Source organism: Crassostrea angulata, chromosome 2 (genome assembly GCF_025612915.1).
Source record: "Crassostrea angulata isolate pt1a10 chromosome 2, ASM2561291v2, whole genome shotgun sequence".
NCBI lineage: Eukaryota > Metazoa > Mollusca > Bivalvia > Ostreida > Ostreidae > Magallana > Magallana angulata.
In genome coordinates, this window is record NC_069112.1 from 28,990,623 (window position 1) to 29,057,074 (window position 66,452).

At 32.1% G+C, this 66,452-nt stretch overlaps 2 protein-coding genes and 3 long non-coding RNA genes across 5 annotated transcripts; 4 read left to right on the top strand and 1 right to left on the bottom strand.

Annotated features, from left to right (window-relative positions):
- Window positions 1-12,250: 12,250 nt before the first annotated feature.
- Window positions 12,251-15,781, bottom strand: LOC128170596 (uncharacterized). Its single transcript, XM_052836381.1, has 7 exons — window positions 15,680-15,781; window positions 15,204-15,319; window positions 14,816-14,981; window positions 14,338-14,621; window positions 13,792-13,987; window positions 13,146-13,489; window positions 12,251-13,047 (listed from the first exon to the last, which is right to left on the bottom strand). Exons 2-7 carry the CDS (start codon window positions 15,282-15,284, stop codon window positions 12,457-12,459), a joined length of 1,662 nt encoding a protein of 553 aa, XP_052692341.1. The 5' UTR covers window positions 15,285-15,319; window positions 15,680-15,781; the 3' UTR covers window positions 12,251-12,456.
- Window positions 15,782-41,991: 26,210 nt separating this feature from the next.
- Window positions 41,992-42,718, top strand: LOC128171153 (uncharacterized). Its single transcript, XR_008242028.1, has 4 exons — window positions 41,992-42,096; window positions 42,200-42,250; window positions 42,368-42,419; window positions 42,515-42,718. It is a non-coding gene; the product is annotated as an uncharacterized LOC128171153 (long non-coding RNA).
- Window positions 42,719-46,313: 3,595 nt separating this feature from the next.
- LOC128170592 (uncharacterized) lies at window positions 46,314-49,285 on the top strand. The gene is made up of 4 exons (XR_008241868.1): window positions 46,314-46,581; window positions 47,596-47,691; window positions 48,297-49,074; window positions 49,196-49,285. It is a non-coding gene; the product is annotated as an uncharacterized LOC128170592 (long non-coding RNA).
- Window positions 49,286-49,293: 8 nt separating this feature from the next.
- On the top strand, window positions 49,294-51,778 carry LOC128170593 (uncharacterized). The gene is made up of 3 exons (XM_052836379.1): window positions 49,294-49,744; window positions 50,178-50,418; window positions 50,534-51,778. The coding sequence occupies exons 1-3, from the start codon at window positions 49,334-49,336 to the stop codon at window positions 51,025-51,027; spliced, it is 1,146 nt and encodes a 381-aa protein (XP_052692339.1). The 5' UTR covers window positions 49,294-49,333; the 3' UTR covers window positions 51,028-51,778.
- A 3,518-nt stretch (window positions 51,779-55,296) lies between these two features.
- On the top strand, window positions 55,297-59,780 carry LOC128171009 (uncharacterized). Its single transcript, XR_008241976.1, has 3 exons — window positions 55,297-55,618; window positions 58,508-58,638; window positions 59,743-59,780. It is a non-coding gene; the product is annotated as an uncharacterized LOC128171009 (long non-coding RNA).
- The last annotated feature ends 6,672 nt before the right edge of the window (window positions 59,781-66,452 follow it).

The window sequence follows — 66,452 nt, forward strand, 5'->3', positions numbered from 1 at the left end:
GCACTTTCTTAACAAATTACAGAAAAATAATATCCATGTTATATTTGTCCCTACCTGTTGCACCGACCAATTACAACCGTTAGACTTGGCGATTAACGCGCCAATTAAAAAACAAATGAAGGCCAAGTTTGAGAATTACTATTCAAACAAAGTTGCGGATCAAATGAAAAAGGTTTGAAAGTTGAAGACATAAAAGTTGACCTGCGGCTACCTGTTGTTAAACCTCTACACGCTATTAAGTGGATGGCGAAATTAGTTAACGAGATATGGAAAAACACTGGACTTATCAAGAGAGCGTGGGCAATGGCCGGAATCGAATAGTGACTAAAGAATTGATCCTTATAATCGGACGTTTTTATGCATTGTTTGTTTTTATCCTAACAATGTTGTGTCTTATTACAATAAATACATTTCAATTTACGCATTGTATTTAATGTGCCTGAAACCAGAGTAAGAATTTACTCTCGTGTAATGTCGTCAGACTAACGAGTACATGAAGTCTTTTAAACAAACACAATAGATAATTGATGTTTTATTTAAACGAATGCTTAAAAATGGTGTAATAATCATACACAAACCCAGGGATAGTCTCGCTCAAAATATATACATGCAATGAAATAATAATGAATGATTACGTATAGAGTGAATATATTTACTGTGAGCCTATTAAGAGAATATATTTGTCACGACAGCCGTCGTGACTGATCAGTCAAACACAACAGGATTCGATTTATATTTACAATTTTAATAAAAAATAAAACCAAACAAATATACATAAGTTTTCTGTTGTCCCAAGTCTCCATCACGGGCATGTAGAATAGGAGTGGGTAGATATGGCATGGCGTGAGACAGTGGCGGACAGGTATAACCACGGCGATGGACTGCCAGAAACTAGATAGGGACCTTATTAAATTAAACAAATAAACATATCTTGAGTTACATGATTAATATACCTTTCATAAGCATAGGCTAAGTCGCACGGACTTAAATATAACATTATGGCAACAACAGCACGCCATACAATAGCACGAAACCACAGCGAATACGATCACTGCATAACGTTAAGAGTATCACACTACTTAACAAAGAAAAACCACGTCAAAACGATTTACAAATACACCGTACTACACGGACAATATACAAGTATATCATGCATTTATATCCCAATATAAAGCACACACACTCGACACTTGACCACACAGGAACATGCGCGAGCAAGCACCTATGTTTAACAGTTCTACCTCGTAAAACCAGTATATCAAAAGTAACAAAAAATACTTAATATATACTCCACAGTAATGTAAAAAGACTGAGCCGTAGTTCAATTACAAAAGTATAAAATAGTTTAACTTACCCCTAATAGGAGAAAGGGTTACTCAAAACCTTAGCTGCTCATACCTGTCATGTATAAAACGTGGCCACTGTCTGCCAGGTCTGCAATGCGGCAGTTTAAATAAAGTAATCAGACAATAGAAAAGAGCTGACAAATACGTACTGTAGCTGACACCGTGTCCAGAGAGGTACACTACGGGTATAAAACTAGTTACACAGCAACGTTTAAGAGGGTCCCTACAGGATACTTATATGTAAAGAAAACAAATATAATACCGGTAGATACTGATTTGTGACAATATTAAAGTTAAGATTTGACAAATGTTGAATAAATAAATTAAGGCAATTCGCTTCTTAAGTGGGTGACTTTAGTTTTGACACTCATTCGCTTGCGAAGCACGCCCTCTGGTGAGAGAATGGGGTAGAACTTTCCACAACGGGATAACCAAGAACGCGGATTTACTAATGAACGAAATGCATGCAAATGAATAATAGTGCATAACCTAGTGTGTTTTCATTCCATATTTGTTTTATACCAACAAATTGATTCTAAACCCAAGACATTAATTTGTAAAAATTAACGATTAATGAACAGATTACGGCATTCGATGTATATATGGATAAATATGTACGCATAAAACGGGGAAGTTTAATGGGATTGCAACCCCCCCCCCCCCCCTCTCCAGATTGTTTTTTCAAAACAGTCTTTTATCTGAAATTCTTTTTTGGGACAGCCATAGAAATTATACATGTAGTATTTAAAATTGACCTAAAGAACCAAATTTAGAGAAAGCGATACTAAATACCCATTTATTGGTTTGAAATAAATACAATAATTTTTTTTTAATTTTTTAGCGGTTTTTTTTCAGTCACCTGAAACAAACAGGATTAAGGCTACGTACATGTACATATTATCCATTTCTGTTTAGATTTTTCATACCTGCCCTCTTCTCTAAATATCGAACAATGCAGTTTGTTTTTTATGTCCATTTTAAAGAATACGATAAGGAAAAAATCAAACAAAGTATATGCAAAAATGAACAAAAAATAGTTCAACATATTACGCATTATATCATAATAATTTGTAAAGTGTTAATTCCCGAGCTTGCGCGGGCTATCACCTAGTATCGTTAAAATATCATAATTTTAAACAAAAATTTTATGTACGATTTAACAGTAACTACTTCCGCTTCAGTTCTGTGAAACCAAAGTGAAAGTAAGCAGTTCAAATTAACAACTTGATATTTAGTGGATTTAGATCTAGTATAGCTAAAAATGTAGTTTTTGTAGTAATGGAGAGTTACTAGAATATAGTATCCTCATTAACATAACTATGTATTCCAAAATAATGCATACCCCACACAATTACTTATCATGCTCAAGTCGCGAGGGGATGCTTCGCTTAGCGATGCCCTTGTTTATTTTTAACTCAGTTTAATGAATCAAAAATATAATTCATGAAATATCCTTGATAGTAATACATTACACAGTTTATGATCATTTTTTAACAGTTTATGATCATTAATTAACCAAATAACAAGAAACATTTTTTTCAATTGTATTCTTTATTAGATTAAGCATTTAAGATATTTATGTTGAATTATCAAAATAAAATAAATAAATTTGATATATGTCTTCGTTTTATTTTTAGTACTCAGTAATATGTCTATATAGGATTTTTTATATATCTGTATTGTTACAACATTTTCTTAATCGTGATAAAAGTCTTAAAACAGGGGGTGAAAACAAGAAATATATCAAAGGATTTAAACAGTTGCTTACAATTAATGAAAAACTAAACATTTCTCCAACAAGGCGTTTGCTCCTATCTAGAAAAGATCTGTTTCTAAATACTACACGGTCGATTGCATAAAATAAAGGATATATTGTACTAAGGAGGTATATCAAGATTATAATGAAAAACATTACAGACATCGAATTTGCTATTCTGGTTCTTCGAACAGAAGACGATTGGTTGTAAAGATAATACAATTTTCGAAAATTCAAATAAATTACAACAATAAATGGAACTCCTGTAACATACAAAGCAAACCCAATTTCACACCAGTCGCGTGTTTCAACAGATATCACACTCATTAAAGTAAGTGTCTGAACTACTCCGTATCCCAAAGTTATTGCTATGGAGTTCATCCACACGGCACAAGACATTAACAAAATTGTAGTACAAGTCATTTTTAAACTTTGCAGGGGATTTGTAATGAACACAAAACGTACATACGTAAGTAAAGCCATATGGAAAAATGCCGAATGAATAAATAAAAAAGTAAATATCTCATATATACTTTGAAAGTTATCTTTAAAATAAAAATCAAATGATTCAGACAAAATTTGAACATATCGAGTCACGGATGCGAGTACGTCAGCCACTGCTAGGCAACTAATAGTGACGTATGTCGGAGTGTAAAGTTGCTTTGAGACAGTAATAAAACCCACGGTGATAGAATTTCCGATAAATCCGATACAGATCAAAGTAGATGCAGCAATAAGAACAAAATCATTCGCCATCTTCGCTGTGTGTTATTCCAATGCACAGTAGTTATAACGTGGATATCAGACGTTTTGTTATGCGTTAGTGCTCTCCTCAATTTACTTATATTGGTGAATCATCTTTCAATGAAAAAAAACAACGTTATTTAAATTCAAGCATTTTCCATTAAAAATTAATCATTCTAATACTAATGTTAAAGTAAATAATTTAATTATATAAGAATTCTTTACAGAATTTTAACACAAAATATGTTACCCCAACATGTGTTGTAATTTATTTAAGGACGTTCTCATATTCAGATTGTTATAAAGTCAAATGCCAGGAGTAAAAATTATTCTGAACAGATAAAGTAGTATTGAAATAGACTATTAGTGACATTTCATTTGATAGTTTTTAATTCTACTCTTGAGTTACGTTTTAAAATAATTTATTAAAAAAGAGGAAATTCGGACAAAATAATTTCACATTTTATTAAACTTCTTTTTAAAACAGAGAAAATTCGGACAAAATATTTCACAGAATCTGTTTTTCACTGAAATTTGTTTGGCAGTACCAAAATATTGAAAGTTCAAATTGTATTTGTTAGTCAACACAGATGGGCATTTATTGCACTTTTTAGGTCTTTCCACCTTTCATGAGAAAGACCTTTGATTTATTTATGTTTTTTGTTCTTTTTTTTCTTTTTTCCTCGGGGTGACTTTTTTGTTATGATGGTTATCCAAACAATTTAAAATGTATGTAATTGGTCAATTATAGTTATGGTACCAAATGACCCTGTGTCTAAAAACTTCCAGAATTTATAGAGTTTTTACCCTTTGAGAAGGAAATGCTTGTGATCGCTACTCCTCTGAAACCATAAGATATAGAGATTTTTAACCAATGTCTTTTGTACACTTACAGGGTTTTTCAATCTATTTATATCGAAATGATCTGCCGTCCCCTTCTTGGAAATTGTTTTTACAGTCAACCTATTCATATTCTACAAAGACTGTTAGCATCTAGAACACGCTCTTTTATTGTTAGGTTTTCTATCTAAATTTTTTTGTAAAGAATAATCACTTGGCAGGCACATCGTAAACAAATATTCAGAAAAGTAATTCAAAAGATATTTACGATTAACAACAGGGACTTTTTATATAAATGGCTTGAAATACACTACAATCTCTTAAAAATTATTTATGGCTTTGGTTTTTTCCCCCGTTTTCTTGTACAACATATATTACATGTATAATTATTTTTTGAATACCTTGTTGAGCAATCTAGTAATTAATTAAACAATATTTAAGGTGGAAAGACCTCTAATTGTTCGAAAACAAATACTCTAATAATTTATTTAGATAATGGTATGGCAGCACCTAATTCAAAAATATTGAAAAATACTTAAAAATGATAAAAGACACAATATCTCGATTTTTTTATTATTGATCTCAGATCAGTTTTATGCCAGCAGATTAAGGATGATATGATTAATTAAATATCATAAATGTTTTAAAATTATTTTTTTGATAAACTGAAAAAAGAATATGTGCGGGATTTAAAAACTGATAGAGGAAATACGGACTTGAATATTTATTTGGTGTTCCTGTTATTTATAAACTGTATTTCACTTGCAAAAAGAGTTCAGCCATTTGTATAAAAAAATCTTCATCAGAGTACATTTTTTTTCTTAAATTTTCAAAAAACTAAAAAAAACCAGGTCATTGACCTAATTTTATGATAGATAAATATGACACTGCAAAGAAAGGTCTACACACTCAAAATATGTTTTTTCCTTATCATCAGTGGAATATTACTTCATTTTGAGTAACCGTAATTCTTAAGTGTAAAATATGAATAAATTATACCTTCAAGAGTAGACCAATATTGGTCGTTTTAATTATGGGGTATTTAGAGCTTTGGTGTAGAACAATTTCAGAATTGATCGCTATGTGTAATGCAAAGTCTATACATGGAAAGATGTTGAAAAAAAGCGCAAGAGATCAAACACTTGAATATTTCAGTTTATTATTCACTAGGATTTCATGATAAGGTAAGGTTCCAAATTTGTTTAACTGCATTGTCTATGGGTTCTACACCATGTATGTAAACGATACATATATTTTTAATCTTGCATTGAATATTAATCTAAATTGTTCGGAATGAAATGAATTATGTATATAATTGTAATGCTAAAGCATTATCTATTTACTAATATGTCATTTTTGAGTTGTTGTTTCTTTTTAGTTCATTTAAATTTTATTAAAGACTTTTTTTTCAACACACGTCACATCAACAACTGGGACAATCCATCAGACACACCCACCAGTCTAGCAATCCAAAATTGGAACACTCCATCGTCTGTTACGTACAACTCGGCCATCAGTTGACAAAACCGTGGGTCATGGATAGTGTTTCCATTTTGATAATTTTAATGTGTATGGAATTACAAAGTTATCTTTTTGACCTTACTAAGAAGGAAAGAGAAAAAAAAAGTAACACCCATGTTTTCCCTGTTGACGAATTAATGACCCACGCTGTCACTTGAAATCTATAAATTTTATTTTTACAAAAGTTACAATTTTGCTTCAAGCAATACAACGGAGGAAAAATATCGCAAGAAACTCGTAACGAAATTCAAATTGTCCGCAACACTATACATGTATGTACAGAGTTACTTCCCATAGCCGATTTATAAATCGGCATTGCGTTCGAAAATGGGTAAACTCATATAAAGGGAAATTTTATGTACATGTATCTCGTATTCAACGCACTTTTGCAAAAACATAGCCTGCATGGCTACTTTTGATATACCTTATTCGTTGATAAAAAACGACGCAATACCCCAGAAAATGATTAATTGTCGGTTGTATTTTTGGATATGGTGAGTGTTACTCGATTTAAATAAAGCAGCAGCGATTTTGGGTGGAGGGGATTACAAATAAATTATACATGCAAAAAAAAATGTGCAAAGGGGTATGCCCTTGCAATTTTAAAAAAATATATGTGACCTAGTTATTTTTAAAATAAAAATCGATGTCACGTGGTAGATATGTAGTGATTCTACATGCACACGTGTCATAACACATGAGTCATCAGAGTTATAATAATAGTATTTTGGAAAGAGTTGTGAGCGAGTTTTGATTCATACGACAATTACATTTGTAGGTCGTTTAAATGACATAATTCTGAGTAATTTAAGTATATGCAACTTTAACAGTGCTGCTTACGAAATGTAATATTTTGACAAAGTCGCCAGTATTTTTATTGCTCTTTAACACACTTAACTTCTTTCCGGCTTCTATGTTTTACATCTGTCAGTTACGGAGTTCGAGAATATCTTTGTTTCCACTGTTTAAAATCAACCTTTGTTTCCTTTGTTTAAAATTAACAGTCATAGTAAACATAGTAAACATATATATATATATATATATATATATATATATATATATATATATATATATATATATATATATATATATATATATATATATATATATGCATAATAAAACATGTTCAAATCAAACACACCGAGACAAAACGGGCTGAACACCAAAAGAGAGGAAATACTGCTGGCAGATGAAAACACATATAGCTTCATTTGCTGTGATATTACAAAAGGGTGACCAATTCAAAGCCAGATCCGTACAGATAAAACCAGATCGCTTAATTCTGGTTGTTACGCGGCATTTGATTGAATAGAAAAATTAAGTTAAATTTGTATAATCTGGTTTGCACGTCACAATGCACCAAGTCAAACACGTACTAATCTGCTAGATGTTACGTTTGAATTTTGAACAGATTAATATCATTTTTAAAAGTTAAACGGACTCAATTTGTACAGCAAATTATAGCAAATTAAATTATAAGGAATGAACTCAATATCTACCCAAGTTATACTCGTATAACATGGGTTGGAGCAATTAACGCTTCGCGGATTTTAAAGCGTAAATTGCCCCAACCAAGGTTACATGTATACTCGTATAACTTGGGTAGACATTGAGTTCATTTCTTAATTATCCTGAGGCAAGAAAAAAAGTTGTTTCCGCTTTCATTGTGTGTTCAGTCCAGGACATATTTATGTTTACCGGTTCGTGAACAAGTGCGTTGATAAACACAACACAAGACGTGCGTTCCTACAGATACCGACTGACAACAACGTATTCAACGCTATGGTTTATAGCATCTAGATGGTACGTTTGTAAAACAAGGCAGATCCAGATTTACACTTTCGGGAACACTGCACTTTCCATTTTTTTTACGGAATTCATGTGTCTGCACTGCACACGATATGACGTCATAATCAACATTGACATCACAATCTGTATTTGATTTAAGAAATGAAGATAATAATCTTTCTATTAATCGACGTTTCAAAGAAAATATTGACCGGAAAACTTACTATCTTCATTTCTTATCTTTTAATAAAACATTTTCAAATAAAAAAAAATGTGAAGTGTCATTGATCAAAAATGCAAATAATGTAAAGGAAGCGGCGCGTATGAATACAAAACAACAACAGCGACAATACCTATACTTCCTAAAGAAAAAAACCTGGCTAGTATGCTTCTGAATCCAACTTCTCAATCTTCCAAGGTAAATTTAGGAACAATAATCTTTTCTGCGAGAAAAAGTGGGGGGGGGGGGGGGGGGGCTGAACCCTCTATCATGCTATGTTTCGAATGGTTAGGTATAACTTTGCAAAAAAAGTGGGGAGGGGGGGAGGGGGGCTAAGCCCCCCCTAGCCCCCCCCCCCCCCCCCCCCGGTTCCGACGCCTATGGTTACGTGTGTAAATTTAAAAATTATCGTTACCAAATTTGAACAGCATTGTTACCGTGAAAGTGTATAGACCTATATGTTCGTTATAATATTCCTGGAAAAGGAACAGCCAGCCTCGCTGTAAATGTTGATTTTGTTTGCTGACAATAAAACAGACACAACTTTACCTTTTGTTGACAGTGTTAATTTTTTTTGGAAATTCCCATTTCTATAAATAGTGTTAGATCAGAACAGTTGAGAAAAGTAGATCCAGCGAAAATCTTATTGATGCAGGTATCAAAGAAATTTTTCAACCAATCAGAAGCGCCGATATCTCATCAAACGAATAAATATTAAATGATTCGATAGTTTTCATTGAATGTATCGTTACGTTAAAATTGAATTATATCATATGTGTAGTATTTTATCAGCACAGATACATGGACATCTATTTAGGACGAGCTGAGACAGAAACCGAAAGCTAAGGCTGTATCGTCCTTAGGACTCATGTTTCTCCGCCTCAGCCCACCGTAAAGGGGGCTATTGCACTCAAATTTAATATTGTAAATTCACCATTACCTGTGTGTTAATGAAGAAAAGGTCGTAACATAACGCAAGAAGAACAACGAAAAAATGACAATAACAAACTGTCAACAATCTCAAAAACCCCTAAAACGAAATACAAATTCAAAGCAGAGCAACACGGACCTCAATCAAAGTACTGACGGGAGTTTATTTTATCAATTATCATTTATTTTAAAATCAACTTATCTTGCATGACAATTAGTTTCTAGTCTGTACACAGGATGAATGACCATCTTTAAGTTCTCCTTAAAGATAGCTTAAAGATGCTTAAAGGTAGCCTAAAGACGATCTTCAAGCCACCTTTAAGCTATATGTGTTGCTTAAAGATGACTTAAAGAAAGCGTAAAGATTGCTTAAAGGCAGCTTAAAGACTATCTTTAAGCCACCTTTAAGCCACCTTTAAGGACATCTTATAGGTCCTTAATGTCCAAACTTCTTTAAGCCACATTTAAGCTACCTTTAAGCTACCTTTAAGCTACCTTTAAGCCACCTTTAAGCCATTACAAAAATTTTAATTCAATATTGTGCTTAATTTACCAACAAAACATATTAACTATATGATAATGATAGAAAAGGTATTAAAAACGGTTTTTGTTCTAGAAATAAAATGAAAAAAAAATAATCAAAACACCCAAGACGAGGATCGAACCCGGGACCCAGGATCACCTCACTTCCTCTGCGCCACCGCAACTTACATATTTATGGAGGTTTTTATATCCTATATATCAGTGGATATTGAATCAATGTGTATTTTTTACTTGAATGATTTTTACTTAAGGAATGAATTCAATATTTATTTGTTTTATACGATATAAAATGGTTTGGGGCAGTTTACGCTTTATAAACCGCGAAGCGGTTTATAAAAAAGCGTAAACTGTTCCAAACCATTTTATATCGTATAAAACTAATAAATATTGAATTCATTCCTTATAATTTAATTTTTTGCAATCAATTGTTGATAAAAACAGTCATTTGATCTATAGAATGACATCAAATTGAACAAAATTCAAACGTAACGTCAGGCGGATTGATACGTTTTTGACGTTAGTCTTATTATGACGTAGGCAACATTCTTTATACGATATAAAATAAATATTTCAACCAATCAGAAGGTGTGTTACAACCAGAATTAAATTATTTCCATTTAAATTGTAACAATCTATCATATCTAATTTATAAATTACATGCATGCATATATTTAGAATGAAATACGGAACTTGGTCTTCAGTGAAAAAAAAAAAGATTATACCTTAACGGAAACCGTTAGGCTTACTTAGTAAATAAATAATGCAAAGCTAAACAAAATGCAAGGAAGAAGATGAAATCATTTCTTTTATTAAATGCATTGAAACTATTAGGGTATTAGTTCTACGCAATTTTCCCGGTTTTCATGATCACGGCGCCGCTCCAGTATGTTTAAACATTTAAGTACCAGTCCACATAAGAATCAGACAAATAGTGATACATGACAGTTTTCAGAATTCAATGATTTTTTGTGCAAATATTCCTTTTACTATACTATTCAAGCATTGAAAGAATTTATGAAATCAGATTACAGTTGCTATGGATATCTTCACTTTGCAAATTCCCTAGCAACCACAGGTTTTTCTTTAACAGATTGCATAAAATTCTCATATTTCGAAGGGGTCAAAATCTGTCTTGATGAAATAAAATATTGGTATGAAGCTTTTGTCAAGAAAATTGACTGTTTGTTCTGTTAAAAAAACTAAGATACAGAAAAAAAAAATTATGGAATTTTATTTCTGGGGGGAACAAATTTGAATGTTTTGCAAAATTTGCTGACTCAGCATTTTCACAATTCTAAGTGAAATTCAACAAGATATAAAAAAAATCAGCAAAAAAAGATAGCAATTCAAAACATGTCAAGTTGTTATTGCGTCCAATCTTTATCAGAATTCAATTGAAAAAACATGGGTTTTTGTTTAACAAGGTTGTTGCTTAGCAACGAATATCGACATTTTTTACATTCTAAGAAGCCCAAAATGTGATTGTTAATAGCTTATAAGTAAATCTCTTTTTTAAATATCACTATAAATCATACAATATAAATAACAATGGTGGTTAACATCATATTTCAACATAATAATAACTAATTGTTGTTGTTGTCATGGTAACAATTAGGTTGTCATAGCAACAAGGGAAAAATATAATTTTGTGGCAGTTGACAATAATTGATAATTCATGTAACTATGTTGATCGAAACAAATGTAGCATTTAATTTTTAAAATTGTCAATGGATCGTGTGATATTAAAAAGAGAGATCTCGCAGGCTAATTAGCATAGCTTTACCAGCCTTTTCTTAAATACTACACAACTGTTTCATCTGCAACTGTGTTTCCTATCTCTCCACTCTACAACATCATGTACAATTAAAATGAATTTAAATCACAGGTCATTTGACTCATTTTATATAATATCAGTAATCAATGTTGCAATTCTATATTGTGACCAATGATATAACACACTAAAAATATTTCCCCCCAAAAAGAATGTATGAAGTGATTTAATACAACAGGACCACAAAATATACATGTACATGTACATAGTTCTTATACATGCAAAATGCTGAATCATCTTTCTTAAGTTTTACACCATTTTCTTTTTTCTGTTGCCAAAAAAATTGTAATACTTCAGATTAAAATACAGTGTATGCAATATATAAACTTAGTAACTTTTATTTTCATGGGCTTTTTAAATTTATTGTATCTTGCTAAGCAACAAAAAACTGTTGCTTGATAGCAACACAAATCAGCCCTAGAAGATCATAAGTGTTAGTCGTTTTACTACATAAATGGAAATTGGTACCTAAAGTGTATAAAAATATACTTGTTTGTTGATTATTAAAACTCTTAAAATTCTCATGTGAATGTTGGTGACTTTTATGCTACACCCATTCCTTATAAAACTGGTTTTAATCAAATGGTCTCTCGATCACACTAAGCATTGCCCGTTTTGTATTTTATAAACTTGTTTAAGTGACAGCTGTCAAAACTGGTACACTTGATATACTAACCGTACACGAATGTCTGTACGCAATCACATTAAGAATTCTGGTAGATCTACATCAAAGACTTCAATGCACAGTAACTTATAATACATGTATACATGTACACAATAGCACAATATGTATTACATGTAATATTTAGAATCCAGTTTAAAGCATAAGTAGACACTATTTTTGTCAAAGATTTTGAATTCCTATTGAAATTCTGCTATAACATCAGCCTTTGCAATATTTAGAAGGATTGCATCCAAATCACCATCATTCATGTCGTTAGTAGATGTTTTTTTTCATAGCTGAAAGTCTTGAAAAAAAGGAAGATATCTGACCAACTGCCAAATATTGGTTTGGGTTGAATCTTTTTTCCCCGCGTTCGTTCTTGGCCACTCTCATATTCTGAGAAACTAAAAATGGGTGCACCTTTGTTCCACCATTCTCTCCATGTTGGAAGATGTCAGTCAAATAGGATTTCAGATCATCCGAAAATCGAGCATTTTTTCTGTCTTTTTTCAAGGCCCACCCCATGTCAGACTGCACATAACTTTGATCTGTGACTTCCTCTCCAGTACTAGAAGCGTGTTTCAGGGTATCCTCTGACAATGAAGAACATGCATTCCGCCATCTCATCTTGATATCATCATAAGTGGACATTGCTTGAAGTTTATAAGTATGGTTGCCAAGGAAACAATGGTTTTGCATATCCCCATATCTAGTAAAGGTCTGAGTACATCCTTCTTCAGGACAAGGAAAGCAATGATCAACTGCAGAATTCACATCATTTCTACTATCTGTGGGTTTCCGAATGTTCCCTTCTGCTCCATGACTCGCAACAAAACCTGATTTTATTTCTAAATCTGCAATATCCTGTAATCAGAAACAGTTATTGATTATTCATTGAAAAAAAGCATTTTACGTGATATCAATGTTAACAATTTCTTTACTTGCTTCTCATTCAAACTTACATTGTTTTCATGTTCAATAGGGAATGCTTTGCCCCTTCCAATGTTGTAGGCTCGCCAAGTTGTTATAAGTCCTTCACCAAACTTCACATTTGATATTCTAGTGATGCCTTTTATTGGACACTTGGCTGCAGGAGAGGGTTTTTCAAGGAGTTCAACATGTGAAGCTTGGCATCCAGTCGTTCCTCCATGCAAGTCTATAGCTGATTTCATGTCAGCAGCTGTGATGATGTTATGGCCTGATGCTGCTTCTTTACTCAACTTCCCTCTCATATGGGCAATCTTGGCATCACAATAAGATTTCCCACTTTGGGCCTCGCTGTAGTCATAGCTGGCTATGGAAATACCTGAAATAGATTACATGTGCTCTCTTCAACATCATGAATACTCCCTTTTTATGGCATTAGTAATGAACACATTTAGCATGAAAAGTGTTATATTTAAAAAATTCATGACTCTGAAGTTAGTTATAAAATTTATTTTACTCTATATATAGACAGAATTGGTATATCTGATTCAACTGATGCTTAGCATTCCTTTGATTTGATTATACCCTGAAACCTAAAAACCTAGGACAACCTTTATGCTTTTGCTTTCAGCAATTTGGTTGCCAATATAAATTTTAACTTATAAAAAGCAAAATCCTTACCAGTACGCCTACTAATACCTGGAATGGCAAGCCATAAGTTGCCGCAGTGGTAGCAACCAGCATTATCACTTCTCAGGAATGCCCTAGTAGTTTTTGGAAGTTGAACTTTGATGTGATGAAGTGTGTCCTCGAGGAGACATGCAACTGCTAACCAGTCCTGTCGCACTCCATCCATCACATGTGCAAATGTTCTATGCTAAAAAAAATTCTTTATAACTGAGTTTAAACCAGTATAATATCAGCAGTTGACTTACAAAATTTATAATTGCGAGTTATTCTGTTTGGGATAAATTTTACTCAATGAGTTGCTTGATGTATCTCATCATTGGATATTATTTAAAAAAGCATGTGATAAAATTAAACTGGTGTATCTTACAATGAAGACACAGAGTAAAGCATATCAGTACACTAAGTGTTTGACAAGCCTCTTCGTCATGAAGTAAAATATTTGGAAAGGACAGAAAGATGAATGCCATTGGACAGAGAGAAACATTGACCAACAGATACATAATGACCATATCATTTTAAGCACTGGAGCTGTCTTACCTTTAAATTTGAGTCTTCATCCTTGTAAATGCACACAGATACGTGCCAATTTAAGCCCTTCTGACCATACCAGTTGCTCTGTTTTTCTCTGAATGTAATCGGTAAGAATTTCATGGCCCAGTCCATAATGAGAAGAATATCACCAGGCTGGAGATCTTTCAGTGTTTGGGTTCTTGCCTTGTCTTGATTGATAGTTCTTACAATATGACTTTTCCACTCAAGAATCTTAGCTTCTGCTGCTTCAATGTCCACCAACATTTCTTCTTTGGTGTTTGGAGAAAGATCTGATGAAATAAATCAGTAAATTAATTTAAAACCAATACTCAATAAATATTTGTACATAAGAATAGTTTTGATAAACATTCAGATTAAATGTTTCACTTTAAAATAGACCAAATTCATCAAAAATCAAAATGGAATTACATGTAAACATGAATTGACATGAAACACATCAACGATATATGCAATAGAGAATTACCTGCAAGTTTGTCCAATATTTCTTTCAAATTCAAAATTGCTGTTGGGAGTAATTGACAACGGTCACAAGCAACATCATGTTGATGGTCAATACAGGTTTGCTGAAACTGATTATCAAGTGGATCACTCAAAGCATAGTTTATGCAATGATCACCGCAGTGGTCAGTCTGCAAAAAAATAAGAATAATTGATTTTAATTGCATTCATAAAAGAGTGTCTATAAAAACATTAAAATATACAATTTTAATAAACCTGTATATTTTGGGCAGAAACAGGCCAGTACAAGAAATGTTGACATTTTTATTCACAAATATACAACATATCCACACATCTTCCTTAAAAATGACAGTGATATTAAAACCATTTGAGATATATTATTTTTAAAATACCTGTTTTATGTGCATTTTAAAATCTGTCTTCATGTAAATCCTACTGGCTACAAGAGAGTCCTTACACTCTTTTAATTCCATTAGCAATAAGCCATCTGTTGCATACTTTTCCACCTCTGAAATACAGTTCATAAATATTTATATTGTTTCACATGTATAATAAAATCAACAAACTTTTCCAATCCATTAATAATTGCAAAATCATACATGATTTATTTGAAATTAATTATTATATAAAGGATAAAATAATAAAATGATCAAATTTTCTTTAAAGGTTAATCAGCTTGTAAATGTTATGCTATAGAGCTAAATAGTTTTTACAAATGACAATATCCATTCTAAATTGTATATACATGTATAATGTGCTGTTGACAGAAGTGTGCACGGGTTTAGACAACACATATCTTGCGTGTTCAAATTCAGTTTTGCATCTTGAAAACAATACTTATAGTACTACACATATAAAATTTAAAAACCTGCAACTGTTGATAAAAGCACATCATAGGAATTTCCCCCATCTGCTGCTGTGTTGTCAAGGCCTTTTAGGTTTGTACGCCTTGAAGCAGGACATACACGCAGGATATGCTAAAGTGTGGATCTAGAAAGAGGAATGAACTCTGTCTCTTCACAATATGCCAGGTAGATTTTGACCAGGGTTGAGTGCCAAACTGTTCTAACCACTTCTGGAATGGATATGACACTGCCATCTTCTAGTCTCATCTCTTTAGTACCAATAGAGGAAACCTGTGAAACATTCATATAAATCAATTTCTAAAGTACATGAATAGGTACAGGTATATAGCCCACATACTGGCGCATAGCTTGACTGTTGAAATTCAAGTTAAGAATTCTATGCTCAATATAACTACTGAAATTGAAAGTTAATATTTTCATAGATTCATGGACAAAGTTATACAATTGAAAAGAATATTTTGGTTTGCTACTGGTAATGGGGACCATCAGCAACTAATTAAGGTCACTCTAGGATACAGTGCAAACACCTAATACTGCACTACAAATTAAAATCCAAATAAATACCTGATAAAATGCTGGATTAAAGATGAAATCCAGTGCATGGTCTAATTTTATAATGTCCATTTTTCTGTGAAACACTGGTTTCTGATTTGGAACCTCAGTACCTTTAAAAATGGATTACTTTAGCAACATAGCTAATTTTAAAAATGTATGTAATAATACATGTACCAACCTGGTAAAATAAAGTATTCAAGAAAAGCCTAATTAATGCATGATCTATCTTCACAATATCTATATAGTACAAATGTAGTACATGTACATGTTTTCAAATTATTATTATTTTTTTTAGAAAAATGTGTGCAAAACTGTAAAGCTTTAGTGATATTTACTGTCATATGACATACTGTCTAACCTTTAATTATTCTGTGCTGCTCTTTTAATCAAAATCCTAATTTCAATTTGATACATTATTCATCGTATTAAGAGAAAACCTACCATCTTTTTGATCTAAAGCATGTTTGCGAGCTTCATTTATGGCATAAACTGAGAGTTGAGGGATGAGCTGTTGTAGTTCCTTCTTAGTGTGAGGCAATGAAATCAAAGACAGAAGCTGTTTCTTAATGTCTTTATCTCTGCTCTCCATGTACAGATCGACCACAGCTCTTTCTAGATCACAAGAAGTTGTTTTGAGATCTGAAGGTTCCTGGATTAACTTAAAAAGTTTTTTCTCCTGACCAGGAGCTATACCTAAGAAAATAAATCATAGCATGTGATTTATTACATAACTGCTTAACAGAACATGAAATTTTGTTTGACGAATATATTTCTGAAAATATTGAGTATTACAATGTAGCCATATTTTATATTAGTTCTTATTCAAGACCTCTCCCAGAAAAATTGGGTTAGCTTGTACATGTACTTGTACCGTACGTAAAACAAAAAAAAATATATTTTCACACAAGTTCATTAAATGTAATGGTGAAACCATAAACTATCCAAAACAGACCCATTTTATTTAAGCTGATTTTTCAAATAATATACTAGCTGGTTTGGCTAAATTAATTCATTCATTTGATTGCACAGACAAGTTTATTTTCCAAACACTTAAACATTTAAGTCAGTCGGTATTAAAAAATAATTAAATTACAAAAGTGGCCTTATATTACTTCATTAAAGGGGCAAGAAAATTTATAAAGAAAAAATTATGCTTAATTTATATTATCTAGCAATGCTAAACTAGAGGTAAGTGTACTGTGAGCAAGCTCACAAATGATAACCCCACCCCCTAAAAATAAAACTTTATATATTATTTTTTACAGCAAAGAAGAAAAAAAAAATTCATGAACCCTCTTAAAGGTACTGTTAAATTAACATTCTGAAAAAATATAGAAATTAATTCTGCAAAATAAACTTTAAATAAAAAAGCCAAATGACAACATATACCTTCTAGGATTAGATTTGTAGCTTCTTCTGCTTTCCTTTTTAAGGTGCGAATGGTGTTGGGCATTAGGATATCTAAATTCCTTCTAACCTGAAATTTCAGCGGACTGAAACTGCCCCTACTTATAGAACTTAAGGCCTTGTTTATATCATCACGCGAAGTTTCCAAATTTTCTTCGCTCCATGAGGAAACTTGGGACAGAGGCTGAGAACTCAGTACCTGTGATTATGATAGATAAGATTAAAATAATTGTTGTTTAATTGCTCTTCATGGCTAGTGCAAGTTGTCTATTTGTTCTACTTTTTAAACTGGGTAAAATTAGATTATTGTTTACAAGTGAATATATCTTAATTTTACTTTCAATTCTGCCAAGCATTTACACACTAACATACTTATATATACACACAATTAGTGATGTTATATCACCTTGAGATTGATTAATTTAGTACATCAAAATTAATCAAATGTCATTAAGAATGTTTGGAATCATCTGCAAAAGATTAAAAATGTATTTATATGAACTTACAGATTCTTCTTCTGAATATTCCTGCAAGTCTGCTGGTACATTTTCTTCTGCCTAAAACAGAAAAAAAAAATAAACAGTTGCATATTTTTTTCGGAACAGTAGTTAAATGTTTTTGTAATTGAAAGTTCAGCTCAGATTCTCATATTTTACTTGTTTAACTTCACAAAATATTTAAACAATAACCATAGAATATTAAATGTATGCTTTAATTATCAAAATAAATATATTATTCTAAACTCAAAAAGCATACATGTCTCTCATCATGAACAATCCTTGAATAAACCTGATTTTTGGAGTTTTTTGCCTCGATTATCATACTACATGTACTTGATTGCCGATGAATCTTTAAAAAAAAAAAGTATCATTACAAATTTGCTTAAAATCCTAATAACCAAAACATTGTGTCTCTGAGATAAAAAAGATTATTGTATTAATTGTGGATTAATAAATTAAACCAATAGAATTTACCAGATTTGAGGGGTCGACGTCAGGTTTTACTTCCACATTGAAATTTGGAAATGAGGTTTCATCATTGCAAAAAAACTGAAATGAAAATAACCCTCATTAATAAATAAATGTGTAAATGCAAGGAAAATTTCAATAACAAGAGATGTTTGTGAAACACTTATGCCCCCCCTCCTTTGAATATCTGCGAAGAAAATAAACGGAAACTGCATATAATTGGAATTTTTCTACGTTCAAGGGGCATATCTTTGTCAAAAATTGCACGTTCGTACCCACAATCGAACTTGACCTAATTATTATCATTAACTCTTTATACCAAATTTCATTTCAATATGTGCAACCTCTGCGTAGAAAATGAACAGAAACTGTTGGTGGACCGACCGACAGCAGCAAAGCAATATGCCCTCCCTTATTTGAAGGGGGCATAAAAATTGGATATCATATGTTATAGGGAGATGATCACTGTAAGTTATTTTCTCTACATGTTTATAATCATTACACAAAAATGAATATTTTTACTGGTTGTAGCCATCAATTAACTCTCACCTTAATGTAGATAAATGAGTTTGTTTCATTTGAATGAATCACATTAATTAGTTCCAAATATTTATAATATGTGGTAAATAAAATATACACTTTGATATCATGTTTTAAAATCACTTACCTCAATATTTAGCATATTTGAGACCTTCATTGCCTCGTACAAATCTCCTCTGCACTTGCGACAAATACCTGTTATATGATGCAAGGTCATGTTTAATGAAAGAACAAAACGATCTAATTACAGTATTAATAATTAAACAATCAATTAATTATTGCATGCATGCAAGTTAATATATAATTATACACTGAAAGTGTTTTTTATAGAAACCAAATTAACTGGTGATGGTTTATCTCTGGTACAATAGTTCATTAACTATACAATGAAATTCCACATGCAAGGAATGTACATGTACAAAATTAACATTCAATAGAGTATACTAAGGCTTTCCTTTGAATTGTATTACTAATTTAAGATATAGATCTAAATGTAACGATATTTTTACATCATACATAGTATCTCCAAGCATTTCAAAATATGACTTAAGATGTTACTTGCCTGATCCAACAGGTACGAGGACACCTTTGTTGGCAAGTAAAAAATATATGACGTTGAAGGCGAGATTGACCTCTCTGGTTTTGCCTTTCCGGTGTGATTTGGGTACGCGCACGTGCTTCCCCGTCGCCACATGACTCCTAACTGTGCACGCAGCTTTGGGCATATAGTACAATGTACCATGGACTTGCAAGAAAATATGCCCACTCGGAAACATAACAAATGCCCCTCAGTTGGAATATGAGAGTTACTTAAGTTAAAATGATTCAAATGACTTGATATGTTTTTTAAACATTTAGAAATTGGAACAAGATTGCACTCTGATGGAAAAAATTTAGAAGGTCCACACACATGGCTGTAAAAAGGCGTAAAACTGCAAATTTGATCTGTATGAAAAGTGTTGTCTGCTTCCATTTTGTTTACTGAATACACCAAAATTAATTTCCTTTACTGAAGAGTTCTACTTAAGGGAGGTAATAAAACTATAGATGCATACTTACTTTAAATGCCTCCCAATTTTTACAGAACAGAAAACCCATGTAAATTGTGAATAAATAAGAAAGCATATGATTAATACTTTTTATAAACACAATTGAAACTAACCAACATCCTTGATGCAAATTGGTTTACCTCAAGACAGCTCACTTAGTTAACACAGTACTCTATGGAGTCATTCGGTAAATATGGCAAAATTCAAAAAGCCCTTGTATTGTTATTAGTGAACAAATCAAAGTGAAATTTTCAGAATGTCATATTTTTAACAAGATCTTTATAATTCATTAATAAAAGAAGTATATTTTGCTAGGTTGTATATAATATTTTATTTATATTGTCTGATTCTTATGTGGACTGGTACTTAATTGTATACATGATTTTTAGACTATCAATTCTATAGTATAACAAACAAGATTACCAATTACGGGTGACGTATTTATTGCATGTGGCAATTGCAAATGATGTATACATATACTTGTACATACAATTATATGGTGTACCAGGCCGGGTATGTGACATATTTACTCTTATACATATATTTAAACAATTAACCCCTATTTATGATCACTGGTACAGGAATTAATTAGCCTCTTGATTTACTCTTACATACATGTATCTTTTATTTGTAGACGTAACATTTTTAAAACCCAGAGTTAGGAAATAATACTTTGAAAATGAATTACAAATGTAAATAAACTTTTATTCACTAGACGTATCGTATACACGTGCATACTAAGATTTCAACGCCTTTAGAAACCCTGACTTGCACCTGGGCACACGACACACCTGTTGTGTATATCTTGTTTATTCTGTGTTAGTTCCAAGGGTTTTCTTTAGTTGGACAAACAATAGACTCTAATTAGATATACACAAACGTGCACCTGGGCACACGACACAACTGTTATGTATAGTCTGTGTTAGTTCCAGGGGTTTTCTTAAGTTGGACAAACAATAGACTCTAATTAGATATACACAAACGAACAAAACTATGTCTAGACAAACAAAGCAGTAATATCCTGCCCGATATAACAAAGGCAGTTGAGAGTCTTTTCATCTTTAACATGTATCAAGCAGATCTAGAATAAGACCTAGAAATAATTAAAATTGAAACAAAAAATACATACCTTCAACTGATTATTAAATTAAATCATGCAGTTTTGGTTCATTATCTTTATTTTGTTTAATAACCGGATGTAATAAGAGAGATAGAGAGAGAGAGAGAGAGAGAGAGAGAGAGATTTCACCGATTTTTTTATAATAGGAAACAATCATACTTAAATATAATTTCATGATACAGAGACTGCGCTCACCCCTACAATAATTTTGAATAATTTTGATACAAAACAAATTTAATTTCATAACGGCAATCTGTGTCCATCGGAGCGTTGTTGATTATAGCGACATGTGTTTAATGGAGCGACAATTAAAACCGCCTGGAAACCCCCCCCCCCTTCCTTGGAAATAATATCATCACTCGGATCACCCCCTCCCCTCCCTATAAAAGAGCTTTTGCATTTAATATATGTTTTTATTGTTCAGTTTGATCAAACTTGACTTAAAGGGAACTTAAAGATGGTTTAAAGACAACTTAAAGGGAGCGTGAATGCCACTTAAAGATGCTTAAAGGTAGCTTAAAGATGGCTTAAAGGTGACTTAAAGAAGTTTGGACATTAAGGACCTATAAGCTCAGCTTAAAGGTGACTTAAAGGTGGCTTAAAGATTGTATATCCTTTAAGCCACCTTTACGCCGCCTTTAAGCCACCTTTAAGGACTTGCTTAAAGATTGTTTTTCGCCCTGTGGTATTTGAATTACGCACTTTTTATAATATGAATTTTAAGACTTTTCCGACAAGAATTTCGCAAAACCCCATATGAATCAAGTTGTGTGATATTTAAAGAAAGCTTTTAAACTACATGTATGTATAAGTAATCGAAACAATTCTAAAAAAAAATGTATGGACAAAAGCACTATTGCAATTGCAGCTTCTCGGGCCTTTCCGGCAGAGCTCGGAAAGAACATCTCGAATGTATTTACATTACCGGATGTTAGAATTTTACACAAAATGTATTCGCTTCCGTTTAAAATAAGGGTCGGCTAGGAAGCCTTGTATGTCGCTTCTGTGGTATATTTTAGGGTATATCATTGACTTTATTGAAATCAAACTCACATCTCAACAGATCGTATAATGTGTTGAATTTATATCAAGTTTTTAAAACGGGGGTTGTCATGGACGCCTAGGTAATACATTCGAGGTGTTTTTCCGAGCTTGCCGGAAAGGTCCGAGAAGTTGCGATTGGCACTATTGATCGAACTATAGTCTCGTTCAACCAAATGCTTGGCTGTCTCCGTTAATCTTCGACAAGCAAGAGAGCCTCTCTGTTTGTCGGAGATTTACGGACTCGAGACAGCCGAGCGTTTGGTTGAACGAACCTATATTAAACTCTGGCGTAGGAATACATGAGACTACAAAAATATCTAAATTGTTCGTATTGAATAAAATCTGACTATTTTCAAAGTGTTTATAGATAAGTTTCCTTGAAAAACAATGCTTCACAGCATACGTTACATCGAATTTATCATTTATTTCCAAGAACTAACTCTTGTCAGCGGTGACGATTTGTGCTGAGGTCCAAACACTGTTTCACTTTCGGTTTGCCATAGTAACTGCTTAGGAGAGTTAATTAAAATCAACTCCCAAAAATGGTAGAGGTAGGATAACTGTTCCAAACCATTTTATATCGTATAAAACTAATAAATATTGAATTCATTCCTTATAATTTAATTTTTTGCAATCAATTGTTGATAAAAACAGTCATTTGATCTATAGAATGACATCAAATTGAACAAAATTCAAACGTAACGTCAGGCGGATTGATACGTTTTTGACGTTAGTCTTATTATGACGTAGGCAACATTCTTTATACGATATAAAATAAATATTTCAACCAATCAGAAAGTGTGTTACAACCAGAATTCAATTATTTCCATTTAAATTGTAACAATCTATCATATCTAATTTATAAATTACATGCATGCATATATTTAGAATGAAATACGGAACTTGGTCTTCAGTGAAAAAAAAAGATTATACCTTAACGGAAACCGTTAGGCTTACTTAGTAAATAAATAATGCAAAGCTAAATAAAATGCAAGGAAGAAGATGAAATCATTTCTTTTATTAAATGCATTGAAACTATTAGGGTATTAGTTCTACGCAATTTTCCCGGTTTTCATGATCACGGCGCCGCTCCAGTATGTTTAAACATTTACTTGTATACATGATTTTTAGACTATCAATTCTATGACAAACAATATTACCAATTACGGGTGACGTATTTACTGCATGTGGCAATTACAAATGATGTATACATATACTTGTACATACAATTATATGGTGTACCAGGCCGGGTATGTGACATATTTACTCTTATACATATATTTAAACAATTAACCCCTATTTATGATCACTGGTACAGGAATTAATTAGCCTCTAGATTTACTCTTACATACATGAATCTTTTATTTGTAGACGTAACATTTTTAAAACCCAGAGTTAGGAAATAATACTTTGAAAATGAATTACAAATTTAAATAAACTTTTATTCACTAGACGTATCGTATACACGTGCATACTAAGATTTCAACGCCTTTAGAAACCCTGACTTGCACCTGGGCACACGACACACCTGTTGTGTATATCTTGTTTATTCTGTGTTAGTTCCAGGGGTTTTCTTTAGTTGGACAAACAATAGACTCTAATTAGATATACACAAACGTGCACCTGGGCACACGACACAACTGTTGTGTATATTCTGTGTTAGTTCCAGGGGTTTTCTTAAGTTGGACAAACAATAGACTCTAATTAGATATACACAAACGAACAAAACTATGTCTAGACAAACAAAGCAGTAATATCCTGCCCGATATAACAAAGGCAGTTGAGAGTCTTTTCATCTTTAACATGTATCAAGCAGATCTAGAATAAGACCTATAAATATTTAAAATTGAAACAAAAAATACATACCTTCAACTGATTATTAAATTAAATCATGCAGTTTTGGTTCATTATCTTTATTTTGTTTAATAACCGGATGTAATAAGAGAGAAAGAGAAAGAGAGAGAGAGAGAGAGAGAGAGAGAGAGAGAGAGATATTTCCGATTTATTTATAATAGGAAACAATCATACTTAAATATAATTTCATGATACAGAGACTGCGCTCATCCCTACAATAATTTTGAATAATTTTGATACAAAACAAATTTAATTTTAAAACGGCAATCTGTTTCCATCGGAGCGTTGTTGATGATAGCGACATGTGTTTAATGGAGCGACAATTAAAACCACCTGGAAACCCCCCCCCCTTCCTTGGAAATTATATCATCACTCGGATCACCCCCTCCCCTCCCTTTAAAAGAGCTTTTGCATTTAATATATGTTTTTATTGTTCAGTTTGATCAAACTTGACTTAAAGGGAACTTAAAGATGGTTTAAAGACAACTTAAAGGGAGCGTGAATGCCACTTAAAGATGCTTAAAGGTAGCTTAAAGATGGCTTAAAGGTGACTTAAAGAAGTTTGGACATTAAGGACCTATAAGCTCAGCTTAAAGGTGACTTAAAGGTGGCTTAAAGATTGTATATCCTTTAAGCCACCTTTACGCCACCTTTAAGCCACCTTTAAGGACTTGCTTAAAGATTGTTTTTCGCCCTGTGGTATTTGAATTACGCACTTTTTATAATATGAATTTTAAGACTTTTCCGACAAAAATTTCGCAAAACCCCATATGAATCATGTTGTATGATATTTAAAGAAAGATTTTAAACTACATGTATGTATAAGTAATCGAAACAATTCTAAAAAAAAATGTATGGACAAAAGCACTATTGCAATTGCAGCTTCACGGGCCTTTCCGGCAGAGCTCGGAAAAAACATCTCGAATGTATTTACATTACCGGATGTTAGAATTTTACACAAAATGTATTCGCTTCCGTTTAAAATAAGGGTCGGCTAGGAAGCCTTGTATGTCGCTTCTGTGGTATATTTTAGGGTATATCATTGACTTTATTGAAATCAAACTCACATCTCAACAGATCGTAAAATGTGTTGAATTTATATCAAGTTTTTAAAACGGGGGTTTTCATGGACGCCTAGGTAATACATTCGAGGTGTTTTTCCGAGCTTGCCGGAAAGGTCCGAGAAGTTGCGATTGGCACTATTGATCGAACTATAGTCTCGTTCAACCAAATGCTTGGCTGTCTCCGTTAATCTTCGACAAGCAAGAGAGCCTCTCTGTTTGTCGGAGATTTACGGACTCGAGACAGCCGAGTGTTTGGTTGAACGAACCTATATTAAACTCTGGCGTAGGAATACATGAGACTACAAAAATATCTAAATTGTTCGTATTGAATAAAATCTGACTATTTTCAAAGTGTTTATAGATAAGTTTCCTTGAAAAACAATGCTTCTCAGTATACGTTACATCGAATGTATCATTTATTTCCAAGAACTAACTCTTGTCAGCGGTGACGATTTGTGCTGAGGTCCAAACACTGTTTCACTTTCGGTTTGCCATAGTAACTGCTTAAAAGAGTTGATTAAAATCAACTCCCAAAAATGGTAGAGGTAGGATCATTGATATCGTTGTTGTGTTATTGAATTTTGCAATGGAATGTAATAAAAAGAAACAGGCATTTTACCCGTCTATCAAAATTGACGCAAATAATAACATGTATAGCTTTAAGGAATATCTGGAGTAATGTTTTATTATGAGGTATCTTGAATACTTTTCTTAATGAATGGGTGGCCAGACTATTTTCAAAGAATGATTTTTTACATTGGTTTTAATTTAAATAATTTTGGTATGCCTAGTTGTCTCAAATATCGGAAAAGGTTGTTTATTAGATAGTACAACATTTATGGCAACTTTTCTTTGTACAGAAAGATAAACATTATTTAATGTGTATATGATTATATAATTAGATAGGTTGACGTACTTCTTCGGTATGTCGTCACGTACAACTATTATGTTTACCCTTTTTGTGGGTTTAAAGCTTGTGTGCACCTTTTGATGTTGAACGTGTAAATTGCATTGAACGTGTTTGTCAGTTAATTTATTTTGACTTCTTAAACTTCTGAATAATTAACGTTTTTAAAAGAGATAAGATTTACAAATAAAGTGTTAAAAATTGTTTATAAAATTAAACAATATGTATTTGTGGATTTTTCAAATAAGTTCAAGTTTAAGGTGCATATTTTTTCCCAAAGCACAGCATCACTGGAACTTTTCGAATTTAAGAGCATCTTGTCATTTTTCCCCGAGGACGAAAAAAGTAACATGGGTAAGATAATTGTGTAACCGTAATAACGTTGTGTTGTCTTGTAATCCAATTGAATCTTAAACCTTGTTATTTGCTACATTATCTAATACAAGTAAACATGTTTTAAGATTTTTGTCATTGTGTTTTTAATATCCAAAATCATATATTAAAATTTGAATATCATTGTGAAAAACTTGTTTTATTCGTTTTGTAATCTTTTTGTCAATAATGCGTTCATTCAATTTGATATACATGTTATAATGGTTAATTTAAATAGGAAATAAGATTAATAAACAACCTTGATTCTTTTTCATTTTTTCGGTTCTTATCAATATGGGTGCGTTTGAACAATATTTGTAAATTGTAACTTTGAAACGCAAGTTCAAACTATACACGTTCAAATACATTTAGAATAGTTACCCTAATATAAATTTTTCATTATTTATATGAAACAACAGAATCATAACTATTGCCCAAATATGAAAATTATGTGGTCGGCATTAGAGTTTTCTTTTTTAAATAATATACCATCTCCACTCGTCTGCGTTTGTACATATCTATATTCATCTGTCGTTTGTGTTTTTAATTTACAGTTTGATTTTATTTACACATAGATGGATGCAAATGTGGATGCAGACAGCATTTAAATGTGGTGCTGGGTGTTTTGTGTGTTTTAGCATTCATCGCTTTCTGCACGATTCTTGGATTGTACATCAAAGGTAACACTGATGTTCATTTGACAAACCTTCAGTTGACATCTATGTTAGTGCTTGAACGTTCAAATGAAAGAAACTTAAAAACCTAGTTTAGGCGTAACAATACAATGTATTATGGGACTAGACAGTATACTTGACTGCATTGCATGTAGTTTATGAATAGAAGTACTTGTACTTCGTGTCTCTTACAATGTTGAGAATCACAATTTGTTACTCACATACCAACAATAATATCATACCAGTTTTGTTTTTAAAAAATTGGGGCTCCCACTAATTTTTACAGATAAAAGACGTGGTATTGACACAGAAGGACTTCGACGGACTTACTATGAAGCAGGTATATCATTTTAATATAATATATTTGCATTAGCAATTCAAACGATGTTTCGTCAAGATTTAGTTTATGACACCCCCCCCCCCCCCCCGGAAACGCTGGTTAACTTTTGAAAAAATTAATTTTGATTACATAAAAAGTATTTTTTTTTTCAAAAGAAATTTTTTAATAAAGTTTTGGAACAGATATTAAATCGACCGTTCGCTAAATGTGTACCAGAATTGTGCATTGAAATACAGTTACGTTGGGTAAAATCACTTAGGAAGCTGGACATTATTTTTTTTTTTTAGATTTCATGATTATAATACTAAGATAAAGTATATATTTTATTAATTTGATTTTCATATCAACAAAACAAGGCAAAAGCTTTGATTTAATGATAACATAATACACAGGTTTGTGAGTTATACATGTAAATATCTCGATAGCAAATTATTAACTGATATGCAATTAAATACTTAACATTTTGGTTTTCTATTCGATGCGTTTTAAATGTTAAACTTTCATAAAATGTTAGGATATAAACACATCGTAACAATTTATACACATCTTCAATTCTAAATAAAGTATTATTCATTGGTTTAAGTCATGCATTTGATGTTCGCAATAATCAATTATATCATAGATTCAAGCACGCTACACTAAATGGAAGGTACATCATATAACATATGCAGCGCATTTCCATCTTTGAAAAGAAAGCTATGTTTCAAATACGACATATAAAAATGGAAGACATTCCTAGGAAATTAAAAACAAACCAAAAAACGAATTTGAACAAAAACTCATTCGCATACAGAATAGTTCAAAATACAAAAAAATCCAAAATTTACCAATAACCTGCAATCATTTCTTTTAATCTTTATGTTTACAAACCGCAAAGATATGCTTCAACTGGAAAAAAGGAATACTATGATGTATAGTTGATATGAACACATAATATAACGATGTCATTCAGCAAATTAAAAGGCATTAAACTCTGTTAAACCCAGCATATAAGAAAATTTTTAAAATATATAAAAACGCTAATAAATTAACATTGTTTTTAGGGCATTACGATGCTGGAAAACGAATGTGTGCGTTAAATGGGCTTGGACAACGTTGTCTGAATTGTTTCCTTATAAATAATGATGTGGAATGTGAAAGCAAAGGATGTTTATGGAATGTCGATGTTGAAGAAAACTTTCATTTATGTTATTTCCAGCCTTCACCATGATACTATCTAAAAATTGATTGTACTTGTCATCCTCTGAAGACAAATGATATTTCTTTTTATCAATAAAACACAACATATCTCGATTGTGGTTGTAAACAGTCGAAATTAATCCAAATATGGAAGTTCTTCTTTATTCAAAGCTTGATTTATGTATTACTTTCAGTTCCTTAACTATCGGTATTTCTTCAATATTTCCCTTGAAAAGTGAATTAAAACCTGTTTTAAATCTATTTACTTCTTGTTGTGATCAACATTTAAAGTCTAGAAATTACATTCTTCCTGATAATTTGTTCTTAGTGGGGTGCCTTAGCGGGAATCGTCCCCTGTTTATGTGTTTGTACTTCTTAACAAAGAAACAGCAATAATGTTGAGAGAGAATGTGTTTAAAATATGTTTCATTCATCATTTATCGACTTAATTGGCAAAGCGGGTAAGAAAGATAATCAAATAAAATAACCCATGGCTTCTTGGTTGTCGCTGAATATAAAAAGGTAATGAGTGTCGAGTTATCTCGCATTATTTCTCTGTTGATAAATTACTGAATTACTAAATTTATAGATAAGTTACAATTTTGATTCAAGCAACACAACCAAAGAAAAATATCGCAAAAACTTGTAATAAAATTCAAATTTCCCGCATCTCTGCATGTAGTTTTATTTCCCTCAGCCGAAACCTAGATCGACATTGCATTTGAAAAGGGGGTTGAATTAATGAAGATACAAAAATTTCATCGTCAGTCCACTTTTGCAAAGGCATTACCTACATGGCTCCTTTTGATATTTTACACAGTGATGAAGGAGGTTTTGAGGTAACTGAGATATGCTGGATTTTTTTGTTTTATTATCCAGAGTTTCCTTAACCGTTGATTAAAAATGAAGCGATTTTTTTGGTAGAGATCACATTCAAATTATACATGCAAAATTAATAAATGTATAACGGGGTATGCAATATTGAAAAATATGTGTGACCTTGTAATTATTTTCATAAATATTGATGTAACCTAAACGTGATAGACACGCGAGACACTAAATGTGCCGTTACACATGGGTCAATTGAGTTTTGATAAAAGCATGTTGGAAAAAGTTGTTTGCGAGTATTGATTTATACGACCAGCACATTTGTAGGTTTTTTAAATTACATATTTCTTAAAAATTTAAGTAAATGCGACATTAACAATGCCGCGCGTCACAATTTTCCCTGCAAATAAATGGGCAGAAATGATTCAACTGAAACTGTGCCATTCAGTCAACTGAAAGTTCTGGAAAGGTGAAAGAATGGCATAGTTTTGCCATTCAGTCACTTTTAAGTTATCTTTCAGTCACATTTTAGATAACTGAATGGGACAATGTCATCATGTGATTTACGATGGAGTTTTTTAAGAAATACGGAAAGAAAGGTTCTGACACAAAATTGCACGATTAGAAAATAAAGTAAAGCCTCGATGATATTCAGGACGACACGAACGAAATAAGTGTCCAATACCTGCAATATTTTTGTGGCGCCATCTTTTGTTAAGTAGAGTTATGTTCTTTAAGCCTTTAATCAATTCACTGTCATTACGTGATTAGGGAGTACAAAATAATTAATCGAATTGCTTAAACTTTATTATTGAAAATCGCTGTCATTTTCATTATAAAGTTTTACTTTGCAGAGGATTTTAGTGAGTCAGTGAACAACGTCTCCCGCTATTAGGTAAACTTCAGGCCAGATTAGCATTGCTTTGTGTCAATTTGGTAACACATTGAATTTCGGTTTTAAAAGTAGAATTTACATTTTTTAACAGAATATTAAGGCAATGAATTTGTAAATTAACTTCTGGTTTTTTGTCCCCCGCCGCAACGCGGTGCGGGGACATAGAAATGCCGGGCGTCCGTCCGTGTGTCCGTGGGTCCGTGTGTCCGTGCGTCCGTCCGTCACACTTTTTGTAAGCGCTCTCATGCCTACAAATTTTGACGGATTTTCATTAAATTTATTCCAAATGTTTATACCACTATTATCTTGGTCAAGTTCGAAAATCAGCATTGGTCGATACTTTTTGTTGGAGTTATCGAACTTTGACCACAATAATGACTCCATTTTATGAAAAAATTGACCTTGTAAGCGCTCTCATGCCTACAAACTTTGACGGATTTTCATTAAATTTATACCAAATGTTTATACCACTAATACCTTGGTCAAGTTCGAAAATCAGCATTGGTCAATACTTTTTGTTGGAGTTATGGGACTATGACCACAATAATGACTCCGTTTTATCCAAAAATTGACCTTGTAAGCGCTCTCATGCCTACAAACTTTGACGGATTTTCATTAAATTTATACCAAATGTTTATACCACTAATACCTTGGTCAAGTTCGAAAATCAGCATTGGTCGATACTTTTTGTTGGAGTTATCGAACTTTGACCACTATAATGACTCCGTTTTATCCAAAAATTGACCTTGTAAGCGCTCTCATGCCTACAAACTTTGACGGATTTTCATTAAATTTATACCAAATGTTTATACCACTAATACCTTGGTCAAGTTCGAAAATCAGCATTGGTCAATACTTTTTGTTGGAGTTATGGGACTTTGACCACAATAATGACCCCAGTTTATCCAAAAATTGACCTTGTAAGCGCTCTCATGCCTACAAATTTTGACGGATTTTCATTAAATTTATACCAAATGTTTATACCACTAATACGTTGGTCAAGTTCGAAAATCAGCCTTGGTCGATAGACTCGATACTAGTATACTGCTTGACCGGCGGGGGACCCAGGAATTCTATTCTTGTTTTTCTGGTCTAATGATTTTCATAAATTGTTTTCAAATACCGTTATACTAAAATAATCATATTGATAATGGTAAACAAATTGTTTTGCACGTTCTCGTACGTTTGCAGTTTATCAAACAAAACCCATATAATGGTACCTACTTATGGTAACGTACTTTAATCTCCATACCCTAACCTTAACACTGATGTTAAAGTGCTAATCTTCTCGTGCATTTAAAAATACCAAATCATGTTGGCAGAACAAAATTAAGCTAATGTTCAAAGCATGTTAAATCAAGCATGTATATTCCTTTACCATCAAAATCTTTTCAAGCAAAACGTTTGATGTGTCATACAGCTACACAACATAATGAAGTTTTATGACACTGCACTTAACCATTATCACTTGAACTTTAAATTATTTAATTATAACATTATTTGGATAAACCATTAGGCGACGTTTGTATATGGTTATTTAGTACAATGAAATAGCAAAATTAGTAAATACGTAAATTATTAATTAAAACAGTATAATGATTAACAATGCACGCACAATAATTAGAAAGTTTAAGCATAAAAGTAAATGGTGACAACATTCACAAACACCGATATGAAAAAAAACAAAGGTAGTAAATGAATTTAATAGTGACTTAATGATAGCTATATGTCTGCTTTTAAATTTAATTTCACATTTTACGTATCTTTCATACCCTTTAGCGGGTTTAAAGCTTGTGAAACACCTTTTGATGTTAATGGAAATGTACTTTTCATTGAGAATATAAACCACCCAATATATTTTTACTTACATGGCCTTTGAATATTTAACGTTTTAACAGAAAAAAAAGAATAACAGAATTATAAAATATCAAAATAGTGAACATAATAGGACGATATGGCACTTCAAAGTTTTCAAACATAAGTTTTTGTTTGATTTGCGTCGATGTATCCAATAAAGCACATGAACACTGTAACCTTAAGAATCTTAGAGCATTATGTCGTCAATTTCACCAAAGGACGAAAAAAGAAACATGGTTTTAAGAATATCAATATTTCAGCCGAATATACCTTTGATTGTTTCTAATAATGCAAGAACGATATATCAAGTTTGTAATCATTATATTTTATATTAACTATATTTTTTTTCAAATAAAAACATAAAACATATTTGTATTGAACAAACATGACATCAACTAATCTGACGTTATTCGAACCTTGACCCGTTCTAGAGTTAAACTTACCTGACAGGTTCAACATGGCGTCGAGAGGTAGAGGAGAAGAATTTTAAAAGTGTTTAAAATGCGCATTTTGTTTTTTGTTTTTTGGTTTGACTGAAATTCTCTGAAATTACAGAATGAATTTATTTTTCAATATTTTAGGAATGCATATATTAGTGTATTATGCAAGACCATGAATTACGACCGATTCAGCTAAAACTGGTTAAAAAAGAAATTGTGAAAAACAAAAGTGCGAACCTTTTACATTGGTTGTAAAACTAATGTTTAATCTGCAGGTGACATCAGTATATATTAAGAATTAAAATTGAGACAGCTTGATATATTTCCGTACTCGCCAGGTGCTTCATTTAACAAAGTATTTGGAAGTCGTACTAAGTAGGAAGTTCTTAAAAGATTAAGAGCTATGGCATTTTATTTCTCCTATGCATGGTCCTTTGTATGAATTATTATCACAACCTGGATCTGTTTATTTCTATTATTTTATCAATTCATCGCTGTCTTTCAAAACCACCTTATATAAATACATATTCAAAATTTAAGTCGCTATGATAAACATTTTGATTTTCAGAAAAATGTTAACATGCAGCCGCAATCTAAGACATGTAATTGTTATAAAGTAAGATTCAAACTCTCAAAACATGCATTACATTTGTTCTTTTTTGAAATTTTTTAAGCAAAGAAATAACCAAGAAACGGAATTAAAATGTAATGTAGTTTTAAGAAAAATCAGCTTTACATTTAAAAATTATTTGTTAACGAATGAAATGGCTTTTAGACGACCAGAGCTTTGCCGAAAATACATGTGAGCTTGGTTAGAATTATAAAAATTTAGAAATTTGGAACTAATCAGTATAACCTCAAAGTTATTTCATGTTTATCAAAATTTTCTGTGAGTTGTTAGAAAACATAAGACTTACCATACATAAAAAAAGTTTGCATACAATAAAACGATTGTCATAGATGTCATTTTGATTTTTGCTTTTTCAACCATATGATAAACTCAAAACTAAATTCGTTCTTTTAAAAAGAACATGAAATTAAATAATCAAACAATCAAATTATGTTGTTTTAAGGAAAAGAAATGATATAAAACATTGTATTTGTTTTCAATTTATTGCGGCCTTATTTTGTGATATGTTTTCAATGCAAAATAATAGTTTCCATAACAAATAATGATTACACCAAACAATCAGTTAACTATCATATACATATCGTCTAAGTTCTACAGATATCGCTCTTCTAGCATTAGTACAAAACAAAATTAAATTAAGGGGTAGTTGATAAAACCCAATTTTAATTATCGTATGTATACATTATGTTATAGTCACAATCACTGGTATAACACATATTGATCTCAGATGGATAATTCCCATTGAGTCTAAATGGTCAATTACCGATTCCTAAAAATCAAAACAAATTAACGTTCTAATTATATGAAATTACAAAATTTTCTCTTTTATCAAACATCGAAATTGTTCGCGTATACAGAAATACCGCATCTCTTACTTTTAATTGTTCACGAAATTGTCTCTCATCAACAAAGTAAATAAAGTTCATTCCTTGCATAACTCGAAACAATAGAATAGTTTAAGACATTTGAATAATTTTAAGACATTTGAATAATACTCTTCTCACGTTTGAAGTGTTTTAGACGTGAATAAAAGCCAACATATAGCCATATGAATGAAAAAATTGTAAACCGTTAAAAGGGTTTTTGAAACAGATATTGACAGAGTTGAATGAAAGGAAGGTCAAATTTGTTTTGTTAAAATCGATCGAAATAAAGCTATAATTGTAATTGAGTTTTATTGGTTATTTTAAAATGGTTACAGTGACCAAAAATTCTTTTATTTACTAAGATTGAATTTTATCCTTTTAATGGCAATATGAAATTCATCGCAATTAAAAAGCTTCGGATATCCTCAGGTTTTCTTTTGTAAATCGACGGCTAGACGTGCGTGTTTAATTTTGTGTTTAAATCCAAATAAAACACATTCTTTACAATCTGAATTGTTTGATTGTTTTTTAAAGTGATTGAGTTTATATTAGTTTATTAATTTTTCTTTGTTTAGTTGTATAAGATATTGAAAGAATACGTTAATTGACACGATACACAAATACTTGAAACTTTTTTACATAGTAGGATAGAAATACTTATGTGTATATACATGTAATTTGTCCTTAAATTTAAAAGTGCGTAATTTACATATTATTGATACCTTTTCGCATGATTAAAGATTATAAAACACCTTTTAATGTTAATGGTAATATAAGTTACATTAAAAATACAAATTATTTAATGAGTTTTCACTTATCTGACTTTTCAAATTTAAACCTCTTCGAACGAAAAAAAGTGTTTCAAATTGTCAGTTTCATTGGTCGATATGTCCTTATGAATTTGTTAAACATTAGTTTATGTTTGATTTGCATATATACTTTCATTAAAACACCGCGACACTATAATCTGAAGAATATTAGAGAACCATGTCGTCAATTTCCCCAGAAGACGAAAACAGGAACATGGGTAAGATATGCAATATATTTTTGCCGGATATACATTATATTGGTATAATAGGAGTAAACATGTTTAAAATTTGTCATCATCATATTTTATTTTACCCAAAATCATATTTTCAAAATTTCAAATTAACTCTTGAGTTATAATCATTTTGTAATATTTCTTCATTCTGTAATGCGTTCATCTAATTTGATCTTTATCCATGTATGTATGTATGTATGGATTTTTTTAAAAACTTCTTTTTTGTCCGTCCTTATCTATGTTTGCATAAATTAAAATGCATTTAAAAATGTTTGTATTATTTAAGCTTAAAGTTCATGTTATATCCGTTCAAATACGCCAAGATCCATGTTTTTTTTTATTATTATTAAAAAACAACAGAATCATAAATGGCTCACTATAGAAAGTATTAATTCGTATCGGGGTCTTTTGTTTTCAAAATCTGCTTGCAATCGCAATCCTACTGTGTCTGAAATGTTAACAATTATCGATCACATTTTGTTTGTTATTAACATTTGCTTTTTTTATTTACAATTTTATGTTATAAAAAACACATAGATGGGCGCAAATGTGGATGCGGGCAGTATTTAAATGTGGTGTTGGGTGTTTTGTGTGTTTTAGCATTCATTGCTTTCTGCACGGTTCTTGGATTATACATTAAAGGTAACACAGATATCAAATGACAACTACTCAGTATGTTAGTAATTAAAATTTCAAAAGTAGAAATGTCGTCAAAACACTGCATAGGGACAAATGAAAAACTAGTGTTGGTGTCATATTGTTTAATGGCAACGTGTTATGATACTACAACGTCTACACGATTGTAAAAATTCATGAATTAAAGTAGTGTGTGTGTCTTAAAAAGATTAGAATAAATTTAAACCACTAGCATACTGTCATTGATATCACATATATTTTCCCTATTTTACTTGCTATTTTTTTTTTATTTCAGATAAAAGGTGTGATGGACAAACTCATTTAAGAGAAGGTAATCTTTAAAATGTTTGAATCGAGATTGGTACATTTGCAAAAACAGCGCATTTCATTAATCTTAAAAAGATTAGAATCAATTTAATCCACTAGCATACTGCCATTGATATCACATATAATTTCCCTATTTTACTTGCTAATTTTTTTTATTTCAGATAAAAGGTGTGATGGACAAACTCATTTTAGAGAAGGTAATCTTTAAAATGTTTGAATCGAGATTGGTACATTTGCAAAAACAGCGCATTTCATTTCACTACGTTAAATAAGTAGAGCGACCGGCCATCACGCTACAGATGGTATCAACACACGGTGGTGAACATTGGCGAAAACAAGCTACAAAAAGTAACTTTCGGAATAGCAGTTAAAATCGACATCTTGTTGAATGTGATGAAAATTGAAAGCATGCAGTGTCATACAAATACAGTATATGACGTAAAATCACTGTTAAAGCTAAAGTTTGATGCTTATGATACTTGGATGAGGTGTCATTTAAATTACGTATCATTATTCCCGCCCTTGTTAATAAAAAAAATAGCCAATATCTGACCAAAATCTAGGAAATTGGGCATACACAAAAAAAATCGATGAGACCCTTCAAAAAACCAGAAGGTAAAAGGGTCTTTTTTAAAATTTGATCTTTTTAGCAATACTTTTAATATATCAAAAGAACAAAAAATCCCTAGGGCAGAAGTTTTTAATTTGATCATTTGATGCCTTTAAGTAATCATTATCATATATGAAACAGAACAAAAAAATCCCTAGTGCAGAAGTTTAAAGGTAAATATAAAAATGTGCAAAATTGATACATTCAAAGCAAAATTCCATAGGGTCCTATGTTAAAAATTAACAAACTTTATACATGACACCCTTAACAAACGATGTGGTAGATGTTCTATTTTTTTAATCTTAAAATAAAAATTAAATCAGTAGAAATTCATGTAAACAATTTTTATAAAAAATTCTAAGGCAGAAAAAATGAGACCCGGCCTCGTTAATAAAATGTCATCCGTCATTTTCAAAACTGTTTTGTTTAAACCTAGTCGTATTGTGCAAACAAGTACTCTGAAGGGGATATTAAAACGATGCTTGAGTTTCTGATAGACACCATCTATGTATTGTTTGGAAATCAGATCATTCAACAATTTGTTGGAATTTCCATGGGTACCAATTACGCCCCTTGTAAACAAACCAATTTTGTTTTTATATGAACCAGAATTTATTAAAATACTTGAACGTGAAAAAAAAAATCACTCACTGTCATATCATTGATATGACTACTGAATTGGCCCATGTCATTTCTTTATTAATGATAGTTGCTTCATATGTAACCCATCAAAAAAGGCAATTTCTAAAACATATCAAGCAAATAATCAAACCAATTTAAGTCATTACGGTGAAAAGTAGCGATAACGAAAAGTGTATACAACAGAGAAGGAAACAAGGAATGATATAAAGTGAGCTATGGTGATTTGCATATACACGTATGAGCACATGGTGAAATCATGCCGTTCACTCAAATGAAAGTGCTTTATCCTATGAAATCCTGCAAATATGACAAACTCTAAATAAAAATAAAAAATTCTCTTTGATTAGGTCAATACGATGCTGGAAAACGATTCTGTTCGAGGATGTTTCAATATAGGCACAACTGTATGGAGTGTTTCCTTGAAACAAACGAGGTGGATTGTAATAACAAGATTGACCGTTACTGCCATTGGGAAGTCGATGATGAAGAAAACTTTCATATATGTTTATACGGTACTTGATTCCGTTAATATCTGTAAAGTGCATGTACTTACGTCGTCATCTGAACATAAGATTTATGTCATCAAGTTATTTGAATTAAACAGAACTCTTTGGAGAGTCTATGAATAACTAAATATTGTTGTCTTTAAAAATCATTTTTAATTACACATTACATGTTTGATATAAGTATCGGTCTTTACTTAAATGTTAAGAATGTCATATTCATGCGAACTGTCCCTGCAAATAAATAAGCAAAAGTGGTGCAACTTCGATTTTACGAAACATATAAAAAAAATGTCGGAAAATTGCGCAAAAGCTAGGTTGCATACGTTTTTATCTATTATCTCTTAAATCTCATGATGATGATATTGAGAATAGTCATTCATTAATCTAAATGAAATCCATCAAGAGAAAGTAAAGGAAGGTCCGCCAATGATCAATGCAGATACATGTACGTACGTACGTAGGTATAATGCCTATCTTTGTTCTTTGACCTACTGATAAATTGAAATATTGTTTTTTAATAGGTGGACAGACAGAAGCATCCATGTCTTTAGGATTGCTTTGCATGTCTTCTTCTCTGTATTATAAAATGTACATGTATCAGCAGCGCTCTCCTGAAAGCACGCACTTCACCGCCAGCAACTGTATCATTTATTGGTAGAGGTAGGCGCATGGCATTAATGGGGGGGGGGCAACCTCCCAACTTCTTGCAGCAATTATTTTTCATAAATTTACATATATAAAAGTAAATAAACAATAAGTTGCCCCCCCCCCCCTTTTCGGAGCAAGTAAAAAAATTGTGAATCAGTGAAAAGAGGGAAGTGATGTTATGATTTAAGGTATGCAGTACAGTGAAGTACACTACACCCCCACCCACCCACCCACCCACACGGATTAGGATTTTCACGATTTGAGAAGTTTTAATTTTCTTCTTTTTTTTTTTTTTGTTTGTCAATTTTTTTTATGAGCCACTCCCCCCATCTTCGCTAGCCAAGTGTCCGATTCGTTTTTCTCATCTTCGCTAGCCATGCTCATATTCTCATGAGATGAAAAAAACGAATCGGATACTTGGCTAGTAAGGATGCCCTATCCCCTCCCAATCCACTTTCAAAAACCATGGTATGTGCCTTGATATGGTACAAATAAGTGCGCTCGTCAATTCTCTCTACTGTTTTGTTTTAGTATTTTAATATAACAGCATCCTTTTATTGCACAATCGTCTTTCTACATTGACAATATACACCAATAACCGATTAAACAAAACAAAAAATATTTATTTGAACCATCTGTTTATACTGGTTAAATAGCACTATACCTGCTCTAATGGAGAGATAACTCGTGTTACGAACGATAACTCCAGGTTATGAAAATCCCGAATACTGTATATAAAATTGCAATATTTTCAAACATTCAGGGCTGTTCCAGAATTAAATGTGTGTGCAGGTTGGGAGGAACAGCTTTTACCTCCACCACCTATTTTTCCTGTCGCAAATATATCCAAAATACTACAATCTTAAAGAACTTGACCAAAGTATTAGTGGTATACACATTTGGTATAAATTTAATGAAAATCCGTCAAAATTTGTAGGCATGAGAGCGCTAACAAGATAACAAAGTCCCATAACTCCAACAAAAAGTATCGACCAATGCTGATTTTCTAACTTGATCAAAGTAATAGTGATATAAACATTTGGTATAAATTTAATGAAAATCCGTCAAAATATGTAGGCATGAGAGCGCTTTCAAAAAAGTGTGATAAATCCGTCAAAATATGTAGGCATGAGAGCGCTTACAATGTCAATTTTTTGACAAAACAGAGTCATTATTGTGTCAAAGTCCCATTACTCCAACAAAAAGTATCGACCAATGCTGATTTTCGAAATTGACCAAAGTATTAGTGGTATAATCATTTGGCATAAATTTAATGAAAATCCGTCAAAATTTGTAGGCATGAGAGCGCTTACAAGGTCACAAAGTCCCATAACTCCAACAAAAAGTATCGACAAAAAAGTGTGACGGAGGGAAACACGGACACACGGACGGACGCCCGGCATTGCGGCGGGGAACAAAAACCCGTATGAATATTTTACGAAAAGAAAATTCTTTGATCAGGTGGAAACAATTCAAAGAACTTTTATCCTCTTGAGGTAATTATCGATAGTCAATTAAGCTACAATTGTATTGGAATCAATATCTAATCAATATATTTTGAAGAGTGATGATTTTATGTTTTTAATCTCGTTCATGCTTGAATGATTCATTTTCCCCCCACGGTCATAAATATAAAGTATAAAAACGTTCACTATTAGTGTGTTTACATAATTTCAGGCTGAAAAAACCCCCACCAAAACTGTTCCGTAGCCATGCATTAGTAACGCAAATTGGTTTTAGAATAAAACACTTGTTTTGTTTATAGTTGATATTTTATACTAAGTTATATCGTGTATTACAAATCAACAACTTGGTTGCAAAATATGAAAAACACATGTTTATGTTTAGTTTAGTATCAATAGAAAGGACATTATTTCAGAAAACATATCCGTATCACACGATATTTAGATCTTTGTAGTACATGTAGCGACTTTGACAAATGTTATTAATTAAACAATAAAATGCTTTCTTTGGTGATCATCTAACGTGGGTTAAGTATTTTTTTCTGCAATGTCGCCAATGAATCATCAAAGAAAGCATTTCATTGTTTATATAAATAACTTTCTTTTAACTAATTAAACGAGTTAGTAAAATTCACTAAATTAATTTAGTGAACGTTAGCTTAAAAAAACCCAGCCAGATCGTCTCCTGTTAGACTCTGAGTCTGACATCATCATAATTTTTTTGTTCAGTCCGTAATTTTTTTTACGTCGCAGCAGGTTAATTCCTTTAAGCCACATGTTGTATTTTGAACCATCGTATCGATGTCATTTGCACCGGAGAATTCTGTAAAAAGTTAAAGTTTGAAGGCTTAAAATACCTGATCGTGAAGTTATTGATTAAACATTTAAAGGAGTGAATCACGATTTGGATATACATTGTATATAATCATAACAAATCATGATTAGCTTCATTGCGTGTTATATTCAAACTTATAAATGTTAGCTTTGCGGACAGCCTAGTGGACAAGTCAACCTTTTTTCCCAACAACAACAAAGGTAAGTTCTAGAAATTATCTAAATTTAAATCAATACAGTTCTCACTCAGTATCTTGTGATACAAAACGCCATCTACGAGTGAAACTGCCGAAATCCTCATCACCATTCTGTTTTAAAACAATTGAAATTGTAAAATAAACTAGGATATATGTTTTGATTTTAAGAACAATAATTGTTCAATTTGTTGGGTCCTTTTTCCAGTTTTTTTTTACAGCTTAATGTCTTTTTTTTCTAAATACTTACGCAGAAAGTTTTTATTCTTTGTCAGTAGATGTTTTTTAAACATGTTCATTAAAACTAAATGGCCATTTTTACCACACCCTGCATTGAAAACTGGAGCATACCCCCCCCCCCCCCCCCCCCCGTTGAAAAATTGCGCTAGGTAACCCGAGTACTTCCGAGTGGAGAAAAGATGTAAACATTTCCCATTATAAATCTCCGTAGGAAATTGGTTTTCGTTCCTGTGAACTTTAAAGAGTAAAAAATGTTAATTGTTCAATAAAGATATCTTGGACATACCCCCTTTATCGATTTTAACTGTATTTCTTTCACAGGCATCTTAATTTTTATTAAAAATCATCGAAAAGGGATGGAAGCCATAACTTGGGACAGACTATAGTTGATAGCTTAATACGCGAACAGAATGACATATATTCTCAGTGTTTCGGTTATTTTCTATCTTATCTCCCTCGTAAGAGGGGGGTCAATAAAGCGATGTATAGGTATTTTGTAAAATGGCTTTTGAAACGGATGTAAGACATGTCGTGACGATGCACCATTCCGATTTTTCCCCAGTGTTTCCTACACAGATCCATGCCAAGATGACCCGTTTTTTCGTTGCTAGCCTTTGTTTGTCCGTTCTTCTTCTATTTGCACTTGAGAGTATCGAAGCATTTGAAGATGATTTCCAATACGGTTGGGTAAGCATTTTCTTTGAACAAAGACTATACCTATTGTCCTTTTTTCTTTCTTCGTTAAAGTTAATGTTTGCTGTTTATAATGCGCTTCTTTCTCTTTAACAAGTGTAAACGCAAACGGGGAGTCATAAACAAAAAGGCTGAACGTATATACCAGGTAAAGTTATTAATACTTTGCTTGTCGAGTACAGTGGTTCTTTTTTCTTTTAAACATTCGGTTATATAATGGTTTTAAGGTTTGAATTTTTTTTTCATATTATCTCACTTTTGACAGCGCCGGAAGGCTGAAAACTTCAATGACGTTAAAACCCGCGCTGCTATTCTTGGTTGGTGTGCATTTTTTTTTTTTACAATCGTTTCGATTGATAAAAAAACTCAGTTTGGCACAAAAGAAATAATAATATTCACCTTTCTTTCTCAGTTGAAGGTTTTCCATGCTGAAGAATAAAAGAAAACAAAGTTTCAGGGGATAAAAATGCCCTTTGCCTCCACGTATATTTGGTCTTTAAATCTGTTATTTGTCTTTCAAACTATATAAATAAAATAAAAAGATAAATGCATTGATATTATCCATATATTTTACAAAATTACAGTATACTATAGTGACAAAAGTGAGTAAATTTGCTGCAATTTTGTATTCTGTTTCTTTTTGTAGGGTTTATAAAAAATAGTTTTTGATACATACATAGCGTCATATGTTAGCTTAAAGCAATATGAGCTGCTATTTTCATGAAGAATTTTTTTTAACGAAAATGTTATTTTCTACTTAAATGACAATAATATCATGGTTTTTGAATTTCTTTTCGCCAAATTTTTGTGAAAAGGGCCGTTAAGGAACCTTAATTGGAGCGAAATTGAATTATTGTCGTCCTGTACAAAAATTGAGTTGCTTTATGTTTCTTGGAAGAGATATCTTTCCTCTAACAGAAATTAATGATTTTTTCAAACCTTATTTATCATAAAAATTTAAGTTTTATGCAGACTTACCATAGTAGCAGGTTTTTACAGCAAAATAAAATTCTAAAAAATACAGCTCATATTGCTTTAATGTTTAAGTATAATTTGGGGTAAAAATATGATAGCCCATAAGTTTCTGCTTCTGCTTTCGATTACAATATGTTTACAAGGGGTAAGTTAATGTGTACAATAGCTAAAAAATTGATTAAGGTATTCAATGTATAACGACCACATTTTGTACCTAATAAATGAATGGTCCGATATTCTTAATCATGATATCATTTTGAAGGTGTTATCAAATAAAAATACTCCACCAAAGGAATTTTCAAAATATTGATTATGGTCGAAATAATTACAAATTGAATTTTGCATTGAAGTCTATGGGCAACGTATGTTTTAATAAAATATTGTAAAAAGTAACTTGAAATTTGTAAAACTCTCTTGGTTAATACATGCATAAACTTTCTCATTATTAAAATATGAAATAAAATGAATCATTTACCGCAGATATTTTGACAAAATTAAAATTTTCTTTTTTTCAACAAGGGGAGATAACTCTTTAAAAAAAATTTAAGGTGCAAATTGACTGTCTTATTACATGTTGTCAGTCATGTGAATTTGGTTCATTTCACTTTCATTGTTATTTAGCAATACATATTATCTGGTTTAAAATGATTCAAAATTGTTCAATATTCCTTCATTATACATTGAATACCTTAAAATCCTACACAGTGCCTGTTAGCTGTTGTATGGTTGTTAAATCCTGGAGAACGAAACGAGAGAAGTACTTTTTTCCAAATGCATCGGTCATTTGAAACTTTACTTGGATTTGGAAGTGATGGTGTCGGGTTACATTGCCTACAATTGTCAGATGTTTTTGATTTTCATTGATGAAGATATGGACACTGCAAAATACATAAAGTTATCGAACATGGCCCAGAATCGGAAATCACAAACGAATTTCTGAATAACTCTATATAGGCTGGTATATCTACCACCGTTCCTCCCTTAGCAGAGATGTATCGATTTCAGTTGGAAAGGTTTAGAGTTAGAGGTATTAAACTGGCTTGCATGTATGTAGATTTATAGATGATAGATTACTAACAATTGTAAAAGCTGATGATCAGAAAAAATATTTTAGCATACAAATATGATCGCTTAATGATACATACAAAATGCAATAAGATATTTTGTTTTCAATGATTACTACAAAATGCACCAGATGTTAAAATCTGTGGCGACTTTGTTTGTTAATAGAGTGATTTTACGGACAAGAGTTTTATTTTTTACTGAAAGAAGTTAAAACTCTATTAGATGTTGTTAATAAATAGAAGGATATTTATGATGATTTAGGCCTTGGGTTTGACATATTTTGTTGCTATTGACATAGAGAACCCACAACGTATTTTTTATTACAAAGTAAACGATACATGTAAAATAGGTTCGCATGATAAAATGTAATTCAGCAAATCACAGAAATGTTCCAAAGTTGTAACCTTTTTAAGAATGAAATTATCTCAAACTTTCACCGCATAATTAAAAAAAGAGTGAGGCCTACGCAGCTAGGTTAAGGACGCCCATGGATTACCGTATGAAATAAATACACTAAAACGGACTTTATTCCAGACGAAGTATACAAACTCATCCAAATATGGCAATGATAAAGTTTATACATCATTATGTTACTACCGATCTCCCCTACATTTTTCACCGGAACACAGTCACCGGATCAGCTGTTTATCACGTGATACGCTAAAAAAAGAGCAGCTACATATGACTTCATTTATTGCAAAAGTTCAACGATATACGAATAAGATATTAAATTGTTGTTTATATCACTTAAAAGAAAATTAATTGCTTAATCTAAAAAGTGCTGGGAGCAACTTTAGCAGTACCAGCAACATGCTTAACTTTAGCATTGATCGTTCAAGTTTAATAATTTTTTTCGATAACCGAGTTTATTCACGTGTCAAAAAATGTTTCCTTTCAAGCACCAACTTGCTCCCAGCACTTTTTACAATCACTGGTATTTGATGAAAATAAAAAGTTAAACACAATCCTTAAAATTGACGGGATATCGTTGAACTTTTGCAATTTTAGACAGATGTATATGATTATATGCAAATTAGCCGATTTTTAAACGCACTGATGATCATGATCAAGGGCAGATAATCTGTTGTTGTGAAGTGCGGAAAATTTAAAGATTTACATTGTTAATCGTTGATTATTCCTTACCTGCACATTTCATTAACCTTTTAAATTTTTCAATTCGTAAAATACACAGGAACATTACCAATTTATTATTTTTTGTTCAGTTTAAACAGAATAGAGTGATATATTCGTCAATGCACCAGAACAGAATCAGATAACCCCATGCGCGGATCTAAGGTCTGGGGTGGGTTCTGGTTTTCTATAAATTTATTCCTTATAATTTTAGACTAATTAAAGTGTATATATAACAGGCTAAAGAAAAGAAAATAAGAAGCAAGATCCACGCGTACGTAGGATCGTTTTTGAAAAGGTGGGGGGGGGGGGGGAGAGACTCATCCAAATAACCTTGACAAGCGAAGAAAAAAAAAACAATATTTCTTTACATACTCTCAAATCAGTTGGGGGCCAACTCCATGCATATTAATTTCTTATATGTAAATTTAAGAAAAAAAATTTCGGCAAGAAAAAGCGGGGAGGGGGGAGGGGGGTACGTATGCTACGTGCCTGCTTCAATCTACCCCTGTTTATTAAATATGTAATTTGATATTGTTATCAAGTGTGTCCATTCGCGGATTAAGAGAAGGGGTAAGAGGGGTCCCAACCCCCCTGGAAAATGAAAATTTATTAAAGAACAAGGTACACTTAGTATATTATTTTGGCCTATGAAAATCATAAAAAATGAAGCAGCAGCTAAACTGCCATCACCCCTCGAAGTTAAATCTGGACAACCCCCGTGCTTGAAACATGCATGGGAAATGGCGCCAAAACGTCACATATCAGAATTATAAATTCCAAACTTAACCTGGATTTCACTTTTTTGCAAAAAACTACGAATTTGTACACACGTATGTAAATATTTTGATATGTGCACAGGCAACGCGATAGATAATACTTGTATATGTCAAAGCTATTGCAATTAGTAGTCGAAAAAAACATATTTCGTAAATCGCGTTTGCTGTGCTCATAGTGAAATTTAAACATTTGTCATTTCCGGAACAAGTCCCGTGGCTTATATTTTTAATGAAAAATCGCCAAATTATGTACCATGGGATCTACAATTGCTGCATTTCAAGTACAAATGTAGCAATAATCCATATTATAAAAATATATTTGATTAAATAAATGCAAAATCGTAATCATTGTAATTCGGAATTTTTAATTTCGTTCGGCGGTTTCTGTCGTAGCGTACCAGACGACAAGTTCGACAATCGCAATGAATAGATTGAATGAATGACGGTGCAGTGATTGACGGAACTATGTTCATTATCGATACGTAGACATATTCAACACAACTGATGTACCACTATGGGATTGTATTAGGTAAGGATTGATTGGCGATCTTATGAAAACAAGGAAAGCAACAAAATGCATGTTAATCCGAGATTCCTCTGACTTGCAACCCTGACCCGACGCCGCTAATTTTTTTGGCGTGTGTTGTAGAGATAGGGATAAAAATCAAACAAACTAGTTGTCACTGTATAAAGATATGTCATTTTGCATGTCCCTTTCACCAGAGACATAAATAACGTCTCTGCTTTCACGTAACAGGCCTATCTGCTTTTGGAAATAAGATAAAACTATTTTTTTTCTGTAGGCCCAGTGATGCTATTTTTGATGTGTATTTATGAATATATTCATGCAAAACTATCAGGTGTGAAAGCACGTATTAAGGCATATGTGGCATGTTTCTGCTAGGCATAAGGGAAACTGCCCAACCACATATGCAGTAGCCAAATCAAGACTATTACATGTAACTTTGACCAGAATTTGCAATATGACAATCTACAGATGCGTACTATCGATATTAATGCTACATTTATCGCATGATTGTGAGGAAGATACAGAGATTTATTCATCCAGGGAAAATCATATTTCTCGAGGGCAATGCCCAAAGGAAATATGGTTTTCCCTGGATGAATGAATCTTTGTATCTCCTGAATGTTTATGCAATAAATTGTTTATTATACCGAAAAAACAGGTGATTATTTAATACACTGGGTTCTAAAGGGTTTTATGCTATTGCAAAGCAATAACGTAGTAAATGTTACATGTAACTGATTTCTTTCTGTTAGTTTTCTGATATAAAAGGTATTTGTACAATTATTTAAGAAGAATTTTAATCATTTGAATCCATCGTATGCATGCTCATCCTCAGGATTTTTCATATGAATGGAATAAAAAAAACAAAATCAAAAAAATAGTTATCTTCACTTTTGCCACACATAATCTATAATTACAGTATTATCACATTTCAACTGAAACTGTAAATGCTAATAAATATGAACAGATGTTTAAAGCAATGTAAGTAATTGTACATTTTTCTACATTCTACAGAAATCGGATGTTCATGTTTGTGTGACTTTACCAGTGTTCAGAGGTCAAATTAAGTTTATTTCCATAGTGATGATGAAGAAATAGCAATAAACAGAGGTACGATAAAATATCTTAATAGCAGTTATAATTTAATACCTGCAATCCTTTATAATTTTACCATTTATTTTATATTATTTAAAAACCGGTATTAAGGTTTCTCCATGCAGCTTGATAAATGTTATTAAAGCAACATAAACTAATGTATAATCATAATGCAAAGATAAAGTCTATTCTAATATAATGGAAGAAAAAATCATTTTTTGGGGGGAAAATATGAAATTTAAAAACTTTGCGCAAGTCAATGAAAATATTAGTTCCTGTTGGACTAGAACCCAATATCTTGGGGTCCAAGGGATTGGCAGTCAGATTACTAACCTTTGGAACTGTCAAGTAATACACTTGAAGTGGTCAATATTTTACATGTACCGGTAGCTAGAACAATATGTTGAATTTGCATGTTGTAATGCACTTCTAAAAAGTACAGGTCACTGGGTGTGGAGGAAGCTTAAAGATATTAAATTGAATTTCTTTAAAAGAATTTTAAAGAAAGTTCTTTCATCATTGCAGATATTAAATGTACATCTGTCATATACATGTAGCATTATTATACTTGTACAGTAATGTGATTGTGTGTGATTAATGACTTTTTAATATATTTTTAGAATGCCTAAGTTCTACCCCTGCTTGCTGTGCTCCAAAAGAACATCACAACAGGACAGATACAGGATAAAGAAGGAGCATGCAGACTTCATCAAGAGAAGACTCCGTATGGATGTTTCTGATGACAGCATGCTGTGTAGGAAATGTCGTCACATGTGTGAAACAAAATCGACAAGAGATTCTATTTGCAACAGCCCTGAGCCAAACAAAATACAGAAAACATTATCAAAGCAGAGTATGAAGAGCCCTCCTTCAGTAACACTGTCCATCCCAAGTACTTCTACAAGTCATGCCAACTGTGTAATATGTAAAAAGCCAGGGCCAAAGCTTGTTGTTGTTCCTGAAAACACTCGTGTAAATGTATTCATCCAAAAAGAAACATTTGTTCCACCTGGTTCTAGATGCTGTCCTTAACATATATCTGATGGAGATCTCAACACTGAGGCATTGCATCTGTTGAAACAAACAAGTTCTGTCTCCAATGTCAACAGGACCACCATTGTTGGAGTTTTAAAACAAACCAGGGATGTAGCAATCCAAAATCAGAACAAGAGACTGAATTTTGATGATCCACATGGAATGCAAAATGAAGATTACTACAATCTAACAGGTGTTACAAAGGATCAGTTTGATGAATTGATGACGTATTTGGTGGAGACCAACTTAAGATCATCCAAGAACAGAAGTACTAGAACATGTGTAGCATTATTGTTGACGAAACTTAGATGTGGTTTAAGTAATCAACTACTTGGAACCTTATTTGGCATGAAAAAATGGCAGGTATGGACATGTTAAGTGAGACAATACATTTAAGATTTCTTATTATTTTATTATACATAAAAAATAAAAACTCGTACGTGATTGAATGTACATTAATTGAAACTGGGTTTTCTATTTCCAGGTTCGACGTGCTGTTATATCTGCGAAAAATGCTTTGATGGAAGATTTTGTGCCAAAGCATTTGGGGTTCTCTCACATATCAAGGGAGGATGCCATTAATCACCATACTCGTCCCCTTGCCAAGGAACTTCTATGCAGCATGTCAGATAATCCAGTCATTCTTGTACTCGATGGGACTTATGTATACCTCCAAAAAAGCGGAAACTTTTCTTTCTCACGTCGTTCCTACAGCACCCACAAACACCGGCCATTAGTTAAACCGATGATGATTGTATCAACTTCTGGATATATAATTTCTGTATTAGGTCCCTATCTGGCAGATTCCAAAAATTCCGATGCAAAGATCTTAAGTCACATGATCCAGACAAATGTAGAGGACATTAGGAAATGGGTAGAAGAAGACGATATTTTTATTGTCGACAGAGGTTTCAGAGACGCAGAAGCTTTGCTTGATGACTTGGGGATACATGTTGAAATGCCATCCTTTCTGACTCGTCATTCAAAGCAACAATCAACAGAAGAAGCCAATTCAACCAGATTTGTGACCAAGGTACTTGTACAATATAACATGCCACAATATAATACTGATTCAATTTGTTTATGTTGTTGCAGATCACCTTTTTAAAATTTTAAGCTTAAAATGTTATTGATGTGTTTTAGTACTGTATCATATAGTACAGATGTGTTGTGAATCCAAAGCTTAAGATATAACAAACTTTTCCTTTTAGTTACATTGCACTACAGTAAAACTCATATTTATTTCAAACACACATATAGGGATTTCTTGGATATAACGAGGTTTTTATTTGAGTCCCCAGCACTTATTTTTAAACAAAATTGTTATACGTATATTACGATTAATGGATATAACAGTGTGAAGTTGTTGCCCCTACGACTTCGTTATAACCGAGTGTTACTGTATATTTAATTTGCATGCATGTGTATTATATATGCATATTCATAGTATGTGTTGTGTGTTACAGCTTAGATGGGTTGTCGAGTCAGTGAATGGCAGGCTCAAGACATGGAATTATTTGAGCAGGACCATCCCCAATACACAGATACCACATATTGGCGATTATGTCCGCATAGTAAGTGCAATCTGCAACAAGTTTAGACCAGACTTGAGCACTGGAATTGAGGAGGAAGATGTTGCCATGGCTGCAAAAATGCGATTTCTTGCAAACGGAGTGAATGAGTTAAAGGATTATGTTGAGACAAGTGGTGAGCATCATCTTGAATCTTGATTATGTTTTCTCACAAGGTTTTGGCAGGATTTTCAAATGTAAAAATTGGTTGAGAATAAATTGAACTTCTATTTGAAAATAATATTTTTAAGGTTTAGAGAAGCGGAGCATAAGATGGAAGAAGATAGACTCCCATGATGTAGTCTTCCCTCATTTGACAGAGGAGGAAATACGCCAGTTAACCTTAGGTGTGTACCAAATAAGATTGGCAAAGTCATATGCATATGAACATTTTATGGAAGGAAGGTATGAAATTTTCATCAGTGATGACTTTGATGGAATCCTGTGTGCCAAGATTCAAAGTAGACACATTTCCGCAAAGAAATACTTACTCTGGATAAGACATGATGATATCAGTATCAAATCTTGGTTTTGCAAATGTAAAGTTGGTACAAGAGTTGTGGGCATGTGTGCTCATATTACCAGTGTGATTTGGTTCTTGGGTCTTGCTCGTCATGAGGAGAGTGGTGTCTGTGGTGTGCGCGATTGGTGTAGTTCTGTTGAGGATGCTGCTGCACTCCCAATTGATGAATCAGAAAGTGAGGAAGAAAATGAAGAAAGATGTTCCATAACAGAAGAGGAGTGAATTTCAAAGTGACTCATCAGTCAATAAATCAGTCAACAAAACATGTTTGGTAGGAGAATTTTTCTGAAATTTAGTGTATGATATCTGTAAAAATTAGTGATGATTACAAAGTACCTGAATGTGTATATTGCTGTTTTGAGTTCATACCTAAATGCAAGTATATTGTTGATTGATTTATTTCTACAATTATTTTGATTGCAATTTAAGATTATAAGCAAATCAATTTATGACAAAGTTGCAATATCAAATGATTTATTGAATATTGACAACCATTATATAAAACCATATATGTGTAAAATAAGAATGTCAGAATCACATTGTCTAGAGGCTTATTTAGTAATGACATGCTCTTTGATTTCAAGCTGTATAAAGTATAATGGATGTGCTTTTCAATAATTGGTATTGTATGTATACAACAAATATTGTTCAAACGCTGTATACATTTTGTTCATAATTGTGTCTCATTGAAATGAAATACATGTATAGGGATAACCTCATTTTCTTTTACCCCTCTATTTATATGCTTGTTTATCTTTTAACTTGTAAAGTATACTACTCTCATAAATACATAGCATATCTTTACTATAAAATTAAAAATATTTTAAAGTTAAACATTTTCAAAGCAATTCATATCAATATTGCCTATTTTTGGGCATTGTACCACTGTATTTGAGATCAAACTGTAAAAATGAACAATGTGTTATACTTTGAAAAAAATATTTTAATTAAACCTCCATGGAGTCCAGACCACTATTATTTTATTTTAGTTTTGTTTTATTGTGGTTAAAATCATTGCATGTAATAATTTAAACCAATACTTCACACCAGCTTTCATTGAATATTATTATTGACAAATGTTAAGTAATAGGAAACTTTGTATTTAAGTGCATAAAGGTCAAATATGATGTGTTATACATATAAGTGTTTCTCTTTTTAATTTAACAATAAATATATATATAAGGTCTTTGATACAAATACAGAACTGTTCATGGGATACTTTTATCAATGCAAATATAAGCCAACTCATCATATAAAGTACATTGATATGTCCTAGGTTACATGTACTATCTTGTAAAATGCGCCATGGATTTGATGAGGACTTCAGCAGACATTAACAACTAAGGAAATTGCATTATTTGCAAGCAAATGTTATGTAATCATTGAATCATATTAATATTAAAAAACAACATTTATTTCAAGTTTTTAAAAGTCAAAGGAATCATTTGACAACCCTTGATTATGGTCCTTTTTTTAACCCCCCCCCCATACTTTGGACTGTGAATAGTTAACTCCTTAGGTAGCCAAATGAAAACATGTACAGTTTTATATTGTAGTAAAAACTCCACAATTGTGTAATGTGCACCCAGGTATCAATTTATTAAAAAGTTTTTAATTTAATTTATTTCGTTGAATATTTGAGAAGAAAGCGAATTTTATTGCCACTAAGGGCATTAACGTTAAATAACGTCATAATTTTGCATGTCATCTTTCTTTCCGGGTATCTCAAAAACTATTAGTGATACAAAGATAATATTACTATATATAGAAAGCCCATGTCCTAGAGAGTATTTGGACCAAAATTTGTTAACCTCTGAAAATAGGCCAAATATGACCCTAAGCGTACCTTGTTCTTTACATAGTAAAATCATCGCAAATATGCCTCGGACACGACCCCCCCCCCCCCCCCCCCCCAGCGGCAATCACAATCATCCTTCAGAAACCCCCCCCCCCCCACCCCTCCTGGAATTTTTTTTGGATCCGCGCATGGTGTCTCTGCCACGATATAAGTTTATCTTGCTTATAACTATAAGAGTATCTCTACCATATAGTCAGAATATTTTTTTCATCATATTAAGATACAGAATTCTTTTAAGACACACTGAACCTCATATTTGTCAAGATTTTCATAAATAATTGTATAAAATTGTCATAAAAAAGTGCATATGATATCAAATGAATACAAAATAAAGGCATCAATATATACTTTTATTGAAAAGCAAAATTTCAAAACTCACAATTGAACTTTTTTTAAACAGCTTTGATTTTGTTTTTAATAATGTCTTAATTCACACATTCAAAATACACCAAAGCATGATGATGAGCACCTTTTTATCCATCATGTTTATGCATTATCAGATTTTTTTTTTATTAAATAGTCTGTAGAACACAGGGAATACAATGTGGGTGTATGTGGGTAGGGAAGACAGGGTAACCTCAAAAGTTGAAACCACAAGAATCGACCCGCAAAACCCATGTCGCCAGGTGGTAGCAGAAGTCCATGTTGGGCTGAAATAAAAATTTAAAAAAATCAATTAGCTGTGGGAACATATGCATAGCAAATACATGAATATTTATTACCAAAAAAATACACTGACCATGCAGTGTCATATGTATGAAAACATGCGCGGATCTAGAAGGGAGGAAGATTTTACATTGTAAAATTATCGCAAATATGCCTCAGACCACATGAAAAAAACAATTACCCTTCGGATATTAAAATTAAAATCTTCTTTTAAGAAAATACATAAATGAATTGTAAAATAGCATATAAGTTTAATTCACATTGGTTAATTTAAAAAAAAGTCTGCTATTGAAGAAATGTATATGTTATTGTATGCATGTACATGTGGATAAGGTAGTGAATAATAATAACAAACCAGGTCAGTTTAAAGCTTGTGCCCCTCAAATATTATCTAGCCATGCACTGTGCAATCTGGTCTCAAGCAGCCGAGTCTGACCACCACATATGTTATATTTTACTGGTTGGGGTTTATTATTAGATTATTCTGAAGCATAACTGCAAATATTTAACAAATCAAATATATTAATCATATAATTTTAATGCAGCACATACAAATTGAATATGTAGTACAAATCTTTCTGAATTTTTGAATTCATAAATGAAGCTGTGGATGGCAATATGATACAAAATTATAAAAATAAAGTAAAGAAATCATGATGCATACATGCACTTGATGATTACATCATTCTACACTTGTGTACCATGGGACCCAACATGTTTATACAGTGTATGCTACATGTATTATGGTGTGTATATACAATAGTTCACCCGAACTAAGACGCACATGTACATACAGTATGTATATATTAATAGCATAATAACAAATATAAGAATTCAAAACAGTGTTATAGATATCTACTGTAAACTATATCACCATGCAAATCACCATGCAAACATGCATATGCACTTTGTAGGCCCTAATGAATTCTACAATTGTGTACCCTGGGAACCCCACCTATTTCAAGTGCAATGTTTACAGTGTCTTGTGTGTAGTTCAATACACAAAAGAATAGCCTAATAAGAAATAATAATTCAAAACAGCGATGATGTGCAAAACAACATGTGTGTAACGTACATGTACACTGAATGGACTGAAAAGAGCAAATGATTTGAAAAGAAAAGGTCATCACTACATATCCTGTATTAAAACATACCTTTATTATCTCTCAAACGATGGTTGAGCTGCATTTTCCACTCTCGGCGTCTTGGAGGCCATGCATGTTATGAAATTGTTGATACACCGCTGTCAGCTGTTCGCAACCAAAACAAGGCGAGTGAAAGCGCTGTGTTGACGCGGATGGTAAGCAAACAACAATGTAATTTTAAGAAATAAACACCTTTAGTAAAATATTTTCGATACAATATTCTTTAAAATAAAATTCAAAATGATTATTTAAAGCAGTCAATCGATAAATTTTAACAGCGATCGCTTTACTATATCGAAAGTAGGAAAAAGATGAAAACATGAATAATGGGCGGAGCTAACGTGATATTCATGAGGTGAAATCTATGGGAGGCCTTAACCTAGCTGCGTACTGATCACAAAAACTACGAATTAGTTAAGGAATAGGAAATCATTCTTTGAATATTATGAGATGATAATTTCTGTCGAGGCATGGTCAAATCCAATAAACCCCAGAAGGGCTTTTTTGATAGATTTGACTTCCCTCCGAGCGAAATTATCCCCTCACAATATTCAAAGAATGATTTCTTATTACCTATATTTACATTATTTCCAACTGTAAAACAACATTGTTTTAAAACTAATTTGTTTTATGTAGCACATGCTATGTATTACTACGCGGCGCAGCCAATGCCGTTTTTTCTGTTATGCTATAAGACAAGCCCATTTTGTGGCACTCATGTTTAGGAAGTTATTGGGTTTTAGGGCTCAAAATCGATTCGTAATGTTATCACAGACAAGGACAATTAAAAATGTAATATTTGAAGAGACAATGGCTTATAAAAGTCGAACAACATTGCGTAATGGTATTTTTTGTCGTATTTATAGAACCTATGGAAGCTTATAGGACAGTGTCACCTTTCATACTACATGTTGCAGCGTAATATGAGCATATTGATGTAATTTCAGCTCGGAATTACTTAACAGTGAATGCATTTATGCTTTAAACAGATTGTCGTGAGGCTAATAATAAACAAATTAAAGAAATATACCACGATTGAGATGAAAATATAGCAATTGCAAACTTGATAACCACTGTATTATGCAATCACATTTTAGAAATCTAGCTCAGCTGACAATCAGTTTTGTTCTTAGACCACAGAAAGGTAAGTTCTTTATAATATATCTGACTTGTCTATTTACTTTCTTCCTTTAAGAACACAAACATTCATTATGTGATGCAAGACATACATATTAAATTTGTTATCCGTTCTGTAATATTGCATAAATGTTCATCTTTTAGTGTTTATTTAGTATATTGCATTTACAATGGAATTTCTTAAATTAATACTTGTATGCATGCAATTCTGAAAACATGTTTTGGGTTCGTTTTGATAGGAATGTTGTCTTTTTCTTAAGTTATCGAAAAATTCGTCTGAAGATTAATTAATTTTTAAAAAGATAAATGGATGAATAATCAAAATGTATTTTTGATGCAAGTAGAAAGATAGATAAACAGATAATTGATCGATATTGATAAATAGCATCTGTAACCTCTAAAAGAGGCTGTAAATAAACACCAACGGGAGCCTATTATATGTGTCAACAACTTTTTTTTTCTGGGCAGGTGCAATTAATATTTCGTTCACTCCCTGTTGCTCTCGAGCTATCACAACTCCACACATTCTCTATAACTTTAAGATTTGGGGCTTTGTAGGGGCCAGGGGTTAATGTTGTTTTGTTGAATTGATTCGATCTTCAGAACATATGGCATGACGCATCATCTTCCCGAGAAACCTCGCGGTGATTTCTGAAACATATGGTTACAAACACTCGTCCAAAAGGTATCACTGTATTTTTCTTCCCTTTAAGGCACCTTACTAAACCAAGACTTATATTTTTCTATTTAAGAGAGACTACTTCACAAAATGGCGACTTAAATGATTTGTTAACTGTTTGTATCTCTCGGATTGGTTTTCTATCACCATAGCTCAGTGGTTAAAGCATCGGTCTTGCGAACTGTAGAACACGAGTTCGAATCCGTTTGGGGCTTTAATTTATATTTATTGAATAAGTTTTTTTTTTTTTAAACCCCATTTTTTTAAAATCTAAAATTGCATATTTTTATTTGATTTTTATATTTCGTATTCATCAAACTATCTTTTATAAACATATTTTTGTTCTGTTCGAGAAACTTTTCCCGGGTATGTAGTGAGCAACCTTAATTGCTTTCAATGTTCTCACTCCATAAAAGGTAATGTATCCTAAAAACATAACAAAAACGCAGCATGTTGACCCTCTGTCACCGCGGTAAAAGGGGAAGACGGGTCGCAATCTTTCGTTTGATTTTCTCTAAACATGCATTTTATCAATAGTTCTGAGCTTGACTGTTGTCTCATCACTAAATATTATGGAGGAAATATGATCGACCACAACATGTATCCTCTGTAATTATTGTTTGCAAAATATTCTTCTTTGGCAATTTATTAAAAAATTACTGTGTTCTTTGGGATAACACAACGTTTATATCTTTCTGTTAGTTTATATCAGTTTTATGGTTGTACAAGTCGTTTCTTGTTCTAAATATGTTGCTAACGCACACCTGTCATCACATGCTCGTGTTTTTCCTCCGTTTCTCGTTTCGTTTTCTATGCGTCCCTTTTTCTCGTACACGGTTAGTACATTTCAGATGGTTCTTGCAATAATTCCTGTTAATCCTCAAATATGGTGTGTGGAATGATTTGAGGAATAGATGATTTTCCTACCTTTTTTCCCAACATCAATTCAGTGCTATGAGGAAAGAGGTCAATAATTTATTACGTTTCAGTAATGGATATATTTCTGAAAAATTGTATCTAATTAATACTGAACTGACGTATGAATACTATTTACAAAAATATCTTGTTGTTCCTACCATTTACATTCTGACTATTTTAAAGATATGTATAAATAAGTTTCCGAGAAAATCCATGTGATTCTGTCTACATTTCGACAATTATGATTGTTAAATAAGTTTCTCCAAAAAATAGGACATACAAAAAAAACAACAACAAAAAAACAAAAACAAAATAACGTGCGGAGAATCAAACGATAGACACTTTCAAAGATCTCTATTTGTCTGTATAGTAAAGTGCATTTGGTATATAGAGGAAATCTTTAAAAATCTTGTTTTTAAAGACTATTTGGCCAGAAAAGCTTACACTTGTGTAGAGGCATCTTCGGGTAGTGTAAATTCAAGTTTGCAAAAATCACAGTCCCTAGTGGTAGGGTGGGGCCGTGATGGCGATTTGAATTTTTACATAGGAATATATAGAGAAAATCTTTAAAATTATTCTGGGAAAGTTTTCGGTCCAAAACTTAGTGCTTAGTGTGAAAGCACAGGTTATGCAGATTTAAGTTTGATGAAACCATTATTACCTAGAGAAAAGTGGGGCCACGAAATGGGGAGAGGGTAAATAGGAATAGAGAACAACAACAAAAGGGGCTTGGTATTAACCAAAAAAAAAAGAGGTGGATAAAAATTGGTAGATTTTCAATTTTTTTAGCAAGATCTACTGTACTTAGTTGTCAAGATATTTTGATATTGTAATATTAATTTACATCAATTATTTACATCAATTTTTACCGTAATCATATATTAATTAAATGAGTTTAACGGTAATCGGCCGATGCAAAAAACAAAAAGGACCTGCTGAAGAATGTGTACTTTAAATTCTACGGATTAAATTCTTATTAAAATGATGTTTTGTGTCTAAGGCTGATTATTTGCAATATCCTGAATAGTTTGTGTTCCTTTCAATAACGACAAAATTACAAACACATCATTAAAAGATGTGAAAGAGTTCGTAAATTTTCAATAACTTTCGGTTTTTTTTTTTTAATTTATATACAAAGAAGAGCAAAAAATAGTTATAACATATTAGATTAGTTTTGAAATAAATGGCATTTTTGAAGCAACTTCGATTTTTTTTCTTTTAGTGGGGAGTAGTTTTGAAGCTGATTATAGATTTTGAGATAAAATTAAGGTTTTAAAAACATTTTTAATTTATTTACAGTTTCCTCTACAATAACCTACACCAATTCCAAAATGTCCCGTATCCTTGTTGTCAGCTTTTACTTGTTCGCTTTGATCGTTGCATTGGAAAGTACCGACGTGTTCCTTCATGATGTTACAAACAATAGATGGGTAAACAACTCTTGTAAAAATTATATTAGATGTGGCCTCTACAGTTCTATTAAAAAAACCCGATCGTCTTTCTATTTACAATTCATTTACAAATATATTAAGATACTAGAAAAAAGTCAAAACAAATTAACTTTATTTGGTTCTGTTTTTTTCTTTAATTTCCATTTAAAAAAAAAATTGTATACGTGTTAGTTAGAAACCAATTTATTAGTCTAAAGGAAAGAAACATAACATAACACATTTCTATATTCTTATATAACTATAACTTTAAGACGTCTAACCTAATTACGAAAATAGAACAGTTTATATTCAAAACGATAGTTTAAGATAGTTTAAGCTTACAGTTAAAGAGTAACATAACTTTTCTTCTTATTCTTCTGATTTTGTATTTAAGGGGCATTGTCACGATTTTGGTCATATTCTATTTTTCTGTTTTTATTATTTACATTGCTTTATGAATGCATTTCTAATGATCAGATGAAATTTGGGTGCCCGTCGATGAGTTTTAAGCAAGATGCTGGGCTCACAATTCTTTGTCATATAAACAAGGCTCGTGCCATTTTTGTTTACATAGGTTCAATATACCAGTAAAAATCTTTTTCAAGTTGATTTGTCTATATTTTTATTCATTTTAAGCATAAATAAACAGTTTCTATGGATTAACACATTTAGTTTAGGTCTAAAACTGGAATTTTCACCTCAGCGTTCAAAATGTAAACAAAAGTTTTTTTGGTTTTTTTTACATAGCGAGGAATTGTAAGCTTTGTAACCCGCTTACTACTCAGCAAATGACACTCAAATTTTGGTTGCTTATTGAAAATGCCTTACAGAAGCATTTTAAACATTGAAATCGAAAAAAATAATTGTTGACCAAAATCGTTACCATGCCCCTTTAAACCCTTTTCATTATTTTTTTATTTGCTTTATTTAATGCTTAACTATCATTAGCTGTCTTACTTACATAATTTTTATTTATCGTTAATTTCGTTTCTTCGAGGCATGTGCAATCCGTTAAATTGATTAAATCTGATATTCTAATTTTTGTCCGAGTTAAAGTGAATGTTTTTTGATTTTCCTAATGTGTGTTTTTTTTCATTAAGAAAGTATAAACATGGAACCAAAGATAAAAAGGCTGTCATGAGTTTCAAGGTAAAGTGATTTGTGTATTTAACATATGCTATTCGAGTATTATGCATTTCATTTGAATATTTGGTTATATCATGGTTTGGATGTTTTAGCTCTTTTCGTATAATCTTAATTTTCACAGCGCAAAATTATAAAGAAGGCTGGAAACCAAGATGACGTTAATATTAATATTCGCGCTGTTCCGATGAGTGGATTGAACCACGGGTTTTTTCGTTTAATCATAACACGAATTTGTGAAAACTAGTTATGAAAAATAATTCGTCATGGATACAAACATGTTGCTTTTTCTTTTTGGGATTTTTTTAAGTTTACAGGATATTTGTTACATAAAAATTTCAAATTCTATATTTTATGACCATATGTACACTGCAAAGTTCCCAAATCCTTATTATCTATTAAACTTTTTGCAGACTCAGCTACGTTTCAATGAATCACATAATACAAGAAGCACTAACTCAATACGAAAATCTAAGCAAGAACATAGTTATATTACGACGCTTTTCTTCCCAATACCATACGACTTTGGAACACAATACCAAACAACGTACAGAACAATCCCTCCATAAGAAGCTTCCAAAAAATCACAAACTTATCATATTGAAGTCAGATGCAACGGAAAAAATTATGTAATGAGTTAAAGTTTGTATGCATCAAAATGGAAACGAAGATCACGCTAAAACCCGCGCTACTATAATTAGGTGCGTTTAGCCACCATTTCTTTAAAAGAGTGATGTAAATTAAAGGTCATATACATACTCGTTCTATGTTTGTTTGTGGTATAGATTTATAGAGGTATTCAAAATGGAGCAAAGATATGACCACTCCCCATTATAAATCTCAATAAGAAATCCGATTTCGTTCCTGTGGATTTTTACAAGTAAAAAATACTAATTTTTTAATGTATTAATGGGGACATCATTGAAAATTTTCCTTTCATCGATTTGGCTTTGTATTCTATTTAGCGCTTTTGACCGAATGCGGCTTCCGCTAAATCAGGTACATCGCTAAATGGCATGCATAAATGTTTAAGAAAAGTCACATTCAGGAATACGCTAATTCAAATCCACGCCAACTTGTTCAAAAATCAATATCTGCCAACTATTGAAAACGCCAAATATAATACAATAAAACTTTTAAATCATTATTATCTAACAGAGATTTAAAAACAGTTTTAAATGTTAGATCATATGTTGCATCCTTAAACATAAACACATCATATCGATATCAGATGCAACGAATAATTATGTAAAGAGATACAGTGTAGCTCAAAATAGATGATCGTGAAGCTAATGATAAAACATGTAAAGGCATATAGAACGATCTGGATACATATAACCACAGCAACTAACCAATAGCTACATTGCGTTTTCAATTTAAACATAAATGTTAGCATAGCGGACAATTCAAATCCACCATTCATCATCGACAAAGGAGGTAGGTTCTAGAAATTACCTTCACTTTGTCTTTATGTAAATATCTTAATTTTGATTGAAATATATGAATACTAAAGACTAAAGAATACCGTTGTCTTTGCTCATTGTCTTTAACATTGTTTGTATATTAGGGTATTTTTTATGTTCGTGTATGCATCTAAAGTGTATCTATTGACACATTTTTAAATGTTGTTCCCTATGTCGCCTTGCTGAGCTAAGTGGCGATAAACAAATATATGGTTTAATTATGTATATGCTGAGGCTGAAAGTTTCATTTAGCTATTATAACAAACTATTGTGGATCAAAATCCGATCAACAAGTAATTAAGCTCTTGACATTTTAATCATCATTTCCTTTCACAAGGATGTAAACTGTTAAAAAAAAACAACAAAAAACTAGTAATATCAGGACATAAATGGTTCACATTGTGTTTTAATACCAACTGCAAACGAAGTTATTGGTGCAAACAGGAATCACATTGTCTGTCCGTCTGTCTATCTGCGCAAAATTCTTGTCCAGGCCATATCTTTCGGATGACACAAAGATTGCTTAATTATAACCGAAGATGTGTCATGCTTTTGACTCAAGTCCATTTTAGCAAGGTCAAGGTCAATGGCAGGAAAAGTGCAAATTTCGTGTCCGGTCCATATCTTTCTTATAGAGAAACAATGGAAAATCCTGCTTCACACAAACATTTCTAATGACCTAAGGGTCATGATGTCATGATAAGAAAAAGAAGCATCCATTATTTTTTTAAAAGAACAATTCTAGTGGATATTAGCGGGACTATCATTTCTGAGCTTGATCACAGTACATCTTGGGGTTTCCCCCAAAATATTATATATGATCTATGAGGAACAAACAATTAACATGATCCACTGGAAAGCCAAAACTAAAATAAGATTTTCTTACAATATTCTGATACACTGATGTATTTTTAAAATAAGGGTAAAATGACCAACATGAGATGAACAAGAGTTAGGATCATTCCATTTATCTTTGTTTTTTTAAACAGTATTATAATGGTTTAATATTGCTATATTCATGTCTAAAGAAATGTACATTGCATATATATTTTGTCACTTACATTAATCACATAGAGTTCTGGATGCAAAACCTAACACATAAGCATACAATTGTTAAAGTTGTTATAGCTATTTAACTTTCCTTAAGAATATCCATTTACTTGCTAATTTTCAAAACTAGCAGTAAATTCTAATGTCTAAGGTGAAAAAAAAATATAAACCTAATTTTTAGGGGGTTGATTTTAATCAACTCTCCTATGCACTTACTCAGGCAAAGCGAAAATGAAACAGTGTTTGGACCTTAGCACATATCAATACCGCTGACAACACTTAATTCTTGAAAATAATCGATATATTCGATGCTATGTATTCTGAAGCATTGTTTTTCAAGAAAACATATTTATTAATACCATAAAAATAATAAGATTTTAAATTATACAAACAGTTTAGATAATTATTAAAGTCGTATGTATTCCTACGTTAGAGTTCAATCAGTCTCGTTCAACCAGACGCTCTGCTGTCTCCGTTAATATCCGACAAAACAGAGTATCTCTTGCTTGTTGGAGATAACGGAGACAGCCGAGCGTTTGGTTGAACAAGATAAGAGTTCAATCTTGCCTGGATCCATACAATTTCTCAGAAATATTTCGATTACTGATACTTCTTGCCATGCAAAATCACATATCGTTGATTTTGAATAAATGATAATCGATAAAACCAACTCCCGTTAGTACCTCAGTACTTTGTGTTTTTTTAGTTTTACCTACACTGATGCCAAGATGACCAATATCTCAGTTGTCAGCTTCTGTTTGGCCACCCTTCTTGTATTTGCTTTAGATAGTATCGAAGCTATTCCAGATCATCTTAAGTACGGTACCTGGGTAAGCAATTTTTTTTGTTTAATCAAATTACAGCATATACAAACCAATTGAAATCAATGTTAACTGTACATCTATCACCCACCTTATCACACACAAGAAAGAAATAAAAATCATACTAGTATTCTTGTAAACCAACGCAGCTTAGTAAAAAGATATACCAATTCTTACCCCCCAAAAAATTAAATATAAGACAATCGGCTCATTTACGTAAGCAGAAAGATGCAGAGTCAAAATGATATTTTTGAATGGGTAAAGGGTAAGTTTAGGAATAGCATAAATTTTTGGCACATCCACTAGCTTATATAGATTGAAACCCTGTTTATTGTTGCATCATTTAAAACTTTATATTTCATTTATAATTTGAACTTTATTAATTAGTATTCAATGATTAAAAGGACATTGTTGTTCTTTAATCTTACCTCAATCCAAAACAACTTAAATATATATATATAGATATATATTATATCTAATACCAGTGACTAAAATTATCAAAATGTTTAAGTAATGACAAAAAAACCTGACATGTCACCTTATAAAAACATATTCGCAATAGCAAAATTTTCATTTGTCGTCAATTCCTACTGTTCGACATCTCAATGGTCGAATCCATAGTGAAATGACTATCAAACTACAAGTTTTTCCGTTCTAAATTTAAGTGAGATTTTGTAGATTTTTTAAAGCGCATTTTTTTCTCTTTGCTAGTGTGATCGTGGAGCCAAATACAAAAAAGCTGTACCAGTACATATTTACAAGGTATAATTAGTTTGCTTAGCGAATAGAGTGAACTTTTTGGTTAGACTATTCGGTTAAGTCATGGTTTAAAGATTTGTTTGATATCTTAATGTTGACAGCGTCATCTAAAACCTGAGGCTGGAGACCGAAAATACGTTAAAACCCGCGCTGCTCTTGTTGGTTGGTTTCATTTAACTACGACTTTTTCATTATAAACGAGTGATGACATTCAAAACGCAATTTTGCAAAGAAAACACAATCACCATGCAAACACTGTTTTTTTTCAAGTTGAAAGCGTTCCATGCTCACATAGCCAAAGGACCAAATGAAGAGCAGTTTCAGGAACAGGATTCAGAAAACGTGCATGGTCCTAAGAATGCAGGGGTGAAGGATACCTTATCTCTTATTAACAGGACCATTACAGAGACGGAAAATAACATGAGCAACATTTTCTTAATATGAATATGGTGGTTTTGATTTGTTTTCTAAATCGTTTGTATTTATCTGTTTTGCAATCTATATGAATAACTACATAAAACATGAAAAAGCTGTGTCCTTGTTTCTGTACGAAGTTTCAATACAACGGAAAAACGACTAAAAAACCATAATTGGCTTAGCAACCTAAACGTCTTCTTTGCTTTTATACTAGAACAGCATTATGGTAATTAAAGTTATCCGACCATCAGCCTCAGAGTATTTTTTTTTTCATCATAAAAATGTTATGTGTCCTTTATTCTTTAGGAATGAAATTATAAAAATATATACATTGATTGTATCCATGCCTTTTACAAGGTTACTGCTTATTTACTTAAATTGGATATAATAGCCTTAGAACAAAAATACAAGTTGAGATCAAATTTAATAAAAGCATGGCAATGCATCAATCCCTTTATCTATATGTAGGAGATTTCCATGGACCCCTAAAGCAAACCGTTTCGTTTAGTAACTGAAAGTTATGTTAACACTTAAACGTATTTTTTTTCTAACATGTAAAAGAATGATTTAACAACTGTTACTGGCCGCAAACGATCACAGAAACCACGATAGTTTTATGATAGATTTTTCTACTCTCCGACCGAATAATATTCAAAGAATGATTCCTTATTACCAATATTTACATTATTTCCGATTGTGTATAATTTAAAACAACATTATTTTAAAACAATTTTTTTATGTAGCAGATGCTATGTATTACTACGAGGCGCAGCCAATACCGTTTTTCGGTTATGCTATAAGACACGCCCATTTTGTGTCACTCATGTTTTATGAAGTTACTGGGTTTTGGGGCTCAAAATTGATTCGTAATATTATCACAGACAAGGACAATTACAAAAATCGAATATTTGAAGATACAATGGCTTATAAAAGTCGAACAACATTGCGTAATGGTATTTTTTGTCGTATTTATAGAACCTATGGAAGCTTATAGGACAGTGTCACCTTTCATACTACATGTTGCAGCGTAATATGAGCATATTGATGTAATTTCAGCTCGGAATTACTTAACAGTGAATGCATTTATGCTTTAAACAGATGATCGTGAGGCTAATAATAAACAAATTAAAAAAAATATACCACGATTGAGATAAAAATATAGCCATTGCAAATTTGATAACCACTGTATTATGTAATCACATTTTAGAAATCTAGCTCAGCTGACAATCAGTATTGTTCTTAGAGAGGTAAGTTCTGTAAAATATATCTGACTTGTCTGTTTATTTTCCTCCTTAACGTACACAAATATTCATGATATGAAACAACACATAAATATATAATTTGTAATCAATTCCGTCATCTTGCATTTATCTTAATCATTTAGTGTTCTTTTAAGTATATTGCATGTACACCGGAATTTCTGAAAATAATACATGTATGCATGCAGTTCTGAAAAAAATGTTTTGGCTACGTTTTGATAGGAATTTTGTGTTTTTCTTAAGTTATCGAATGATTCATCGGAAAATAGATAAATGTGTAAAAAGATAAATGGATAAACTATTAAAATGTATTTTGGATGCAAGTGGAAAGATAGATAAACAGATAATTGATCGATATTGATAAAATAGCGGTGAGCATTTGTGTTTTGGTCCAAGCACTGTTTCACTTTGCTGATTAACTGCATGGGAGAGTTGATTAAAATCAACTCCCAATAAGAGCTAGTCATGACAATCTCTAGCTGCAGATCTGTAGTTCTTGTTCTGAAAAAAAAAATGGATGGAAGACCTGGCACCCATATCGTCTATCCACATTTCTTGAATATTTCCATTTTTTCCAAAATATCCGGAAAAGGGTTTCGGTTATCCCCTTTCCGAAAAAACAAAATACACTGTAAAGCCTCAAAGCCCCCTGTAAAAATGTTCAGGATCTCCACATATAACTGTATTTCTTTAAAGATTCATTGGCGCTTGCCGCGTTCAATGAAAAAAAATCCGCGTAAAATATTATGCCTTTGACCTTCATACAGTCGGTTCAAGCATATCTTTTACAACATACACCATAGCATATCATAGCATTGGAATCTCATAGCATAACATTGGAATCTCATAGCATATCATTGGAATCTCATACCATAGTATACAATCTCATAGAATCGCATTCG

What these genes read in the sequence shown, in the direction of transcription:
- LOC128170596 (XM_052836381.1), bottom strand. Translation starts at nt 15,284, where the DNA reads ATGGAATTAAAAGAGTGTAAGGACTCTCTTGTAGCCAGTAGGATTTAC. An exon ending in TTAAAATGCACATAAAACAG is followed by an intron (nt 14,982 to 15,203) that starts GTATTTTAAAAA and finishes ATTTTTTTGCAG; the next exon opens with ACTGACCACTGCGGTGATCA. An exon ending in AATATTGGACAAACTTGCAG is followed by an intron (nt 14,622 to 14,815) that starts GTAATTCTCTAT and finishes TTATTTCATCAG; the next exon opens with ATCTTTCTCCAAACACCAAA.
- LOC128170593 (XM_052836379.1), top strand. Translation starts at nt 49,334, where the DNA reads ATGTCAGATAATCCAGTCATTCTTGTACTCGATGGGACTTATGTATAC. An exon ending in CAACCAGATTTGTGACCAAG is followed by an intron (nt 49,745 to 50,177) that starts GTACTTGTACAA and finishes TGTGTGTTACAG; the next exon opens with CTTAGATGGGTTGTCGAGTC. An exon ending in GGATTATGTTGAGACAAGTG is followed by an intron (nt 50,419 to 50,533) that starts GTGAGCATCATC and finishes AATATTTTTAAG; the next exon opens with GTTTAGAGAAGCGGAGCATA.